Here is a 72,089-nt window from a genome sequence, read left to right on the forward strand (position 1 = left end):
CGTAGGTGCGTGCGTGTGCTAGGCACCACGGCGGCGCGTGTGAGAGCACGGCCACGTGCGTCCCCTACGGCGGTTCCCTGGACCTTAATGGAGAATGTGCTGAAATGACAGACAAGGCCGACGGTCAGGCAAGTAGGCAACTAGGGAAGGCAAGGGTCTGGGCTTTTGCAGTGTTTGCGCGTGGGTGCGCTGTGCCTGTGCGACCGAGGTGCGAGACGCCTCCATGGCGTCGAGCCGTGATGGCGCCGCTGCGGCCATGGCAGTGGTGGGCGGATGACCATGAAGTGTATGGCTAGTGCGATAGGTGGCAAGGCACTAGGTGCCGGTGGCTAGCTGTGTGTGTGTCTTGGTGAATAGCTGCAACCATCGGTGGCCAACGGCAGCAAAGATGTCGCACTATGCATGTGGCAAACAGAGCCAGTGTCGAAGGCCTGGAACAGGCTTAGGATGACTAACTCGGCTAAAGTAACGAGCTTGAGCACTCGAGGCTCACCGATGGGCTCGTGGGAGGCAGATCAGATTACTCAGTGCAGGTTGGGCTCTCGGTGTAGGTAGATCGTGCGGTGGTGGCTCGGATCAGGGCATCGCGGTCGAGGGCTCCATGGTGAGGTGGCTCTAGGAGGTCGTTCCTGCACCAAAGGTGCTAGGTTTAGCGACGCGAAGGCCTGTTAGTGACGATGGCAGCTAAAGGCAGGACCTTGGGTAAGAGGAGGCTCACCGTCCGCTTGTGAAGGCCATGATGGAGACGAGGTGGATGGCGGCTCGACGTGGGGTCGACATCGGGGCTTGACGCGGATCCATGGCTATGAGGTCTCCGTGCGACGTGGCTTGGCGAGGCCGTGGAGTTTTTGTGGTCACGTGGCTCGATGACGCATCCGGCGTTGCAGGCTTGATGGCGAGGTTGCTCGGTGATTGTGCTCATAGCGCGGTGGCAAAGAACGGTGGGGCTCGGTGCAGACCTAGAGCTCTATGGCGGTGCCGTGGCCCCAAGGCATCCTGGCCATGGCATCCTTGGATGGGGGAGAAGGCAGAGAGGAAGGAGGGGCTCTGTGGTGGTGGACAGGAGGGAGATGGTGAGGGAGAGGGCTTGGTCTGGCTCTTATAGGTGGTCCGTTAGGGTTCGCGAGAGCAGGGAGCTTCCAGGGGACGAGGGCGATCATCGGGGTCGCATGCTCATGGACACGCGGCCACCATCCGTGGGACGGGTAGGGTAGGTGAGGAGGTCAGGAAGCTGCTGGAGGGCCCTAGAGGGGTCGCGGCGCCGGTCTAGGTGCGGTCGAGGCACTCGTCCGCAATTTGCGGCGTGGGTTCCGATGACGTGGGCGCAAGGGGCGTCTGAGGCGCGGCCATTTGGCTGGCGAGCTGCTCCGCTTCGGACGAAAAGGAGGTAACGGGGCAGGTAAAAGAAAGACGAAAACGGCGAGGCTGATGGTCGAGCGACGAAAGGGAACAGCGTCCTCGGCTTCCTCTTTTCTCCACTTGAGGCTGACGCGCGGGTCCCGGAGACGAGAGCCGTACAGGAGCATGCACGTGAAGGGAAGAGCGGCGGCGGCTCCTTCGTGCCGTGCTGCGTACGCGAGACGCAGGGAAGGAAGCTGGGCTGTGCGCTGCTGCTTGCGCTAGGCCGGTTGTTCTTACCAGGCTAGGCCAAGATAGAGGATGGGAGTCGGGCTCGGCTGGCTGCTGGTCAAGATAGGCAGGAAGTCGACGAGCCAATGAAAGCCACCAACGGTGATGCATGCAGCTCTCCAACCCAAAAACCCTAAACCAAATAAGGAACTCCGGCAAGCTCCTACAAGCAATTCTATATGAGTGCAACAATTTATTTATAAATTGTCCTTAGTTTGACCTAGCAACTACATGCTTCACACATTGGCTCAAAATTTTTAAAAAGTTCGTATTTTTGGCTTCTCCAAAAACCCGATTTGTTACACACAAGCTTCTGAAGCTCCGCCTCGATAACCTCCAACTTGTTCTGCCAACCGACAGCACCCCATGACTAGCTTTCCCTCCTCTCCAGCCTTCTTTCGGTGAACAACGGGAATGGTGCCTCCACTGGGTTCCTGATATAGAACCACTAGCCATGCCACTCCTGATTGGAGTCATAGGGGGAGTACGCAGGGTAGGGGGCGATGGCTTCGGCTTCTTCTACAAAGTGAATCCCCCAACCGGTGTGGTCTGGGTGACTTCCCCTCGGACAGGGCTTGCCCGCTGAAGATCCACCGGAAGAGGTCCATGTGTGGCTCCATCCCATGGAAGGCCTCACAAACGGTGACAAAGATGGCGATGTGTAGCACCCCAATCAGGTTGAGGTGCTACAGCTCTAGGTCCCACTCGTTGAGGAGCCCGTGCAAGAACCAGTGCGTGGGGTACCCAAGCCCGTGCTCATGGAAAGCGAGGAAGGAGATGACCTCATCGGCCTAGGGTTGCGGAACAACTTCTCCTAGCCCAGGAGCCCTCCAATGTGCCACCTCCTTCGACAGGAGCAGCCCCTTCTCAGCGAAGGTGGCCAGCACCTCCTCATCCGCGTTGGATGGCCTCTAGTTTGACATCACTCCTCGGATTCACGAACGGATCTATAAGTTTTCCTCTCCCTCACTTTTCCCTCTCTCCTAGAAACTACCGCGGCACATGAACCGGCTTGGCGAAAAGGAAGAAGGAGAAGAGGCAGCAGTTGGAGAAAGGTGAAGGAATGGGAGGAAAACCCTCTCCCTTCCCGCTACTTAATATGGGGAGGCGTGCGGTGGGATGCGTCCTGGCTGATGGTACGCGCCCTGCCCAATGAAATGTCACCTAGTTAATGGGACATGGCTTGGGCAAGGCCCACCACTACTACAACCTAGGCATGGGAAACAAGGTGCAACTACACGCAAATGACCCTCTACCTTCCCTGGTAGGGTTTGGAAGGGCCCACCAATGGGATCTCCATCGAGGAGAGACCAACGGGTCACCCGAGTCGATTGGAGGCTCGGGCGGCTATCGAGAGATAGGTAAGGAGCAGTGGGATGCCCCATGTAGGCTATACTAACTCTGTCATGAATGATGGGCCTGGATTCTATTCGGACATATCCGATAAAGAGCTCTCTGAACCCATCACTCAAGCCATCAAGGTAACTTTACCAAAAACCCCTTTCCTATTTTCAGGTACATGATCATCCATTCATCTATTCTCATGCATGCATCCATACATTCATCCATACATTCATCCCATACATCCAAGCATTGCATATGCAATTGTTGCATCACAAGGCTTCGTGTTGTGTCACGAAGCGGTAGTCGCCTCATTCAATATGAGCGACAACCGATCGAGGTTTGAAGGCCGACCCATGAAGGGCTCGATGCCACCTCATGTCAAACAGAGCCAGGGGAGAAAATGTAGAAGAGCCCCAATGGCCCTTGCCTAATATGCTTAGGAGCAGACAGGGTCATCTCGACCTTCTCATTCAATCCTAACCTCAAGCCATGCCCATAGAATCTCCATCGAGGGGAGGCCAGCGGGCCACCTGAGTCGGTCTTTGGAATGGCTTGGGCATCTGCCAGGAGGCGGGTTAAGGAGCAGTGGAATGCCACATGAGGACCATGCCGACCCCATTACGAATGATGGACCCAAATTCCACTTGGACATACCCGTTAGCGAGCTCACCGAGCGCGTCACTAGAGCCGTCGAGGCAAGCAATGTTAGCTCAACCCCTCCAATTGCGGAAACCACAGATGGGGTAACACATGAAACTATACTGACACCTGGGACCATGCTCCGTTGTGCTCGACACCTCGGCCATGCCTGACATCTGGGTCCATGCTCCACCTTGCCCGACCCATCGGCTGGGCCCAACATCTGGGTCCGTGCTACGCCTCGCCCGACCCCACGACCGCATCCGACACCTGGGTCCATGCTCCATCGCGCCTGACCCCTCAGCCACGCATGACACCTGGGTCCACGCTCCATTGTGCCCGACCTCTCGGTCGCGCCTGACACCTAGGTCCACGCTCCGACTCGCCTGACACCTCGGCCGCGCCCGACACCTAGGTCCATGCTCTACCTCACCTAACCCCTCAGCCGTGCCTAACACCTAGGTCCATGCTCTGCCTCGCCTGACCCCTCGGCTGCGTCCGACACACTCTGCCTCGCCCGACCCCTTGGCCACGTCCAACACTTGGGTTGGCGACTCCACCTTGCCCAACCCCTCAGCAGCGCCCGACACTTGGGTTGGTGACTCTGCCTCGCCTGACCCCTCGACAGCGCCCGACACCTAGGTTGGCGCTCTGTCTTGTTTGACGGCGACCCATGATCTTATACCCACCAGGTGCTCTCATAAAACGAGTCTAAATAGCCCCTTCAAAAAATGGCTCAGGGGCTCCTGTTGGGTTCATAACCCAGGATCCCCAATGGGCCTGCTTCCCAGCAAAAACTCGGCCCAGCAGATGGCGTAGCGACAACGCGTGCCTCCCGGGCCGGCCTAGTTACCTAACGACTGGCCGGGAGATTGATCCGGTCTCCGACCGAAAGGCCTGGCCAAGGAGGGGACATAGTCCGACTCCGACCTCCTTTTTCGATCAGAGAAACATTGGACCTCTGCTCGTGATTCTTCCCCGACCGACATGGTTGGAGCCAACTGGGAACGACCGACCAGGGATGCTCGCTCGGTAAGGACCCAAAGGATTTGGCGGAGCAGATATGGCAAGGTGCTCAAGTCAACCGCAATACCAAGGACCATATCCTGCCATACCCTATACACCTGTAGGACAGTGCCACTAGGCCATGCCAGACGGGTACTATGCAACATTCCAGGCGTGTCAGAACCCAAACAGTGCTGTGGACGCCGACATTTGTCCTACAGTATTGTAGGCACCAACATTTACCATACCAAGCGAACACGGTAAAACCTATCAGACGCATCTGGGCATGAACAGTATTGTGGGCGCTGACAATCGTCTCGTACCCGATGGCGTGAGCAACAAGACTAGGTAGCACACGTACACTCTCTTACTCTCTAACTTGTAAGACCATCCCCTTCACCTATAAAAGGGGATGCGCTCTCTCCCACCAGGGACGGTCGTTCAGACTCTCTCTGGTTGGCTCTAGATAACCTGAGCATTCAAACAGCTCCATAGCTCTAGAACTCTAAAGCTACACAGAGCATACGCTCTAATACTTAGCGAACGTTAGAGCTTCCGTCACTCTCGGCCCTTCGGTTCAGAGTCCGACCAGGCCTTTAACACCCCCTTCTTATTCCTACTCGTTTGTAACCCCACAGCAAACTTTGAGCACCTGGGCTCAGGAATAAAGTCACCGACCAACTAAAACTGGACGTAGGGCATGTTGCCTGAACCAGTATAAATCCTTTGTCATTGAGTGCTAGGCCATATCCGATCATAATGCACGGCAAAACTACAAATATTTACTTGTTGGTCACTTTTCGCACCGACAATATATAAGAACAAAGCACATTGATGGATGCCACCAATTCATAAGAGATCATCAACAAAAAGGGGACATTTCAATTGAGAGTGTAGGCACCGAAGATCAACTTGCCGATATATTCACCAAGCAATTAGATGAGAAAAGGTTTTGCAAGCTAAGGAATGAGTTGAACATATTGGATTTCTCAAATATGTGTTGATGCACCCCCACTTATATGACATGCCTGTCCTTCGAGCAATCCATGGTATAAGTTGATTGGCATGCATACATTCTTTGATAAGGACTTGTTTAGTGTATCTAGTCATTCCTCATGTTTTATAGGCTCATTCATGAAAATCAAATGAATTTGATGCTTTTATGGTACCACTATTGCTTCTATGCTTGACTTGATCTAGTGGTAGCATATGACATGTTTGTAGGCTTATGAACCTAGTGTTTGATCTAGAAAATAAGCTATAAGTATTTAATTCAACATGGTCAAGAGAACCCTTGAACCAAGGTGTGAAGAAGCTTGTCCTTGGATCAAACCGAGTTAAATATCTTTCGCAAGTGTTCTAGATTGAACCAAATTTGGAAAAATGATCCTCACTCCATTGATTGACATTGATAATCTTAACCTATCTAAAATTGAACCTTTATGGTCATTGATGACAAAGGAGGAGAAGTAATTCACAAAGATAGGGGGAGAGAAATTGAACATAGGAAAAGAGAAATGATAAAGTAAGAGATTAATTAAATTTAAGCACACAAGTAGGGGGAGCAATCTCATAAACTTTATTGATGCATTTGAATGTGCATTTCATATGTTTGCTTGCATGGCTCAAAATTTTAAATTCAATATCCATGCTTGTGTGGTGTATGCTAGTTGTAGGTTTGATTGTTGAAATGAAAAACTAGCATGCATAGGATGATAGTTAGATATGCCTTGCATTTGTTTTCACCAGTGGTACTAGAGACTTGTTTCTAATTTGATCTCACGAGGTATCTAGTGTTTATATTTTGCAAGACCTATCTAACTAATCATGGTGCTAATGATGGTATATTTTGTGCACTCCGATTGGTATCACGCTTGAAAGGTCCATCTCTTATATCTTAGCATCATTTGGTAGACATTACTCTCCCACAACTCTAATCCATGCATATGTGCAAGCTTCTATCCAAACTCTTAGCACACATGTTGGGAGAGCTAATGCTACCAATTCAGTTTCATGAAACTTGTCCAAATCCTTTACACATGGTAATAATGATTGGGCAAGCAATATGGATTCAAATGAATTTTATTTCCTATCTTTGTGAAAGGGATGTCATCAATTACCAAAAAGAGGGAGATTGAAAGCTCTAGTTTGGTAGGCTAGCGCAATACTCGCTTCGCTTCATAATTGTCTAACCACTTGGCATAAGTGTTGTTGTAGAAATTTTTATAGGCTATTCACCCTCCTCTAGCCATTAGGACCTTTCAGGCACACTGCGCGTAGAGGGCAAGGTGGGGGCGGCACGATGGACGACACAGAGGGCGCGTGGGATGACCGATGGGTGCCCGGACGCCGTGGAGAACACTGAGGTGGCGCGGTCGTGATGGAGCCCAGTCACGGTGCGGTCACGAAGCTGGGTGGCAGCGCACCGACGGAAAGGTGGGAGTTGCGCGACGGCGATGATGACATAGAGGGCGGATGGGATGGCCGGTGGGCACCCAGACGGCGTGGAGGGCAGCCATGGCGCGGTGGTGCTGGAGCGCGGTCGCAGCGCTATGAACATGGTAGGCTGGACGAGCTGATTTGATTGGAAGCATGTGGACAAGGGAATACGGGTGTTCGGCCGTTTGGCATCGTGGACCACCAACAGGAGCATTCACGGGCCCAGGAAACCAGCGTCCAGACGAACGGACCAACTACCGGAAGCATTTCCGAGAAGGGAAACAACGGCCCCGTTCGCTAATTCGCTGAAAAAACAAGCCGAAACACTGTTCCGGCTGATTTGTTGTGAGAGAAAAACACTGTTCTGGCTGAAAAAACAAGCTCAAAAAGACGGATCATAAGAGAAGCGAACAGAGCCGACATGGGAGCGAGATGAGGCAATTTATTTCGTCTTGCAGCCTTGCAGGTGCTTCGGCATGAACGTCTGGACAGCCGACGGATATGTAGATGTGCTAGCGAGATGAGGCAAATTATTTCTCACTAGCATTGATAGGTCATGGATCGATCACATTGGTTCTAATGACTGCTACTGCTACATGACAGACATCCTTCTAGAAACCATTTTTGCATGAGTCTGTTCCCTCCTTTCTCTTTTCCAAGTGTATACTACAGTATAATCGACACATGAATGAAGAACTGTAAAGCTGAAGGAAGATATTTTTCCTACTGATGAAAAAGGAAAAAAAACAACTACATGAGAGCGAGACGAGGCAATTATTTCGTGGTGCAGGTGCTTCGGCACGCCTGGACAACCGTTGGATCCTTCTAGTCCCACTACAACTGTTAGTAGGTTAGGTTCATGTGTTGCACATGAAGACCCGTTACTAATCGTCAAGATAATGACAGGAACACTCGCTTAGAACGTTATGTTCATGTGGTGCATGTCCTGCTTAGCGGATAGGGCATGGATCACATTGTTGGACCTAGCCTTCTCTCGTTTTCCTTGCTCAAAACGATAGCCAATAAAGAGGCTGTATATGTAGTAGGCTAGTAGCAGAAAAGAAACAACACACTGCCTAGCTAGCACTTGTGACGGTGTCGGAGCTAGCGCGCACCAAATAAACATAGATCGACGGCTCAGCAATCAACGGTGAGGACCGATCGATCGAGCATATGGCTCCGCCGGCCGGCGAGCCGCCGCTGGTGTGCGTGACCGGAGCCGGAGGCTTCATTGGGTCGTCGCTCGTCAAAGAGCTGCTCCAGCGTGGCTACCGCGTGAGGGGCACCGCAAGGAACCCTGGTGAGTACGTAGTCTGAGACCACTCAGTTTATTTTATTTATCGGTGGGATTTTGTATATATGCTTCTCTCGCAGATAATGACTCAGTTTTCCCCCCTTTTGTATAGAGGACCGCAAGAATGCCCATCTGCATGCACTGGACGACGGAGCCAAAGAACGCCTCTCTGTGTGCCGTGCTGATGTGTTGGACTACAAGTCGCTCGTTGCGGCATTTAGGCTTTGTGAGGGCGTCTTCCATGTCGCCTGCCCGGTGTCAGAGAACGACCCTGTTAGTTCGATTCTACCGTCAGCCTAGTACTTTGTGAGGGCGTCTTCCATGTCGTAAGCCACAAAGTATATATGTATGTACCTGTATCATGTGAAACATGCAGGAACTCATGGCTGCTGCTATTGAGGGAACGAAGAATGGCATCAACGCTGCTGCAGATATGGGAGTGCAACGCGTGGTGTACACTTCATCCTACGGTGCTGTCCATATGAACCCAAACAGGAGTCCTGATCAGGTTGTGGATGAGAGTTGCTGGAGTGACCTTGAATTCTGCTTAAAAACAAAGGTCTAAGAGCGCTGACCTAACGATGAATAACTGATTCAGAAATTTTAATCGATCTTTCATCGTCCCTAAGTGTATATATATATCCTGTTAACGGAACATGCATGTTGAATTACAGAACTATTACTTCGTCGCGAAGACGGTTGCTGAGAAAACAGCCATGGAGGAGGCATCCAAGAGAGGGATACACCTGGTGGTGGTCGTGCCGGCGTTCACGCTAGGTGAAATGCTCACTACTCCAGATCTAGACATCACTGTCGGTTCAAAAACCCCCTTCACTGCCGGATTTTGAACCGACAGTGGCATACCGACAGTGATGTGGGGTTGACATCACTGTCGGTTCTTAAAAACCGACACTGATCTATAGACAATAGTGTAGGTTCGTGGCTCCACCCGACAGTGTCTAGTTGAATAACACTGCCGGTTTGTAGTCCCCACCGACAGTGACGTTTGCTTCAAGAGTGTCGGTTCTTGCCCAAACCGGCAGTGTAGATCAAGCCAACACTGTCGGATTATGGCTCAAGCCGGCAGTGTTGATCAAGATAACACTGTCGGTTCTTGACCCAAGCCGGCAGTGTTGAGCAAACCAACACTGTCGGTTGATGGCTAAAGTAGGCAGTGTTGATCAAGACAACACTGTCGGTTCATGGCTCAAACCGGCAGTGCGGAGCAAGAGAACACTGTCGGTTCATGGCTCAAGCCGGCAGTGTTGAGCAGTCCAACACTGTTGGTTCATGGCTCAAACCGGCAGTGTCGAGCAAGAGAACAATGTCGGTTCATGGCTCAAGCCGGCAGTGTTGAGCAGTCCAACACTGTTGGTTCATGGCTCTAACCGGCAGTGATGGTTACGACAACACTGCCGGTTTGTTGCTAACAGGTGGTGATGGCCCATTCACATTTTATTGTTTTATAATTTATTTTAATTTATATTTTTTCTTGGGATCGGGTTTCGCTTTATATACGCTACGTAGATGACAGGTCCATAAATATTAAACATTACAAATGTTACAGTTACAGTTCAAATGTTATATCTAGATCTCGATCCCTCAAAACAAAAAAGAAATATTCTCAGACTTCTTACAATAATCTGGCGAGCCGCTCTGGGCCATACTGGTCCTTGTACTTCACGGATTGTGCAATGGAAAATAGTCCATCTTTTTTTAATACCTCGGCTAAGATGAATTTTGACAGCTCCGATTGTAGTGCGACAATCTCCATCTCTAGCAGCCTATCGTGCTTAAATTTTTTGCACTATCGTTCAAAAAAGATGATATCCAAAGAGGAACAGTAAATCATTTTGTTGAATTATTAACAGACATAAATGAAATGGGGATTATACACACCAACTTATTGGCTTCTTCCGATTTCCCGTCGATGTAGCGAAGCATTGCCCACATTACATAAAACCCGCATTCATTGTTTCCCGCCGGCTGTGATAGGTACTTCCCTCCATTTCGACAACCTTGAATGGGACCGGCTTCCCACCGATATGGCTTCTTCGGACACTGAGCAACATTAAAAGGAGAAACATTAGAAAGCGGGTATGTGTGATTAGAAAATAATATGTTATTAGGATCACTTACTAATTCAGCACTGACACCAGTGCATCCAGATGATGAAATGGTTTTTTCTTTGAGTCCCACACCTCGAGCAGATTTTTGGCAAGATTAACACAAATGAAGACAAAATGGTTGCTGCAATCACAGAATCCTAATTATCGAATAATCTTAACGAAAAAAGCATAAAATTAAAAGTCGAGAACACATACTCGCAGTTGTAGGCTAGAAGTATGTGGGTTTTCTTCTTCATCGTGAATTCGTCAAAAACAGCAATCAATCTCGGTTTTAGGTCTTCCACATCACATCCATAGAGGTCTAGACATGTCCTCTTATTGACTCGCATGGGTTCAAGAAGCCTATGTAATCCCATTTACTTTTTAGAATGCAAAATTTTGCTATACACCTACATAAAATCATGAAAAGTGCTCAAAAGTTAATAATTTATGTATCGAGAGAGTAGTTAATTGTAATATCGTGCGTGTAGGGTACTTACATAGTCCACAACGTCAATAGCTGAACATCGAGATCGCGTTTCTGGTATAGCTGGAACAAACACTCCCACTCAACATCGAACTTCTCTTCTTTAGGATAATTGAAAACATGTGGCGAACGGATAATAACCTCAAAACCAAAGTTGTCCATCTCTGTTGCTTGAGCTATGTAATATTCATGTAAATGGCGCATATATGTTGTCAAATTTTTATACTCATGATCGTGAACCAAAAAATTGCCCCTTACATACTTCATTGCTGGTGTTGCTGTCCCTTGTACATCATAATAGATGGTCGTGGCCTCTTCCATGATTAATCCTGGGTTGTCTTCGACGTACTTCTGTATGTTCCTTAAATCTTTATTGTGTATTTCTTTGTCTCTTGTTGTAGCATATTTATTCTGTGTTTGCCTTTTGAATTCGGACTTCAACATAAACGAAGGCAGTGAGGCACAGAGATTGAAGAAACTAATATAATCTTCCTTCTTGATGTGTGCTATAAATTTTTCTTCCATCAAGGAGGTAACGCTGCCACTGAACGGCCTTTTTCTTTTCTGTTGGTCCACTTTGGGAGCATTAGCGACCGAATCCAAGGACCTTTTCTGCGACTACGAGGATGTCCTTGATCTTGTTTTGGGCTGAGGTGGAGGAGGAGGAGGATGACGACGAGAATTCTATTTTTCCGACGCTGATGAAGATGAAGTCAGACGAGGAGGAGGAGGAGGAGGAGGAGGAGTCTCTTTTCTTAGGGCTGATGAAGATGGAGTCAGACGAGGAGGAATAGAAGGAGACCTCTATCTTCTCGGGGGTGATGGCTCCGGATGAGGAGGGGAGTGATCTCTGTTGAGAGATGGTGAGTGATCATCGTAGGTGGGCGAAGACTCGTAGTCGTCCTCATCATCAGAGGACAATTGGTGGTCAAGCTTAATGAAGCACTTGCGCTAGGCCACTTGAGAGCCCTTGTTATGACCAAGTTTTGGCGTGTCTTCCGCTACGGGGTACTCAATAGGTATCTTGTTATACTTCTTATCAAGTATTCTGTCAATGGTGACGCGAGCATACCCCAGTGGAATTGGGCGGCCATTAATTGTCCTGTCTCCCACAGGCTAGGCCTGGCCGAGCGCCACCTTGTCCTTTGTCCATTCCTGACGAATGTACAACCTGACATTAATAGGTTTAGTGATGTCATCCACCGGATGAGGCACATTCACCTCTTCTTCGTCGAGCGGGGTCGATCCACAGCTGTTGCGACCCCTAAACTGTGGGCTAAAGGCAGTAGGAGTAGGGTTTTGTGGTACTGCTGACCCCTTGGACAGTAAAATTTGCTCGACTCGCGCTTCAACGGTCGCCTCAATCCGTGCTTCCATTCTGTCTTCCATCTCTTTTAGTCACCTCAAATACTCTGCCTCATGTTCCTCTCTACCCCTCGAGCAGCTCCGGTAAGTGTTAGATTCTTGGGGGAATGCTAGTTTCCAAGGAACAACACCAGTTCCTCTAGTGCGACCAGGGTGCTCCTTGGTTCCGAGTGCTTAGGTGAGCATGTCTTTCTCCCTATTAGAAGTGCGAGTCCCTTGCCTCACCTCCTCAGTTACCTGGGAGATCCTCTGGATGAGTTCACTCATGGGTACATTTGAGGAGCTAAAGCTCCCGTCCTCGGCGTGCCGTACATTCCTCTCCATACAGTATATTACCGATCTGGGCTCCCAATCGGCGGTCTCAACCTAAACGCCTTCCTCAGCAAGGCGATCCATCTTTTGAAGTTCTGCTTCAAATTCTGGCATCTTTTTGGCGTAGCCACGAGAGCCGAGATGATGAGGATTCGTCGCTTTCTATGAATTCTCCTTATTCTTCCTGCTCAGTTCTAAGTAGTCCTCGGATAACCTGTATTCCTTGAAAGCCTGCCAGAAGTCCTTCTGCTTGCTAAACTATCCACCATCAAAATCTGGCTCTTTATTTTGGAGGACAAAATTCTTGTACAATGTCCCCTTAAAATTCTTGAAGCATGTTCCCATGATTTCTTTTGCTTTTTTCTTGACTAACTCCCTATCATACTCGGCTGAGAAAGTGAAATACTCTAGGATCTTAACATCCCATATGTAATCCTTCTCGCTTTCAGGAACCCTCCACCAGTCATCATCTTTCCCAATCCACTTCCTATACTTAATCAGGATGAAGTCCCTAACAAGTAACCCGAGGATGGTCTTGTATTTGGTCAAAGCTATAGGCGGTGAGAGTGGATCCCCCGAATTCATCGAACTCAGTAATGTGCCAGTGTGTATTCCTACCAATAGGAACCTTTGACACGCCTCGCTTGGATCTGGCCTTCCTGCTACCCGAACCCTCTGGCTCCTCGGCCGGTGGAGGCTCCTGCTAGAGACACCATGTAAGCTATGACCCTCTCAATTGATTAGTGTGTGTGACTACATTGTGACATGATACCAAAGTTACCTGGCCATCTTGGTCATTTTTACCTAGATTGAGCAAGCCGGACGGGGTCCATGGCTGCTCGTTCTCACCGACTTGATTAACACCGTCACCGTTTGTCGGATCATGTAGCTCTCCCGTCCCAGCAATATCTACCGCTTCTTGTTGCCAATCAGTTCTTCGGCGATAGGGTAACAGGCGACGATTAGTCATGGTTGTGACACAATCGTGGTTAGTTTTGGCCATGGACAACTACTAATAGCATATGTTCATATATATATATATAATATGTTTAATGCAAAGTCTAATAATAAGTCCACATACAACAAAGTCAAATAATAGCATATGTTCACCTAGAACAAATTTATTGTTTGATTGACCACATACAACAAAGTCCACCTACTCTTCTACGAAACTAAGCCTACATCAACTTCCAAATAAGAAAAGCGATGACCATAGTCATAAATAAAAGCATGACATCTTTCCAAGACCAATGAGCAATTCTCCTAATCTTCACACCTCCGGCAGGTGGCTTCTCTTCAATATCCAGTGCCAGCGGATGGCCATAGTTTGCATTCATTGGACCATAGTAGGCCAGTTGCCCATGGTTTGCAAGGTAGGCCGGATGACTATAGTAGGCCCTCAAAGCTTCAGCTTCTGTGTTGTATTTTTTATGCAAATTACTAGGGTAGCGATTGACTTGAGCATAGCAATCTTCCTAGGTTCGATAAATCCTAGGCATGTGACCAACATGCACTACATACCATGCCATGGTTGCCTATACATTTAAGTAAATTAGGCATGCGGTAAGTGGTAATGGTAACTCACTGAACAAGAGTTATTATTCAAGTTATATGGCCAAACTAATTCTATTTAGTGTTCTTTATCCTTGACATGATAAAAATTTACCTCAATAATTGGATTGTTTATTATTCGGAGATTAATGTGGTTTAGTAATCATACTTGCTGCTGCTGCCGAGCCAATTTTAAAAGTTGTTTTTAACTTTTTTTCTAGAACAAACATCTATAGATGCATTTTTTAAGCATGCTATACATTCCCCCTAAGATTGAATCCCCAAACAATCAAATATTGCTATAGTGTAATTTGGTGGTCCAGGACCGTGACAACATGTCTCTGAAAATAGAATTATTTTTAAAATATACTAAAACTTATACAAGAAATAAATAATTTCTTGTAGTATATATAAGAAAATATTAGATGAAAGGTCAAAGCAAAACCTCTACAACAGAAAGAAAATAGGCAAGTCATTGTAATTAACCAACATGACCAGTCAAATAAAGTAGGACCCAATCAAAATATTAGAGTTGCATACATTCTTCATCTTTAAAACTATTTTAAAAAAATTAGTCCTATAGGTCTAAAATATATATACTCCATCCTCACATCCAAAAACATTGAGCATCGGTGGCACTACAGACTAGACATTCATGATTAAACTGTATGCTAGCATTGCAATAAAGTAGCAGTAGCATAAATTATGGCAAGTAAATTATCATATCAAACAATAAGTTGTAGTACTTGGTAAATGAAAAGCCTCTACTGATTCAAGTAAGCAGTTGTGGGACAAATCAGCTAGAAATTCTTATCTAACTCTTACACAAACAGAACACTTAGCGGGCATTTCATCTAACACTTAGCGGGCAGTGAGCCACACACTCACCGTGTGGGTGGTAAAGCAGCTGTCCGCGAGCGCTCCAAAAGGCCTAGGCAGTGCTCCGGCGTCAGGCGGTGGACGGCGTGGGGAGTGCTCCCACGTGGGGCAGTGCACGGGCATCAGCGTCGAAGAAGAGGAGCGCGGGGTTGGGAACGGCGGCGCGGGGAGCGGTGGACGGTTGCTCCGGCGTGGGGCGATGCACGGGCCTCAGCATCGAAGAAGAGGAGCGCGGGGCTGGGAACGGCGGCGCGTGGGGCGGTGGACGGGTGCTCTGGCGTGGGGCGGTGCACGAGCGTCGGCGTCAAAGAAGAGGAGTGTGGGGAACGGTTGGCGTGAGGTTGAAATTTGGATAATTTCAACCTACGGTGGCCTTTTATACCAGATCTCATCACTGCCGGTTCTAACTAGAACCGGCAGTGATGTACCCCCATCACTGCCGGTCCATTCTTTAAACCGGCAGTGATGCAGGAATATAAATTGAAAGAAAATGCAAAAAAATTATGTTTCATCCCTGATTCGAACCGAAGCCTACAAGTTCTAGAGCAGCGGACAAACCATTGAGCTATTACCTGATTTCGGAGAGTTTGAAGGTATTTATTCCTTTGAGTGATTATCTATCCCTGCTTTGCGCGTAGGCCCTTCAACTCCCCGGCCACACTGGTCGCGTGGTTCCCATGAAGATTGAAGAGCCGCTGTTTACCGAGGAGTCCCCACGAAGAGACGTTGTCCTTGGACTGGTCGTGGCCCTTCAGTTCCCCACGAAGAGACACCGCGTTTACTCCCCGGCCACGCTACTCGCGCCGGTTCCCAAACGCAGGCACGCGCGCTCTGTCTTCCCAACGCATGCGCAATGGCGGTTCAATGGAGTTCCCAACACAGGCGCGCTCCGTCTTCCGAGGGGTGGGAGTTATTGCACCATGATCAGTTCCACCCATAGACACACCTATATAAGCTAGGCCACCATGCACGCAGTCGGCCGCCATTGCACCACCGCGTGTCAAGAAAGCGAAGCACACCCTTCCCACGCACACCTCGCTTTGGCCCTCGACGACCACCCACTGCCACAATGCCTCACCGCTTGAAGACAACATGGGCGATGCTGAACCCGTTGTCCTCACGTCGCCCCCCAACGCCTCCACCGATGCCATCGTCCGAATCAGACCTCGAGGTGAACCTCGAGGACGATCCAGACTGTGAGACCGCATCGGAGGAGGAACCGGAACCTCTTTCGGTGGAGGAGGTCATCTTCAACTCATTGGAGATGGCTCAGAAGGAGGAGGAGGACCGGCACCTCCATGCCATCACACAGAAGGAGACCGACGACTGCATCCTGAAGCACGTCGTTGAGATCTCCAAGGAGGAGGAGCGCCGTCGCGAGGAGGAGGAGGAGCGCCGCCACCGCTAGGAGCAGGAGACCAAGCAGCGTCTCGCGATGGATGCGGAACGGCACCGGCGCAGGGCTGAGTGAAAGAAGCGCGAAGAGGAGCACTGGCAGCAGGGGGACGACGACGTATGCAGCACCGGCAATAATTAGTAGCACTAGTGATTAATCTATGTCTTAGGACAATGTAATAATTTACTGGTGCTCAAAAAACCATGTCGTCGAATCCTTTATTTGATCATCTTCACCTTGGTGCTGAGAAATACCGTGTTGCAGCATGTCTGTGTTCTGGCAGTGATGGAGGTACATCACTGCCGCGCCATTCTTTAAACCGACAGTGATTTTAGTGTAGCGGTTATAGCATAAGTAAATTATCTTTTCATCTCCATTCGAATACCTCCTACTGGCACAACGGTTAAGACCCCGCAACTTAGCCCCTGATACCCGTGTTCGAATCCCGGGCACTCTAATTTTTTTGGTATAATTTTATTATTTATTAAGTGGTGTAAAGGTAAAAAAGACAAAATAAATAAACCAAACACACATCCTATACTATCGCAGCGGTTAAGTGTCTGAACTCTGTAGTCCGAGACCTGAGCTCAAACACGAGGGCTGGCACAATTATTTTTTAATTTTTTATATATCACTGTCGGTTTTCAAAATCAACCGACAGTGATAACAAGCATCACTGTCGGTTTTTTCTCATCACTGTCGATTTATTGAAACCGACAGTGATGTTTATATATATTAAAAATTATTTTACATACTGAATAAATAGAAGCATATGTATTCATATGTCAAAATGGCTTGAATTTTTTTTGGCAAGCTTGTACACCTAAATTAAGACCCCACACAGGATCTTAGGTTTTTATGATCATTTTTTTATTTATTATATTTTTCTCTGTGCCCAATGAGACAAAAGAGGGTGAATTTCATCTTGGACCCAATAGATTTTTTCATCCACCTCCATAAAATTCTTATTCCTAGGGCACATTAGAGACTGTGTAAAAGTTTGGCACCATTCCGGATCTTTTCGTGGGTAGACTCAGTTCAACCTATAATTAAACGGTCTCGTCGCATGGAAATTCAATTAAACCTCAGAAAGTAGCAAACCATCTCTGAAAAATCCCAAACTTGGTGTTTACTTCACACGTGGCACGTGCAAGCCTGAGAAAAATTTTGAGACAAATATGACACCGGAATGTATATTTCTAGTTGCCCAACAAATATTACACGAATTACATGCATGACAATAATTAAACACACAAAGCCGTACATATTAAAATTAGAATCCAATTAAACTACGACCTTGAAAACCTACTAAATAAACATTAATTACCATCAAAATCACTACCGGGATCGATCGGGCCACGCACACTAACATACCTCTGTAGCCATATATGGTAATTGATGTCACAGATTATGTATCCGCTTGTATCGATGAAGTCCAATGCCCGTATGAGTGCACTCTCTCGTGCCTCATAATACCGAAAGAATGGTCGGCCATAGATGTAACCTACTGAATGACCACTGCCCCTGTTAGTAATCCTTATGCAGTACTAGCATCCTTCTGTAGTAAGCTGGTCGAGATTTCCATTGCAGAACTCCCAATCGTACCTGAGTTGCTCCGTAGCTTGGTCTAGAACGGCCCACAAGCCACATGCAGCATAGGTAAGATCCTGTAGCGCAATCTACATATGGAGAAAAAGAAAAAAATTAGAGAATGTTATTATAATATTAAACAACAAATAACCACGACTCAGGTATAAGTGACCATTTTACCACATCTGCATGTTTGTAGCTCGCAAACCATTCGCTTGCTTGTGGGACGGGGATATCACCAGCATTCAAAGCAAGTGCCTTGAAGTGCGGGAAATCAGGCACATCATAGCAAATACGTCGAAGTGCCTCTAAACAAATGCGCACGACAGTTAATTGGGCGCTTATCATATCTGAGCTCGGTATTTTGGTCTTGTGGATATGGTTCCGATGATTTGAACCCCTCACAGGGATGAAAAAACTGAGTTCACATGTCCATAGCCGACCACTTGTATTAAATGTCGTGTTCTCAACGATGTCCGAGATAAAGAACCAGCTAAGTGCTGTTCATAGCCAATCTATTGGGGATATAGTCTGCGACATATATATGCATGCAATAATGATATTAAACTAATTACAGTTATTTGTTAGCATAAAAAAACAAAAGATGTTGGAAAATATTTCATACAATAGCTGGAACAGGGAACCGTGGAATGGCCATGTTAGGAGCGAATGGCTCATCGCCAGGGTGGAAACATGGTTCTTGTGGTGGAGGAGGTCCGTTGTTCATACCACCTGATCGATAAAATGCAAAAAAATATGAACTTAAAATATATGCACAAAAAATTCTTCCAAGTAAAATATGGCAACATAATTAAATATAGGTCGAATGCAAGGAATAAGAATATATATAAATGTAGAATGCAAAGAAACATGAATATAAATATAGATCAAATGAATATAGATAGAATATTAGAGAAGACAACATATCAATACCATTGAAAAATGCAGGAGCCATGACCAAATCATGTAGAGAGAGAGAGTGGATGTCTTGAGAAGTGAGAGTGAAACGTGAGAAATGAGACTGAGAGAGTTCGTGGGTGGGTGGGATCGATGTATGTGGCTGGCAGTTTGTTTTATATAGGGGGCATGGACATCACTGCTGGTTTTTAAATAGAACCGACGGTGAAGGTGTATATCACTACCGGTTTTTAAATAGAACCGACAGTGAATGTGACTATCAGTGCCGGTTTCTAAATAGAACCGACAGTGAATGTGCATATAAGTAAAGGATATATTTATTTAGATACTACAGTGGGAAAGTTTTAACAACAACGATATATTTATTTAGATAGTAATGAAATACATAAAAAAATTACAAAAAAATTAGAAATAAGTTACATATACGATAACAAAGACCTATTTGCGTACAGGTCAATGTTACCATCAATGTGTATCAACACATTATAATTTAACCACCTCAGTAGCATTCTTCTAGCACCAACTAGGGTCAAACAATAGCACCGAGGTGGTCTACGAGCTATACCGGTTGGAGATAACAAGGTGGCATCGATGAATCCATGCCTCTGCTGTACATGGCCTTTTTCTCGGTACAGTCCAGAGCACATCAGATTCAGCTTGGCACCGCACCGATGAACCAATGCCGCTTCGGGATGGGAAATTGCCCAGAGCACACCAGGTCTCTCTGGACATACAGTCTAGAGCGCACCATAGCGGATGGCTCTATGAACCTCGTGGCATCTCCAATCTTCGGTGTTGCTCTATCTTCAGTAGCATTCTTCTAGTACCTCATATGTGCACCATTTTGGTGGACTACAATGCATAATGATATCTGTGGTTTGTTGTGAGAGGAAAACATTATATCATGGCTGATAAGGCCTGGCTAAAATCAACATGCATGGAGAGGCTAGCTCCTGGCCGAGAGCCATTTTATAGGGGCTAGCAGTCGTGGTACATTTTTATTTCTAAACTAAAGTTGTCGGAGTAGGTGGGAGCAATGTTCCAATGGTTGTGGTCATGGAAGCACTGTTGGCATGTGAGGAGCATCTACACATCACTGTCGGTTTTAGTTTAAAAACCGACACTGAATTGGGCCTTCTGTGTCGGTTTGAGCAACCAACTGTGATAGAAGATATCACTGCCGGTTTTGAACCCAAAACCGGCAGTGAAGGGCCCTGCAGCCAACTTTAGGTAAAAAAAATATAAAAAAACAGTGTCGGTTTGGAGCCTGCCATCGCAGCCTTTTGTAAAAAATATAAAAAAGTTTAGCCCGCCTGGGATTCGAGTGTGAGTCTCAGAGTACAGAGTGCGTGGCCTTAACCGCTGAGCTAGAATAGGGAGTTCACTTAGTTTACTTTTCTTTATTTATTTATTAATAGAAATAATGCAGTTAGTTTATATTCTAAAATAACATAAAAATTTATGTCTTGATTATTTAATTCTATGATAATGAATTAATGGTCTATAATTATCAAATAATAGTGTTTGTGAACATCATCTTAATATTTGATTACATAGTCAATAATTAAATTGTAGAGATGCGCACAAAATATAAATTAAATATTCAGTGCGAATTACTGATACAACATTTGCATAATGATTACATAGTTAACAATAATCTAACTATCTTTATGTGCATCAACAATGAGGGCCTTATTGTGATCAATTTGTACGTAAGCAGATTTGTCACCCTCTTGAAGGATAGGTAGGGGTACGTTCGCCCCGAATGTAGGCATTTCCTGATAGCCCCTGTAGTCTTCTTCGTCCGTCACTCCATCGACACCGACAATCTTTCTTTTCCCTTCTAGGACTACTTTTAGCCTTCCTTTTGTCTTGTTGTCCCTTGCATAGAAGACTTACATAACATCTCTTGCAAGGACGAATGGGTCGTCTCTGTTTGCGGTCTTAGTGAGATCAACGGTAGTAAACCCTTCACTGTCAGTGTTGATTTTCTCGAGCCGGACCCACTGGCAACAAAAAAGAGCTGCCTTCAACGGACCGTAGGCTAGCTCCCATATCTCCTCTATGAAACCATAGTATGTCGCCTGCACGTTGCCGTTTTTGTCGTGAGCATCAAAACGAACACCACAATTTTGGTATGTGCTCTTTCCATCTTGTTTTTGTGTGTAAAATGTGAATCCATTGATCTCATACCCTTGGTACTTAAGATATGTACTCAAAGGTCCCTTGGCTAAGGCATCCAGGTGATTACCCAACTTTATTCCAAGCAAGCGACGTCACAACCAGCTGACAAATTCCTCCTTATATTTTTTATCCAGCCAAGCCTGTGACTTACTCGGATACATAGTTTGCAGCGATTGCCTATGCTTGTCAATGTATGGCATCACACCCTCGGCTTGCTGGAGAATAGCGAACTATGCCTGTCTGAAAGAAACAAAGTCATCTACTGTAACAGATTTCTCCCCGACCATTCCTTTGCCATGTAGTCTTCCCTCATGACGAGATTTTGGAACTCTGACCCTTTTGATGTCCAGATAATATGTGCAGAACTCAATGGCCTCCTCTGTTGACCATCCTTCAACCATGCCCCCTTCTGGCCTAAATCTGTTCCTAACATACCTCCTGAAAACTTTCATCAATCTTTCAAAAGAGAGCATCTGATGCAGGTATATTGGGTCAAGGGCTCTAATTTGGTCAACAAGACGAATGAGCGGATGCAATGAGATATCAAAGTAAGTCGGCGGGAAATGCATCTCAAGCCTAACGAGAGTTTCGGCTATGTCCTGCTGCAGCTGCTCTAACGTGGACACATCAATGACCTTTTTTGAGATCGCGTTGAAGAACGAGCAAAGCTTTATGATTGGGGCGCGGACCTTTGGGGGGAGGATACCATGCAGGCCAATAGGGAGTAGCTGAGTCATAATGACATGACAGTCATGGGCCTTCATAGGGCCATAGTTGAACTTGAGTTCTCTCATGTTCACTAGCCTCTTCGGGTTCACACAGTAGCCCATTGGGACTTTGAGTTCATTGAAGAAAGAAATAAGCACACGCTTTTCTTCCTTCTTCAATGTCTATGACGCAACTGGAAGTTCAAACTGGCCATTCTCTAGCTCCATGGGATACAGCTCCTTCCTGATTCCCAAGTGTTGCATGTCCAGACGTGTGGCTAGTGAATCCTTTGATGTCCCCCTGATGTCCATCAAGGTATTAAGAGTGTTAGCGCACACGTTTTTAATGATGTGCATGGGATCAAGACAGTGGTATACACTCAGAAATGGCCAGTAAGGTAGTTCCAGAAAACTGATTTTTTCTTCCAAACGCTCCCATCAGGCACTGCTACTGCATTGTCCCCCTTCCCAAGGACAACCTCCAGTTTGTTGAGTTCTCGAAGTATCGTAGGCCTGTCTCGATATTTTGGAGCTAAGCGTTTCTCAATAGTATCATTGAAATCTTTTCTGTTCCTGCGGTAAGGGTGATCCTTAGGTAGGAACCTACGGTGTCCCATATAAACTATCTTTGAGTTATTTGGCAGATTTACCGCATCAATGTCGTCCAAGCACTCGACACATCCAGTATAGCCTTTTGTCTTCTCTCTAGACAACGAACCTCGACCTGTTAGGTCGGTGATTGTAGCGATAAGTACTCCCTTGATCGTGACATGTTCCATTTTTGTACTTGTCCCAAACATCCGGCACACCCTTTTCAAACATCTCCACTAGTTCATCGATCACTGGTTCTAGAAACACATCGATGTCATTCCTAGGCTGTCTTGGCCCTTGGATCAGTAGTGGTATCTGGATGTACGACCGCTTCATACAGACCCAAGGTGGAAGGTTGTATATATAGAGCGTCACTGGCCAGGTGCTATGATTGCTTCTAACCTAGTCGAAAGGATTCATCCCATCTGTGCTCAAAGCAAACCAAAGGTACCTTACCTCTCCACCGATGTCCTTATAGAACATAGCATTGACAGTCCTTCAGTCATGCCCATCGGCGGGGTGCCTCATCATTGTATCTTTCTTACGCTCTTCGCCATGCCAGCGCAACAGCTTGGCTAACTTTGCACATACAAATAGCCTATGCACCCAGGGAGCTATAGGGAAATACCAAACGACCTTTACGAGACCTCCTCTGGTCTTGGTACCCTCATCTGACGGCCCTTCCTTATACCATGGAGTTTCATACTTGGGGCACTTGTCCATGTCTTTGTATTTTTCTCCATGGTACAATATGCAATCATTGGAACACGCGTGGATTTTTTCAACCTCGAGGCCGATGGGGCAGATCATTTCTTGGCTAAGTATGTATTTTCTAGCAACTCATTTTTTTTCTAGGAGCATTTTCTGTATTATAGCTAACAACTGATCGAAGCCTTTATCGCTCAATCCATTTGTCGATTTGAACTCTAACAGCATGATGTCGGCTTCCAGTTTGCTTATTGGACAATTCCTATACAATGGTGTTTTACCATCTTGTCTCATTTTCTCTAGCTTTCTCAGATATCTTTCACTAAGACATCCGGTCTCTACATTACGTAGCAGCTGAGAAATGCCATCGTTATCCTCGGTGTCGTCAAGCTAGCGTGTTCCTAAACATATTATTAACTGTGGCCATAGGTTCCGTATTGACACCGGGTTCCTCGTCAGCATAGTGGATGGCTACGTCAGGTATGTCCACATCATCATCGTTTTCCCACAGAACATTCACACCAACCTCGCCATGCATAGTCCATATCGTATAGTTTGGCATGAACCCCCTGGTAATCAAGTGTGATCGTATAGACTCAATTTGACGAAAGTTCCTATGATTCTTGCAATCTTTGCATGGGTAGAAGACAGGGTTCCCATTCCCAGCATGGGCTTTGGCATCGGTGATAAACTGGCTGACGCCATGCATGTACCGCTTGTCCATTCAGGACAGATGCATCCACTCTCGATCCATCTCTGCACACAAAAATACTGAGACAGTAATTACAAAGAATTAATAAGAAATCGAGCTTCATGAACAACAATTGTAGCTCGAAAGTACCATTTTTGGAAAACATTATTGTACACTAATTATTGAAAAATTGAAATTGGTAGCTCCAGCCCTGTAAATTGAAAATCGTAGTAAAAACAATTATTGCACAATATTGAAGAACAACTATTATACTCTACTTCTAAGAACTAAATATAGCATCACATACTAACAATGATGATCTTGACCACCATGGAATAATTAGCTAGGAATTTAAATGTGTTCATAGACACCAACCTTTTGGATGATGGATTTACCATAATTTGAGCCTTGCACAAATGTCCAATTGGAAAAGTGCTCTCTAGAATGGAGAAAGAACTAGAATGAGAATCAAGCAATGTAGCCATCAAAACGAAGCTAATTAAGCAACAAAATCAAAGGAGTGGATGTTTGTTACTAACCTTAAAGCAAAAAGATCAAGCCATTCTTTAAAATCCAAGCACTAGCTTCATGGTGAAGAGCAGCCGCAACAATGGAGGGAAGGGCCCAAAAGCGCGCCTCTGTTCTCGGGATGGAAGAGGGGAGGAAGAAGAGGACGGCTGTAGCCTTTTTGTGTTGTAGGCTTATCACCATTGGCTCTTGGCTAGAACCGACAGTGATAGTGTCCAATCACTGTCGGCTCTTGGTTTAAACCGGCAGTGATGAGTGCCCGCCAAAACACTACCGGTTCAAGCCACAAACCGGCAGTGATGTGATCCTTCACTGCCGGTTTTAGCCCAGCCCCAATCATTTTTTCATTTTCAAGCTCATAACCGGCAGGGAAAGTACGTCACTGCCGGTTCTCACAAATCCGACAGTGATGAGGCCAGCAGTGATGTGCAAATCTAGCGTAGTGGCTGCAGCCGGTGCTGCACCTGGCGATGTACATGCTCATTGTCTCCTACATGAAGGGCACCAGGAAGGCGTGCCCGAATGCTGTCTCCGGGTTTGTCGATGTGCAGGATGTTGCGCGTGCCCATGTGTTGGTGTACAAAACCCCCACTGTGCATGGACGCTACCTCTGCATTGGCGAAGTGGTGCACCGGTTGGAGTTTATTCAAATGATGAGAGAGCTCTTCCCACAGTATCCGATCACCGCTAAGTAAATCTCTCTCTCTCTCTCTATAGTCTCCACACTACTTATTTCAAGTTCAAACATATTGAGATATCCTTGCAATGGCGACGAGTTTACTTTGTAGCACTATTTTTGTGGAAAATCCATATGATTCTTAAACAGAAATGCTATATAACACACGTGTGTTTTAGCACTAAAAACACATGGATTTTTAGTCCATTGTCAGCCTGTTCGGTTGGCTGGTTCGTATCGTTGCTGGTTCGTGAAGAAGTACTGCTGGCTGGTTTGTGTGAGACAAAAATATTGTTCCGGCTGGAAATTTACGATCGTTTACGACAAGCCACAGCCAAACGAACAGGCTGTGTATCGTTGCCTGCGTTCGTCTGCCAAGCCATGATCGTGTCAGGTCTGCGTCCTAGTCTTGTCGGAGATGACGGTGGTGTAGCTTCCTGGTCCCTAGCGCGAGGCAGGTGGTAATAACGGCGGGCAAGCCGGTGGTCGTGTCAGGTCTGCGTCCCAGTCTTGTCGGAGCAGATGACGGTGGTGCAGCTTCCTGGTCCCGAGCGCGGGGCAGGTGGTGATGACCTTGTCCTCTTGTCCTTGCATAAAAAAATTGTTTATTGTGATATGTGGATTTGTAGATCTGTGATCTTATGATTGTCTAGGAGGATGGAAGTTGTTGGATCTTAATTCTATGGTGTAAAAAAATTCATGTGTTAAAACTGCATAAAACACATGGTTGTTGGGTAGATAGACTCTTCTTAAAAACAAAACAAAAAAACATGGCACAAAAGCATCAGCCCTAGTACTTTACGTTAGTTATAAGAAATGATATAAGATGTTTGTACCAAATTAAAGTATTTTCAACATAATATTGTGTTGATAATTTGCTGGAATCATCTTGTAAGACAAATAATGATGCTTCAAGGTGTGTTTCAGAAGTTAAAACAACAATATAGGAATATTAAAAAATCGTCATCCATATGCAGCAAGTATAGTACTCCGGCCTAGACAAAATTAAAATGGCTTCTTGTATTGTTTAATTGACTATTCGTTCTTGACTTATAAACAATGTAAACAAACTCCCATAGTTTGTTAAAAGATCACTAAAGCAACTTAATTTAGCCTTTGATCTGTAAAAAAACATGTGTGTGTGATATTTTACTTACTCCTATTTTTGTCCACCATTTAGGTGTAAGGATGAAAATGCACCAAAGGTCAAACCGTACAAGTTTTGTACAAAAAGACCACAGGCTCTGGGCATGAAGTTCACTCTGAAAGAAAGTTTACACAAGACAGTGATATGCCTACAATAACAAGGTCATATCCCAAAGCTCCCCCACAAGTCGGCCTTGTGATGAGGATATATGTATATATCAAGTGTCGAGGAATCAGGGATTGTACGACGGTGGAATCAATATCTTAATATGTGTTCTTAAACGAACTTTCTATGAGACTATGCTAGAGCAAATAACTTCTTAGCTATAGTTAGACAGACAACCCGTCTGATCTAATAAATGGTCTATATGTGCACATCTGTAGTCGCCTAGAGTGCTTTCAAACATATAGTCCACCTGAAACTGTCCATGCAGAACTTAAGCTAGCAGCCACCCCTTGCTTGTGGCCCCACGAGTCAGCACGAGCTGGCAATCCATTCTTGCCTGGAAACCTCAAACTTAGTTCGTACACTCTCCAACTCCCTTTCTCTCTCTAGCTCTTGAGTTCATCAATGCACCAATGAGGAGGAAGGGAAGGGAGAATGATGAAGGGAAAGGACAAGTTCATCACCACCACCAGCTCCACTACCACCATGGCAAGGATGAACTAGGAGAGTTCATTCCCCTGGCCATTGGGTGGAGAAAAGAGGAGAAAGAAGATGGAGAACCAAGAAAGGAGTCCAATATAATCCTTTCTTTCCCCAAGCCTTGTTCTTTAGCACAAGTTGATTCAAGGTAAGCCACTCATGCCTACTAGATTTTTGGCCTAATGCCACGAGACACCCACTGGTAGAGAACCGAGCTTTACTCCCGGTGGGGAACCCCTCTAGTCCCTTGCATAGAAGACTTACATAACATCTCTTGCAAGGACGAATGGGTCGTCTCTGTTTGCGGTCTTAGTGAGATCAACGGTAGTAAACCCTTCACTGTCAGTGTTGATTTTCTCGAGCCGGACCCACTGGCAACAAAAAAGAGCTGCCTTCAACGGACCGTAGGCTAGCTCCCATATCTCCTCTATGAAACCATAGTATGTCGCCTGCACGTTGCCGTTTTTGTCGTGAGCATCAAAACGAACACCACAATTTTGGTATGTGCTCTTTCCATCTTGTTTTTGTGTGTAAAATGTGAATCCATTGATCTCATACCCTTGGTACTTAAGATATGTACTCAAAGGTCCCTTGGCTAAGGCATCCAGGTGATTACCCAACTTTATTCCAAGCAAGCGACGTCACAACCAGCTGACAAATTCCTCCTTATATTTTTTATCCAGCCAAGCCTGTGACTTACTCGGATACATAGTTTGCAGCGATTGCCTATGCTTGTCAATGTATGGCATCACACCCTCGGCTTGCTGGAGAATAGCGAACTATGCCTGTCTGAAAGAAACAAAGTCATCTACTGTAACAGATTTCTCCCCGACCATTCCTTTGCCATGTAGTCTTCCCTCATGACGAGATTTTGGAACTCTGACCCTTTTGATGTCCAGATAATATGTGCAGAACTCAATGGCCTCCTCTGTTGACCATCCTTCAACCATGCCCCCTTCTGGCCTAAATCTGTTCCTAACATACCTCCTGAAAACTTTCATCAATCTTTCAAAAGAGAGCATCTGATGCAGGTATATTGGGTCAAGGGCTCTAATTTGGTCAACAAGACGAATGAGCGGATGCAATGAGATATCAAAGTAAGTCGGCGGGAAATGCATCTCAAGCCTAACGAGAGTTTCGGCTATGTCCTGCTGCAGCTGCTCTAACGTGGACACATCAATGACCTTTTTTGAGATCGCGTTGAAGAACGAGCAAAGCTTTATGATTGGGGCGCGGACCTTTGGGGGGAGGATACCATGCAGGCCAATAGGGAGTAGCTGAGTCATAATGACATGACAGTCATGGGCCTTCATAGGGCCATAGTTGAACTTGAGTTCTCTCATGTTCACTAGCCTCTTCGGGTTCACACAGTAGCCCATTGGGACTTTGAGTTCATTGAAGAAAGAAATAAGCACACGCTTTTCTTCCTTCTTCAATGTCTATGACGCAACTGGAAGTTCAAACTGGCCATTCTCTAGCTCCATGGGATACAGCTCCTTCCTGATTCCCAAGTGTTGCATGTCCAGACGTGTGGCTAGTGAATCCTTTGATGTCCCCCTGATGTCCATCAAGGTATTAAGAGTGTTAGCGCACACGTTTTTAATGATGTGCATGGGATCAAGACAGTGGTATACACTCAGAAATGGCCAGTAAGGTAGTTCCCAGAAAACTGATTTTTTCTTCCAAACGCTCCCATCAGGCACTGCTACTGCATTGTCCCCCTTCCCAAGGACAACCTCCAGTTTGTTGAGTTCTCGAAGTATCGTAGGCCTGTCTCGATATTTTGGAGCTAAGCGTTTCTCAATAGTATCATTGAAATCTTTTCTGTTCCTGCGGTAAGGGTGATCCTTAGGTAGGAACCTACGGTGTCCCATATAAACTATCTTTGAGTTATTTGGCAGATTTACCGCATCAATGTCGTCCAAGCACTCGACACATCCAGTATAGCCTTTTGTCTTCTCTCTAGACAACGAACCTCGACCTGTTAGGTCGGTGATTGTAGCGATAAGTACTCCCTTGATCGTGACATGTTCCATTTTGTACTTGTCCCAAACATCCGGCACACCCTTTTCAAACATCTCCACTAGTTCATCGATCACTGGTTCTAGAAACACATCGATGTCATTCCTAGGCTGTCTTGGCCCTTGGATCAGTAGTGGTATCTGGATGTACGACCGCTTCATACAGACCCAAGGTGGAAGGTTGTATATATAGAGCGTCACTGGCCAGGTGCTATGATTGCTTCTAACCTAGTCGAAAGGATTCATCCCATCTGTGCTCAAAGCAAACCAAAGGTACCTTACCTCTCCACCGATGTCCTTATAGAACATAGCATTGACAGTCCTTCAGTCATGCCCATCGGCGGGGTGCCTCATCATTGTATCTTTCTTACGCTCTTCGCCATGCCAGCGCAACAGCTTGGCTAACTTTGCACATACAAATAGCCTATGCACCCAGGGAGCTATAGGGAAATACCAAACGACCTTTACGAGACCTCCTCTGGTCTTGGTACCCTCATCTGACGGCCCTTCCTTATACCATGGAGTTTCATACTTGGGGCACTTGTCCATGTCTTTGTATTTTTCTCCATGGTACAATATGCAATCATTGGAACACGCGTGGATTTTTTCAACCTCGAGGCCGATGGGGCAGATCATTTCTTGGCTAAGTATGTATTTTCTAGCAACTCATTTTTTTTCTAGGAGCATTTTCTGTATTATAGCTAACAACTGATCGAAGCCTTTATCGCTCAATCCATTTGTCGATTTGAACTCTAACAGCATGATGTCGGCTTCCAGTTTGCTTATTGGACAATTCCTATACAATGGTGTTTTACCATCTTGTCTCATTTTCTCTAGCTTTCTCAGATATCTTTCACTAAGACATCCGGTCTCTACATTACGTAGCAGCTGAGAAATGCCATCGTTATCCTCGGTGTCGTCAACTAGCGTGTTCCTAAACATATTATTAACTGTGGCCATAGGTTCCGTATTGACACCGGGTTCCTCGTCAGCATAGTGGATGGCTACGTCAGGTATGTCCACATCATCATCGTTTTCCCACAGAACATTCACACCAACCTCGCCATGCATAGTCCATATCGTATAGTTTGGCATGAACCCCCTGGTAATCAAGTGTGATCGTATAGACTCAATTTGACGAAAGTTTCTATGATTCTTGCAATCTTTGCATGGGTAGAAGACAGGGTTCCCATTCCCAGCATGGGCTTTGGCATCGGTGATAAACTGGCTGACGCCATGCATGTACCGCTTGTCCATTCAGGACAGATGCATCCACTCTCGATCCATCTCTGCACACAAAAATACTGAGACAGTAATTACAAAGAATTAATAAGAAATCGAGCTTCATGAACAACAATTGTAGCTCGAAAGTACCATTTTTGGAAAACATTATTGTACACTAATTATTGAAAAATTGAAATTGGTAGCTCCAGCCCTGTAAATTGAAAATCGTAGTAAAAACAATTATTGCACAATATTGAAGAACAACTATTATACTCTACTTCTAAGAACTAAATATAGCATCACATACTAACAATGATGATCTTGACCACCATGGAATAATTAGCTAGGAATTTAAATGTGTTCATAGACACCAACCTTTTGGATGATGGATTTACCATAATTTGAGCCTTGCACAAATGTCCAATTGGAAAAGTGCTCTCTAGAATGGAGAAAGAACTAGAATGAGAATCAAGCAATGTAGCCATCAAAACGAAGCTAATTAAGCAACAAAATCAAAGGAGTGGATGTTTGTTACTAACCTTAAAGCAAAAAGATCAAGCCATTCTTTAAAATCCAAGCACTAGCTTCATGGTGAAGAGCAGCCGCAACAATGGAGGGAAGGGCCCAAAAGCGCGCCTCTGTTCTCGGGATGGAAGAGGGGAGGAAGAAGAGGACGGCTGTAGCCTTTTTGTGTTGTAGGCTTATCACCATTGGCTCTTGGCTAGAACCGACAGTGATAGTGTCCAATCACTGTCGGCTCTTGGTTTAAACCGGCAGTGATGAGTGCCCGCCAAAACACTACCGGTTCAAGCCACAAACCGGCAGTGATGTGATCCTTCACTGCCGGTTTTAGCCCAGCCCCAATCATTTTTTCATTTTCAAGCTCATAACCGGCAGGGAAAGTACGTCACTGCCGGTTCTCACAAATCCGACAGTGATGAGGCCAGCAGTGATGTGCAAATCTAGCGTAGTGGCTGCAGCCGGTGCTGCACCTGGCGATGTACATGCTCATTGTCTCCTACATGAAGGGCACCAGGAAGGCGTGCCCGAATGCTGTCTCCGGGTTTGTCGATGTGCAGGATGTTGCGCGTGCCCATGTGTTGGTGTACAAAACCCCCACTGTGCATGGACGCTACCTCTGCATTGGCGAAGTGGTGCACCGGTTGGAGTTTATTCAAATGATGAGAGAGCTCTTCCCACAGTATCCGATCACCGCTAAGTAAATCTCTCTCTCTCTCTCTATAGTCTCCACACTACTTATTTCAAGTTCAAACATATTGAGATATCCTTGCAATGGCGACGAGTTTACTTTGTAGCACTATTTTTGTGGAAAATCCATATGATTCTTAAACAGAAATGCTATATAACACACGTGTGTTTTAGCACTAAAAACACATGGATTTTTAGTCCATTGTCAGCCTGTTCGGTTGGCTGGTTCGTATCGTTGCTGGTTCGTGAAGAAGTACTGCTGGCTGGTTTGTGTGAGACAAAAATATTGTTCCGGCTGGAAATTTACGATCGTTTACGACAAGCCACAGCCAAACGAACAGGCTGTGTATCGTTGCCTGCGTTCGTCTGCCAAGCCATGATCGTGTCAGGTCTGCGTCCTAGTCTTGTCGGAGATGACGGTGGTGTAGCTTCCTGGTCCCTAGCGCGAGGCAGGTGGTAATAACGGCGGGCAAGCCGGTGGTCGTGTCAGGTCTGCGTCCCAGTCTTGTCGGAGCAGATGACGGTGGTGCAGCTTCCTGGTCCCGAGCGCGGGGCAGGTGGTGATGACCTTGTCCTCTTGTCCTTGCATAAAAAAATTGTTTATTGTGATATGTGGATTTGTAGATCTGTGATCTTATGATTGTCTAGGAGGATGGAAGTTGTTGGATCTTAATTCTATGGTGTAAAAAAATTCATGTGTTAAAACTGCATAAAACACATGGTTGTTGGGTAGATAGACTCTTCTTAAAAACAAAACAAAAAAACATGGCACAAAAGCATCAGCCCTAGTACTTTACGTTAGTTATAAGAAATGATATAAGATGTTTGTACCAAATTAAAGTATTTTCAACATAATATTGTGTTGATAATTTGCTGGAATCATCTTGTAAGACAAATAATGATGCTTCAAGGTGTGTTTCAGAAGTTAAAACAACAATATAGGAATATTAAAAAATCGTCATCCATATGCAGCAAGTATAGTACTCCGGCCTAGACAAAATTAAAATGGCTTCTTGTATTGTTTAATTGACTATTCGTTCTTGACTTATAAACAATGTAAACAAACTCCCATAGTTTGTTAAAAGATCACTAAAGCAACTTAATTTAGCCTTTGATCTGTAAAAAAACATGTGTGTGTGATATTTTACTTACTCCTATTTTTGTCCACCATTTAGGTGTAAGGATGAAAATGCACCAAAGGTCAAACCGTACAAGTTTTGTACAAAAAGACCACAGGCTCTGGGCATGAAGTTCACTCTGAAAGAAAGTTTACACAAGACAGTGATATGCCTACAATAACAAGGTCATATCCCAAAGCTCCCCCACAAGTCGGCCTTGTGATGAGGATATATGTATATATCAAGTGTCGAGGAATCAGGGATTGTACGACGGTGGAATCAATATCTTAATATGTGTTCTTAAACGAACTTTCTATGAGACTATGCTAGAGCAAATAACTTCTTAGCTATAGTTAGACAGACAACCCGTCTGATCTAATAAATGGTCTATATGTGCACATCTGTAGTCGCCTAGAGTGCTTTCAAACATATAGTCCACCTGAAACTGTCCATGCAGAACTTAAGCTAGCAGCCACCCCTTGCTTGTGGCCCCACGAGTCAGCACGAGCTGGCAATCCATTCTTGCCTGGAAACCTCAAAACTTAGTTCGTACACTCTCCAACTCCCTTTCTCTCTCTAGCTCTTGAGTTCATCAATGCACCAATGAGGAGGAAGGGAAGGGAGAATGATGAAGGGAAAGGACAAGTTCATCACCACCACCAGCTCCACTACCACCATGGCAAGGATGAACTAGGAGAGTTCATTCCCCTGGCCATTGGGTGGAGAAAAGAGGAGAAAGAAGATGGAGAACCAAGAAAGGAGTCCAATATAATCCTTTCTTTCCCCAAGCCTTGTTCTTTAGCACAAGTTGATTCAAGGTAAGCCACTCATGCCTACTAGATTTTTGGCCTAATGCCACGAGACACCCACTGGTAGAGAACCGAGCTTTACTCCCGGTGGGGAACCCCCTCTAGTCTCGGTTCTCCACCCGGGAGCAAGCATCCGGGACTAAAGGAGGGTCCTTTAGTCCCGGGTCAGGAACCGGGACTAAAGGAGGACCTTTAGTCCCGGTGGGTAACACCAACCGGGACTAAAGGTGCCTCCTGACATGCCACGATGGCCGGCACCTTTAGTCCCGGTTGGTAATACGAACCGGGACTAAAGGTTTTTTTCTTTTTTCTTTTCTTTTCATTTTTTTGTTTTCTTTTCAAAATAGGTTTTCGAAGTCGTATTGTACGCTGCTAATTATACATTTATACGCGCATATAGTATGTTTCGGTTCAAGCACAATGAACGTATTAAATCACACAATTCAAGCATATATATATATATATATATATATATATATATATATATATATATATATATATATATATATATATATATTTACATGCATGCATGCATATGTGTATTTTACATTATATTATTTCATGTGCATATATTACAAAAGATTGCATTACAGTTGTTGTGACATAACAAGTTTCCTTTTATCCTCTAGCTTGGCTTCAATGGCAGTGTTGGGTCGAAGTAGAACTCGCCCTTGGAATCGATGACCTGCTCATTAAAAAATCCGGCTATAGACTCTTGAATTGCTTTGATTTGGTCTTACCGTATGACCTTTTCCTCCAACCATCGAGTCTACAGGTTTGAATTAAAGAAAAATAAATTAATATATGTACATATATATATAAAGACATAGTAACACAATCAATAATAATAATTAAATGAATATATAGTGTATTTTTAACGTACTTTGAGTCTCTCTGTAGGAGTTCTTTGGAAGAGCACCTTGATAAACTTGCAAACATAGTAACCACAGTAGTATTGCAAACGTACTTTGAGTCTCTCTGTACCATTGCAACACCACTAATTTGGGTGCAATAGGTAGGTCGTATTGCAACCTTTCTGTAACATGTAGCAATATGTGACTATATTGCTATGAATAAATTGTGTTGCAGTATGTGAGATTTTCGTTGCAACAGGAAGGTGCTACCGCGACCATTTTAGAATTATGTTGCAGTTGGTTGGGAGTTGCATTAGTGTTGATTTTTGTTGCAATTATTTGGTGTTATTACAACCATATTGGATTTGGTTGCTTTTGGTTGTAACTATTGCCACAGTCGAGTTGCAATAATCTTTAGTGGTGTTGCAATAGGTAGGTGGTTATTGCAATGAATATTATAAATCAATGCAATAACATGTTCCTATTTCCACGATTTTTTTGGTTATAATAATCTTCAATAGTGTTGCAATTGCTATATGCTTATTGCAACTAGAATCCTAAACGAATGTAGTAACATGTTACGATGTCGTTGGCGGCACTTGTATTTGGTGGGACTTTTGGTGGCTAGGGTCCATCCAAAATTGTTTCCTAAGCCCCATGGCATTTCCAAAACCCTCCAAAAATTCATTGCCAGGACCACATGTTAGGAAATGTAAAAAGTTAGGCAAAAATGAGGCAAAGGTGTGACTTGAACTTAAGACCCACCCATCATGAGGGGGTAGACTTACACTAAGTTATGTTCATGTTTGTGTTATTTCATGCACAATACTCTTTATGTTATAAGTTAACCATTAATACAACTAGTAAAATATAAAAAAGACAAAAAGATGCACAAGTAGGACTTGAACCGGAGACCCTCCTATCATAATCATAAGGGAGTTGACTTACCACTACAAATTTATGTTGGTGTTTTTGTTTAACCATGCATAGTAAAATCTTTGTATTATAAGTTAACTTTTAATACAACTAAAAAATGGTTAAAAAAACAAACCAAAAAACACACCATAGGAACTTGAGCCTAAGATTATCCACTTGAACACCAAGCACACCCACCACTACACTATGTAGGTGTTTGTGTTTGTTTTTGCATACTAACAATGTATAACAAGCTAACTATGGAATACAATAAAATTATCATAATAATATCTATGTTTGGTTAGAAAATTCTACAAACTTGCATGACAATACATTTTTGGTGTATAATCATTCCAAAAAATCAAAGGACTTTAACAAAGTAGTAAAGCAGTACTACACATTGTTCACAAACCGATACTCTCACATAGTTACATGTAACTAAACCAGAGATGTACCTATTTATGAAGAATATATAATCCCAATATACTAAAATGAACTAAAATTTTTATGGAAACCTTATGAGCCCAAAATATGTTGCCATGCCATTTTGTAGAGTTTTCTGACTATATTTGGATACTATTATAATTATTTTATGAAATTACCATAGAATAATAGTAATAATATCTAAATTTTGTTAGAAAATTCTGGATACTTGCATGATTTTTTTGGGTGTATAATCATACAAAAATTTTTATTTGTTTTTAACAGCACAACACTACCCATTGTTCATAGATGGGTATATCTCTCACATATGTATTTATTTATGAACAATGTATAATTCCACTTTATTAAAGCGAATTGAATTTTTTTGTTGAAAGCTATGGAACCAAAATATGTTGTCGTACCGGTTTATAGAATTTTTTTTGTCCATATTTAAAAATTATTATAATAATTATATTTTGAAATTACTATAGAATAATCGTAATAATATCTACATTTAGTTACAAAAATTGTCTTTCATCGTATAATGAAATTTAAAAACATCTCTATAATATTAACTGTAAAAGATATTCAAAACTTTATCAAATTATTTATGTGCATTTTCATTTTTTGCAATATGGCACTCAAAAAAGTGAAAAAACGGGGGGAGGGGGGATGTACGATAACCACCAAGTCATCTTTTTTTTCATGTCAAATTATGCACAATATATTTGATCAATGACTATCAATGGCCCAACACTGCAAAGAAAACAGCTTCTTACGCACCCCACCTTAGGTATCGAACCTGGCCACTTCGGGCATAGCTAGGGAAGCAAAGATGAACCATTTGAGCTACAAGGCACGTTGTGTTTTAGAATTTCCTGATGATATTTAAATATTATTACAATTATTTTGTAGAATTATCATAGGATAATTGTAATAATATCTAAATTTGGCTAGAAAATTATATAAACTTGCATGATGACATGTTTTTGTGTATAGTCATTTCATAAAAAAATCCAAATGATTTTAGAAAATTAATAATACTCGTTGTTCATAAATGGATACATCTCTCGCGTAGTTATATGAAACTATATGAGAGATATATTTATTTGTGAACAATGTAAAGTCTCACTTTATTGAAATGATTTGAAAATTTTATGGAAAGCTTATACACTCATAATATGCCCACATGCCAATTTTTAGAATTTGTAGACCAATTTATGATAGTATTATAATTATTTTGGTATAATTTTGAGATAGAAGATTGAATTATCCATAGTAAACAATTGGATTCTTTATCTATCTTTAGGACATGGGCTATAATAAAATATATGAGCCTAAATATAATTTAGTGTAATTTTTTAGTATTATTTGAGGTACACGCAGTTCTATTTGGAAATACTTTTTAATAAGCACATAATAATTTATTTAAACTTTAGAAAATAGTAATTCACTTCTAAATTTTTTTAAACTTCTACACAACAACATATATGTAGTATATCTCATATAAAAATATTATGAGTACATAAACTAATTTGATTATTACTCCCTCCGTTCAAAATTATAAGTCACTTTGACCTTTTTTCACATCCATTTCGCGATGCATTTAGATATAAAATATGTCTACATACATAACAAAATAGATATACTAACAAAGTCAAAGCGACATATAATTTAGAACGGATGGAGTACTTGATAAGTGTGTCTAAAAAATGTAAATGTTATTTTAGAAAATAATAAATCACTTCTAAAAATATTTAATTTTTTTAGGGAAACTTCTAAAAATATTTAATGGTGCAGACGGGAGTACTAAACATCTGGTCAGCCAGGCCTAAGGCCCAGCTAACCCTATAGCGGATCTCATCCATCCTTTTCGTCCGACGGCTCACAACAATATATACCTAGTGAAACCCTACACGTTTCCTTCTTCCATGAAATCCATATTCTGACGCCCGGACTCCTCCTGTGCGCGCATCTCTCTCACGCGACTCCCTCCGTCTTCTCGCGGACGGCGCGTCCCTGCTCCGGCTCCTCCCCGCGCCGTGCGCCTAGGCTGCTGGGCGGGCAGCCGCCCACCGCGCCGGGCTTGCCGCGTGCCGCGCCGCCGGCCTAGCCTTGGCTGCCGCCGCCGCCGCCCATAGCCGGGTGGGCTGGCTGGCCACGACGCCGCCGTCCCTGGCCTCGGCGGGCGGGCTAGTTGGCTGCCGCCCCAACCAATGTCATCCGAGACCGCTACAGCTTTCGGATCGGGCGCACCCCGCCGTGCTACCCCGTACCGGGCCTGGAGCTAGTGCGCCGGTGTCGATCTTGTCTGCGCTGCCTCGTCACGCTGTGCTCCTTCTCTCTGCTGTGGTGAGCTCCTATGACATCTCTTCCTGCTGACGAATGTGTTCGATTTGGTCTGTTTCGAGTTAGGAATCTAGGGTTAGGGTTGCAGTACGGTTCTCTGATACGCGTTGGTTCTCTTTCTTGCTGTATGCAGTCGCTCTAGTCTCTTGCTGCCCCTTGAAGGAGCAACGTCAATCACTGCATGTTGTACTGTGTGTATTGTACTATATGTCTATATCCATGTGGGGAATTGAACCAAGGTTTTAAATAGCCGGCTAAGCCTCTTAGCTGCTGTCCTCGCCAACAGCTAAGGGCAGCTATAGCGGGCTATAGCTGCGGCTAAGACATTTAGTTGTTTTTACAAAAAATTGAAAAAAAAAATACACAGAACCATGTCACAAATATTTAATTATTTGCTTGAACAAGCAATCAAGCATAGATCCTACAATGTACAACTGATCTTTAAATTATAATGTGAACAATCAGTAAAACTAATTTCAAATGAGCAGCTTAGTAAAGAATATATTTAATTATCTGAGTTGTTTTCACACAAAATTTATAGCCTGAGTGCCAATAGGGCTGCGATGGACGAATGGATTGGGTGAGGGAGGCTTTACTGGGCCGCGTGGTCGATTTGCTGGCCCAACAACAGTTTAGCTACAGCTAAATTATGGTTCATTTAGCGGCAATCTCTAGCTATCTCCGGCTATTAGCCTCTTGCTTTTCTTAACGCTAAAAGTGATATATCTTAGCTTTAGTCTTGCCCAATAGCTATAGCTGGATATAGCTCCAGCTATAGCCGGCTATTTAAAACTTTGAATTGAACATGTTTGAGTTTTGCCGATACGTAAGTGAATCCAGTACCAAATGGTGTGGTTTCAGACCTTTTTCATTTGGGGGGCAGACCTGTACTTAATTTGTATCCTTCTAACCAGATACAGAGTCTGTTCAATCCAAAGGAAATAAGCATAAGTTAGACAAAATGCTCTATGATGAACAACAGTTCGTTTAGGTTCAGTCATAGACAAATTATTATTATGAAACTCTTATTTTAGGTCCAGGCATAGATGCAATTAGAGATCCCAACTAACATTATAGCTGTAACCAAATGAGTTATCAGCTACTACCTGCTGTGTATGGTTTGTATGAAAACAAGAATAGTGTTGAATATTGTATAGGAAACCTAACATGCGAAAATAATATTTTCATTTTGTTAGTTCTGCATTTTTATGTTTCTATAGCAAAAATATAAATTGTGTTGCCTGAAAAAAAAATATGTTATTTTTTTAATCCAGGTTCAGCTAGCTGCTATACATGCCTACTATCGCAGAATGAGTACTTCAATATTGCCACAACACCAACCTTGTGTGAAAGAAATGAAATGACTCCATAGATTGAACAAACATCACTGCAGGTAATTTCAAAATGCAACTTGTTTATATCCATCATAGATTATTGCAATATATGAGCCATAACATTTTTCTCTATTTTAGTAGGCTAGCTCACCAAGCAACCTGAAAATACAACTTGCGTCTAGGATAGAGTGTGAATAATCACACCACTAGAACTCTAGAAGTAAAGTACTCTTAACCGGACTCTTCCTCAAATCAAAGAAGGAAATATGTCTGAACTATATTTCTTCAAAACAACTGAGGGCTACTATCACATGTCTGATTTGGACCCTCCACGTCTGGCCAAGTGGGCCTAGCGAGGCCCAATGCAGGGCCCGAGCCGGGCTCAGCTGCCTCCTGCGCGCGACCAAGGTGGTGCGACCCCTGCCGTCCCTCAATTCCCTCCCCAAGAAGGAAATTCGGAATAGATGGGAAGTTTTGAATAAAAATTAGGAAAACAACTTAGAGTTTTGTTTAGGAAAAGATATAGGATTTGTTTAGAAAATAATATAGGTTTGCTTAGAAAGGAGAAGTCCAAATCTATAAGGACTCTAACTTTACTTGGGAAATAAGTCCAATAGGGATTGGACTATAGATATAGAGGAGATGTAATCATTTTAATCTTAAGCAAGAGTTGAGCAATTGCTCTTCCCTCTCTCTCTCATTCTCCTTGCACCTCTCCCTGCCCTAGCCACCGCCACCATACCTCTTGCAGCTCCTGCAGCAGCCACCACGCCGCCCCTGCCTCCCCACGCCCACAACACTGCCTATAATTGGCCCTCGGGGATTAGACCTTGACACCTGGTATCTTGGAGACCAGATCGAATCCATGGGTGACAATAACACCACCATGGAGATGAAGGCCATGTTCGAGAGCCTCTTCGTCGATCACCCAGCGCTTCGACAAAGTGACAAACAATTTCGCCAAACTCGATGCCAGGCTGACCAACATCGAGCAACGAGGCTCGAAGGAGATCGCCATTGCTGCCATAGCAAAGGCAAAGATGGAACGTGAAGCCATCAACAAGGAGCTCGAGGCAGCAACCAAGCAAGCCATGGAGGCCGCCGATGTGCCTTCCTAAAAGAAAAGGAGGCGTCCGCAACGTCAGGCACCCCCACATCATGGACGGATTGATGAACAAGTTGTTCATTGTTGATGGTGACAAGGACGCGCCACACTAGCCACCACTACCACCGCCATACCCGAATCCATCAATGACACCTGACTTCTTCCTAGTCCTCCAACCACGTATCCACAAGCTATTGTTCCCGACATTCGATGGCAAGGAGGATCCACATGCTAGATGTCAATGCATGGCATCCAGATCGTAGTTTGAGGTTCAATGTCATTTACTTGGTAAAGAGTTTACTGAAAGTTTCATTAGGGAAGGGGAAAGTTCGTAGCTGATGGTGTCAATCCTCATCCTGGAGACAATGAAGGCGCCACACCTATTGATGAAGGATTACACAATGACGACGCACCCCCTGATGTTTGAGTAGACAATCACCTAAAGTTGGAGTAGACAATAAAGAAGTCGCAACACCAGATGTTGGAGTAGACAGTGAAGAAGGTGGTGCCACTAATATGATTAGATCCCTAATCAAAGGTGCTATACAGGTAGAGATCATAGATACGGACAATGAAGAGCCGAGTCAACATGCCAAGATCTTCAAATTATTAAATGAAACAGAAAAGGAATTGTATCCAGGTTGCACACAGAGGCTACTTAATAAGGTTTCTTTTATTGTGTAACTTTTTCAGATTAAGTGTATGTATGGTATTTCTAACACTGCAATGGAGAGCGTACTTAATCTATTCTCAAGGATGCTCCCTAATTAAAGGCCATTGTATCCTGGACACAATGGATAAAGTGCAACTGGTGGTTCAAGGTCTAGGCTTGGACTATACTCCCTTCATACCGGTAAAGAAAGTCGTTTAGGATAGCATTTAGCATACCAAGGAGTGATTAATTAGGGTAGAGTTTTCCCTATCTACCCCTATTAAATATGGTTGCGGGTCCTTCATAGACAACAACCTCACGCGGCTTGATTGGTTAGCGCAGCAACTCCCGAGACTTGAGGTTCCAGGTTCGATTCTTCGCGTGCGTGATTTTTGTCGTGCGCGATTTTAGCATTTACCTCTGTCTGTTGCGCGTGTGCGTTTGTATGGCACCTGTGTGGTTGCATGGCACGCACTGGCCAAGCATTTTTTGCGTTTGCCTTCGTCTGTTGCACGCGCGTGGGTGTGTGTTCGTTGCATCGCGTGCGCTGGCATTCCGTCGCTTGTTTTTCCTTCTTTCGCGCGTATGTTTTCGTTGCATGGTGCGTTGGCGCTGGCGCTCTCTCGCGTTTCGCTATTTAAATGCCCCATGCAACTCGCTTGGACAGAAACGAGCGAGTTCATTTGCTAGGTTAGAGTCACACATGGCCAGTTCATTTGGTACCTTTGATCTAAATGTGTCGGTACCAGGAAGACGAAGACGACAATGGTGGGTTCGACTTCAACGAGTTTTCGTTGGAAACTGGCAATGGTAACGTCTCATAGTATCATGGTCACTTTAGATCTTTAGTTTCATGTGTCACATGGCCAGCTCATTTCTTACTAGTTCAATGCTTCCTTTTTGATAGGATTTGATTTGAACTTGCCACTAGACGAATATGGTGCAGTTGATTTTGATTTTGTACAAAACCTCGTTGGTAAGATAAACCTCCCTTGCTTTTTTAAAGTAAACTTTGCTCGTAATCAAAATCAATGGATTTAGTGTGTTTATTTTTTTACAACTAGAACATGCTGTTGAGGCTTCCGTTCAAGTCAACCAGTGAAGGAAAGACATGACAGAAGAAGCCACAAAACAAGTTTATCAAGCTTTGTTGGCTAGAAGCAAGAATAGCAAACTAGGCAAGAAAGATATGAGAATTGTTGCTGATCATTTTGGACTACACATTCAGTCCATTCAGCGCTTGTGGAAGCGTCATAAAATACCACTTGCTCATAGCATTCCGGTTGTGGTTGCTAGTCGAAAGAAGGGTAGATGTGGCCGTAAGGCAATCCCTATTGATTTGGAACAATTGTGCAACATTCATCTCAAAGAAAGAATGACCATAGAAGATGTGTAGCAAACTTAATATGAGCAAATGGAAGATACAAAGGTATTTGGAAAAAGGTTTTCTTAGGCGCCACTCTAGTAGCATCAACTCATACCTCACATATGCTAACAAGAAGTCTCGGTTAAAGTGGTGTGTTGAATGATTGAGAAGGGTTTGCTTGGTGATCCAAGATTTAAGGGGTTTTTTGACTTTGTGTTCATTGATGAAAAATGGTTTTATCTCTCTAAAAAATCTGAGAAATATTGCTTGCTACCCGAGGAAGATGAGCCCCATCGTACTTGTAAGAACAAGAATTACATCCCTAGGCTCATGTTTTTTGTGTGTTTGTGCTTGGCCGAGGTTTAGGGATGGGGAGTGTATTTTTGATAGGAAAATTGGTTGCTTTCCATTGATCACTTATGGAAATGCTATAATAAGAAGTCAGAATCATCTTCGTGGAGCCCAAGTTATCAAGCCCATAACTTCAATCACAAGAGATGTGATTAGAGATTTCATGGTAAACAAAGTATTGCCTACCATCTGAGCCAAATGGCCAAAAGAAGATGTGAACAAACCAATTTTCATACAACAAGATAATGCAACTTCCCATTTACCTATGAATGATCTAGGTTTTTTGTGAGGCTGCTAAGCAACAAGGATTTGACATTAGTCTAATTTGTCAACCACCCAATTCTTTGAATTTCAACATTCTAGACTTGAGCTTTTTTGAGCTATTCAATCTATTCAATACAAGAAGAATGCAAAAATAGTAGAAGATCTAATTCTAGCAGTGCAACAGGTAAATGGATCAATTGTTCACTTGTTTCATTGTTTTTTGAACAACTAATTTACCCATTGATTGATTTCTTCAACACATGTTTTGTAGGCATTCATAGAGTATTGTCCACACAAAGCAAACATAATTTTTCTAACACTTCAGAGTGTTTTGAAGGAAGCCATGATAGTTAAAGGATGCAATAACTTCAAGATTCCTCACATGCAAAAAGAAAAACTAGAGAATGAAGATCGGCTGCCATTGCAAATCTCTTTTGAAGCGTCCTTGCTAGCTGAAAGCCATTGCTAGTCTTCCTGCATGAAACCATTATCTTTGCAAATTAGTAGAAACAAATGCATATTAGCTTGAATGAATGGGACATGTAACCTTACTATTTTTTCTTTGCATCATGCTTCATCTTCCTATGCTCCTCCAACTTCTTCAAAATGTTCTCAGGCACAAGTATGGTGTAGCCATCCATTTGAAGCTTCTTGACATCAAGAATATAGATCTTGCAATCAATTTTTTCCATGTCATTCATTATCCTTGCTACGAGAACATGCTGCTTCCTCACCTATGCCGTGCTCACCGCTTCGTCGCTCCATGGATGTAGCGGCGGACTCTGTGATGTCGGAGGAGTTAGCGCCGGTGGACTCCATGGAGATAACGAGGGAGGATGACCTCGAGCAGGAACCCATGATCATTGCTGGCACCATGGAGATGACTTCGGAGTCCTCCGTGCCATACTCCTTGCTGTCGGAGTCCAAGCCTTCTCTCTGTGTTTGCTACGGCATGACCCATGATGACAACGAAGATGAAGGCTACCGCCTAGCTCACTGCCTCACTAGCAGGTGTGCCCATTGCGGTCTTGTTCACCATGACTACGATCTCGTAGCAAGGATAATGGATGACATGGAAAAATTTGATTGCGAGATCTATATTCCTGATGTCAAGAAGCTTCAAATGGATGGCTACACCATACTTGTGCCTGAGAATGTTTTGAAGAAGTTGGAGGAGCATAGGAAGATGAAGCATGATTCAAAGAAAAAGCAGTAAGGTTACATGTCCCATTCATTCAAGCTAATATGCATCTGTTTCTACTAATTTGCAAAGATAATTGTTTCATGCAGGAAGACTAGCAATGACTTTAGCTAGCAAGGACGATTCACAAGAGATTTGCAATGGCAACCAATCTTCTTTCTCAAGTTTTTCTTTTTGCATGTGAGGAATCTTGAACTTGTTGCATCCCTTAACCATCATGGCTTCCTTGAAAACACTCTAAAGTGTTAGAAAATTTCTATTTGCTTTGTGTGGACAATACTCTATGAATGCCTACAAAACATGTGTTGATGAAATCAATTAATGGGTAAATTAGTTGTTCAAAAAACAATGAAACAAGTGAACAATTGATCCATTTACCTGTTGCACTGCTAAAACTAGATCTTCTACTATTTTTGCATTCTTCTTGTATTGAATAGATTGAATAGCTCGAAAAAAGCCCAAGTCTAGAATGTTGAAATCCGAAGAATTGGGTGGTTGACAAATTAGACGAATGTCAAATCCTTGTTGCTTAGCAGCCTCACAAAAAACCGGATCATTCACAGGTAAATGGGAAGGTGCATTATCTTGTTGTATGAAAATTAGTTTGTTCACATCTTCTCTTGGCCATTTGGCTCAGATGGTAGGCAATACTTTGTTTACCATGAAATCTCTAATCACATCTCTTGTGATTGAAGTTATGGCTTGGTAACTTGGGCTCCACAAAGATGATTCTTACTTCTTACAACATTTCCATAAGTGATCAAGGGAAAGCAACTAATTTCCCATCAAAAATACACTCCCCATCCCTAAACCTCGGCCAAGCACAAACACACAAAAACATGAGCCTAGGGATGTAATTCTTGTTCTTACAAGTGCGATGGGCCTCATCTTCCTCAGGTAACAAGTAATATTTCTCAGATTTTTGAGAGAGATAAAACCATTTTTCATCAATGAACACAAAGTTAAAAACCCCTTAAATCTTGGATCACCAAGCAAACCCTTCTCAATCATGTCAATACACCACTTTAACCGAGACTTCTTGTTAGCATCTGTGAGGTATGGGTTGATGCTACTAGAGTGACGCCTAAGAAAACCTTTTTTCAAATACCTTAGTATCTTCCATTTGCTCATGTTAAGTTTGCTACACACATCTTCTATGGTCATTCTTTCTTTGAGAGGAATGTTGCTCAATTGTTCCAAATCAACACAGATTGCCTTACGGCCACATCTACCCTTTTTGCGACTAGCAACCACAACCGGAATGCTATGAGCAAGTGGTATTTTACCTCGCTTCCACAAGCGCTGAACTAACCGAATGTGTAGTCCAAAATTATTAGCAATAATTCTTGTATCTTTCTTGCCTAGTTTGTCATTCTTGCTTCTAGCCAACAAAGCTTGATAAACTTGTTTTGTGACTTCTTCTGTCATGTCTTTCCTTCGCTGGTTGACTTGAACAGAAGCCTCAATAGCATGTTCTAGATGTAAAAAAAAATAAACACACTAAATCCAACGATTTTGATTATGACCAAAGTATAGTTTAAAAAGCAAGGGAGGTTTATCTTACCAGCGAGGTTTTGTACAAAATCAAAATCAACTGCACCATATTCAGTCCAGTGGTAAGTTCAAATCAAATCCTATCAAAAAGGAAGCATTGAACTAGTAAGAAATGAACTGGCCATGTGACACATGAAACTAATAAGATCTAAACTGGTCATGATACTATGAGACATTACTGTTGCTAGTTTCCAATGGAAACTCGTTGAGCTCGAACCCACCATTGCCATCTTCAGTCTTCCAGTACCGCCGCGTTCAGATCAAAGGTACCAAATGAACTGGCTATGTGTGACTCTAAGCTAGCAAATGAACTTGCTCGTTCCTATCCAAGCGAGTTGCACAGGGCATTTAAATTGCGAAACGCGAGCGAGCGCCAGCGCCAACGCGCTATGCAATAAAAACAGACGCGCGAAAGAAGGAAAAACAAGCGACGGAACGCCAGCGCGCGCGATGCAACGAAAACACACCCACAGGCACGCAACAGATGAAGGCAAACGCAAAAAACGCTCGGCCAGCGCGCGCCTATGCAACCATATAGTGCCATGCAAATGCTAAAATCGCGCACGGCAAAAATCGAAGCGCACGACAAAAAATTGTGCCCATGAAGAATCGAACCTGGAACCACAAGTCTTGGGAGTTGCTGCGCTAACCAATCAAGCTGCGTGAGGTTGTTGTCTACCAAGGACCCGCAACCGTATTTAATAGGGATAGGTAGGAAAAACTCTACCCTAACTAATCACTCCTTGGTATGCTAAATGTTGTCATAAACAACTTTCTTTACCAGTATGGAGGGAGTACTAGGTAGCGGGCCCATGTATTACTACGGGGTAGCTAAACTTTTATACTAAAAACACACGGATCGCACGATAAAATAATAATATTATAAAATTAAATACTTGATGTTAAAGTGATATTTAATCCAAGAAGCAAATTTCGTGAAATTAACACAGTTACGGAGAGCGTGGCATCGCAGGCTCATAAACTCTACTGTATAGACCTTTCCATGATACGGCTAAGATAATGTTTTATATCAGCAGAAAGAAATCTCCAATAGCTATTTCTTTCGTGCGCCAATAAATCAATAAATAAGTTTCGTCACATCTCCATACCATTCTGTACATTGGTTCGAGTATATATGTAAATATTAGTGCCTGTCACGTGGGTAATATTGCGTGTCTTAAAAAATCTCACAAAACCTTAATACAAAGTATGTTATACTCACCGTATAAATATGTGTGGCTTTATGACTATTCTACGCGTACATATACTATAGAATAAGGTATCCACTTGAGTGTCTGTGGCAAAATTCACCATCAGCAATATATAGAAATAGTTAAATCATACATATTATTATTGCAAGTGATGGTGACTCTGAGTTAGTTACCGTATCTCTGTCATCTACAATGTTTTATTCATGGATGAATTTTCATTTGAAGAAATTGTCGTTCCATCCATGACTATGTACATTCACTATGGCCATGTATCGCAAATTAAATACTAGAGTTTGACTGACATATATCATCACTAGTGTGTCTTTACACCATTTTTCAATAGGTTTAGAGTCAATCATGATAACGCCTTCTTTTGCTGGTGGAAAACATAAAGCATATATTTTTGAATCTATAGCCACGACAAAAGAAACTACAAACATGATTAGAATAACATATAGGAAACAAGTAATAAAAGCAGGAGCAAGCGACTTACATATCTGCACTGTGGTAAGTTGTATTCTGTATTTTTAGATACACCAATCATAGTAGCCATTTCTTTTGCATTGTATCTTTTACGGTATTCTAGACTTTGTGTTAAAGCACACATTTTCTGGAGGAGAAGGATATCGAGAGTTAGAATTAGTATAACTTGGCCTATTTTATATAATTAGAAGAACAACAAATAAGACAATATGATATAGTACGATAATAATTTTAAAACTGTGCTTACATAGAAGCTTAGGCCCATGTGATGCTTCATAATACTATTGTATTGTGTTAGTGTTCTGTACTCTCGAGCTGCCTGAAAGCGGACACCTAAGTTGAAACAATTCTCAGAGATGTCTCGATCATCCATTAACAACTTTTGTAGATTCATGATAGTTAGCGCAATCATGGAGGGATAAAAATCTTTAACCTATGGCCTCCTACAAAGCATTAGACACAGACGATGGTTATATAATTATAAGAGAGGACCATATTTTTTTAAAGTAATTAAAATAAGCATGTAGCTTACTTCAACATCGCTTCACCCTGAATTGCCATGACATAAACACACAGTAACTTAGTCATCTCTTCCTGGTTCATTGGCATGTTTTTCATGACCTCAAATGCCCAAAACTCATCAGGCTCTAGATTGGCATGGACTTATGAGGATTTGTTCTGAGTTTGTATGTGTCAAGGTGTGCCCTTTTGAACCACTAAGCATTTAGCCTTCTTAGAATGTTTCCTCTTTTTCGTGGACACTTCAGCAATGTTTGGATTCTCTATTATGGCACACTCAGTTGAGCTTCAAATATTTTCATCACTATCAAGATCTAGAGACCCCTTTGTTTATTTAACTCTGATGACGATAGCAAGATCACCGCAAGTTTTAGTCTCCATCATTTCATATCATCCCACATGATAGTATGAACATCATTAATTATTAATTAAAGACCCACAGCTACTGCCTATCCTAAATCTAATGATCCAAGCGTGCTACTAAATTCCTTATTACATTGATTTTTTAACGTCTATTCGAATCTTGTTTGGCCCAGGATGGTGCTGTATGGGGGGTCCTCATGACGAAGCGGGGAGGAGGTAGGCCATACGGTCCTTGGGACCTGATCTTGTTCATTCAAGATAACTTGGAGATTATCGAGTGCATCCCAATCCTACCCTTGATACAGACGCACCCACCTCAGCTCCAGTAGGGAAGCATTGAGCTCTGAGTTCAGGATGGCTAGGAGTTCCACTGTTGTTTCCATCCTTACATTGTCTGCACCCATGACTGGTTCAATCTAGGCCATAATCTCCCCCCAGCGCCTATGTGGGTAGTGGCGGTCCTCGTCCTCCCTGATGGAGTCGAACAAGTAGTCTCAATAGGCGATGAGCATCTGGCGAGCAGCATCGCTGAGGGCTACCATTTGGGTGGAGCGAGGAGATGGAGCTTCATGTGTGGACATGACCCAGAGAGCCCGGAGGTATGGGCTCGGCCTGCCAATGTGGATGCAGGCCTTCTAGTATGCCTCGTGCCAGGGGTGGTAGTAGTGGGTGCTCTCGTATTGGATGCTAAACATCCCAAACCGGTACTAGCGGTGCAGGAGGTCATAGAGCCTCCAGTGGAAGAACTTGTCTCTAGTGTCCCTGAAGCAGTGGGTGGCAATCCAACCCCTAGGGGCATTGGGATGGTTTCCACCACCCTCGAGGTCATTGCCACCATCGTCGGGATCATCACCCCCATCATCACTGGGATCCCAGCCTACAACAGGCTGGGGTGCCCCCTGTGCGGCTGGTTCTCCCTCTTGGGGCTATTCTAGGGGTTGTTCCTAGGGAGGCACCTCCTCTATTGGTTCCCGACAGGAAGGCTAGCCCCATCATCCACACACTGGTTGCGGCAGGAATTGAACGTGAGAGGTCTCGCCCGTGAGGGGGAACTCTATCGAGCGATTATGGTGGTAGCAGATGGAGCTTCGATGGCAAGTCAATAGCTGGCGGGCCATCTATTGATAAGAAAACATGGCAAAGGTCAAGGGATGCTCAAGATAGATGAATATATTTAAGACTGACATAAGGTAAAGATAAAGGTTATGTGGTAAAAAGGGTAAGCTCCACCTAAGAGATAAAGATGATTAGAACCTGGTAAGAAGCAAAAGCAATTAGGTAAGACCATTTGTAATAAGGCTACGTATCCTATGGTCAACATGACTTTGATACCACTTCTGTCACACCCGATTTCATAGAGCCAAAATCGGGTGCACATCACATATGTGCCAGGATGAATTTCCACACATATGACTTGACTTCATCAGTGATAATAAAAAATAGTGTACAAAAAAGAGTATACTATTATTACAAAATCATCAGAGTTTGAATTATAGGCGTAGCATCTTATTAAAATAAAGGTGAAGCATCAACGCCCTCCACAGGAAGGTCGACAATAGAACATGCGCCTAACACCCGGGTATGTCCTCCGGATGCCCATCCCAAGCTTCAACTTCTCAGCAGCCTTTAATTTTATTTGAGGAATAGCAAGGGTGAGTACTTGTTGTACTCAGCATGTCTAGGTGGGAAAATTTGACATGCAAGGCTTAAAATAAGGATAAAGCTGACTTTATCTAGATTCTCCAGACAGTGGTCCAAAGTTTTCCCATAGTTGCAAGACTTTATCTAGATTCTCCATACATTAGTCAAAAGTTTTCCCATACACCGAAAAGTCATCCATGAAAACCTCCATGGTTTCTTCTATGATGTCCAAGAAAATAGACATACACCGTTGGAACGAAGCGGGTGCATTACACAATCAAAATGGCATTCGTCTATACACGTACGTTCAATACGGGCACATGAAAGTAGTCTTGCTTTGATCATTGGGATGGATGGGAATCTGATGGTACCCCGAATACCAATCGAGGTAACAAAAGAAAGAATGCTTCGCCAGCCACTCTAACATTTTGTCAATGAAAGGCAATGGGAAGTGGTCTTTCTTTGTAGTCGCATTGAGTTTTTGGTAATCAATGTACATTCTCCACCCTGTGATGGTACATTGTGGAATCAACTCATTTTTATTATTTTCTACGTCCGTCATTCCTCCTTTCTTGGGTACCACATGGATAGGACTAACCCATTTGTTGTGTGGTATAGGATAAATTATCCCAGCGTGAAGAAGTTTGAGGACTTCCTTCTTCACGACTTCTCACATCGCATTATTCAGTCTACGCTAGGGTTCTCTAGATAGTGCACTAGAGGGGTCAATTGGAATGCGATGGGTACAAAGGGTATGACTTATCCCCTTAAGATTTTGCAAAGAATACCCAAAAACTATCCTATGTTTCTCTAAGATGGTGATGAGTTTGGTTGTTTCCTCCTCCGAAAGCTTATCACTAATGATTACAGGAGTTTCTTTGTCGCTATTAAGAAAAGTGTAACATAGGCTAGCGGGTAGGGGCTTAAGTTCAATTGGAGGTCATGCCGGTGCTTCCTCCTTAGGAAGTTCTATGGTTTCACCTAAATCATCCTCCTTTTCTATAAAGAGGTTGGCATCTTTTTCTAACGATGACTTAGGAGATTCAAATGGTGAGATTGACATAACTTCCTTGGGCGGTTTTGGATAGGAGAGAGTGTCTACCACCGCATTTTTTGTTCGAGTTATAGGAATGTAAAAAGTGTCTCTCCCCAACTTTACATCCAATTCCCTTGATTTAGGTGGTGCTACAAAACATTTCTCTAGGGGATGCCCAACCATGACATCAAACTCTTGAATGTCAAAAACATGGAAATCTAGAGCTAATTCAACTTTGTCATGATCTACCATTATATTGCATAGGAGTCCATGCCCTTTCAAACTAGATTGTGAAGCAATCATGTGGGATTTGTTTGTTGGAGCAAAGGGTTCATTGCCAAAATAGGTGGATGCGAAAGATGTAGACATTATGTTTGCTCCAACAGTCGGATTATAACGCACATCCACTATGTCGTCATGAATGTCGCATTGAATGATTAAAGAAGGGGTGCGAATCTGAATTGCTTTAGAAGAAAACTGCGCTTCTTCTATCCATTCTCTGCTCATAATGGCAGTCAACTCTTTGATGTATTCCATAAGGAATTCTTTGTCTAAAGGGTCCAAAGGAGTTAAAAGCATAGGCGATCGGCTATTTAGCTAATGCAGGCATAGCAAACAATTAAGGTCATGCCTGATCGAGAACAAATCTACCAGCTAGCATCCTCCAATCTAAAGTGCTATCAATGGGGATCGGCCAGATCATTGCAGCCATAACAATGAACTATAGACCAGATTTAACCAGCCAGCAAACCACCTCAAGATCGGACATGCCTTAACCGCGTACTATGCACAATCAAGATCAAAATAGAATAGCCAATGAAACATAACCCGTCGCTCAAAGTAAGAAACATCGTATTGTAACAAAGCAAATGATGGACTAAAAGGATGTAAGGACGATCTAGATCGATCTCGACCGGGCAGGTTGATGTTGCTGAAAATTAATGACAATAACAACATCAGCAAGATCGGTAACTTAATGAATCTACCCGAAGGACGCCACCCTTAGATAGAGCCGATAACTTAACCTTAATCTAATTTGAGCAGTGGAGGTCGAACTTAACCGATACAGCCAATACTTGAACTAGATAAGAGTCGATAACTAACTTATACTATAGTTCATAGTGGAGGTCGAACTTAACCGATGCAGCCATACAAACAGAAGTATAAGTCATGATGGTACTTACAGACAAGCTAGAGATCGACCGAACCCTTGCTCTAAGTGTATATGGGATAGGTTAGTGCTAATCCAAGTTGTGGAGCAAGTGAATGATGATCATGAAGATGGTGGAAGCCATGGTGATGATCAAGTGCTCGAAGCTTGGAAAAGAAGAAAGAGAAAAAGAAAAAGAAATCAAAGGTATAATTGATAGAAGCTTTTTGTTTTGGTGATCAAGACACGTAGGGAGTATGATCACATTTATGATAGATAACCATACTACTAGGAGGGGTGAAACTCAACATGTAATGTGGTTATCAAAGTGCCACTAGATGTTTTAACTCATTGCATATGCATTTAGATTCTAGTGAGTGCTAACACCCTTGGGAATTAGCTTAGAATGTTGTTAACTCATGTACACTAGTGTTGAAATACTTGGAGTTGGAACACATGCGCAAGGGTGAAGTGATTGCGCTTGAAAAGAAGTGAAATAGGGGTGTCAGACCCGGGTTCAAGGGCCGTCGGACCCTGCTCGGCAGAGTCCGACGACTAACCCTAGCTGAAAGGCGCACACGTAGGAGCGTTGGACCCTAGGGGTCTGCGCATCGGATCGACTTGTCGCACTGTTCCTCCACATGGGAAATGGCGTAGCACACATGGTCAAGACACTTGGTAGCATCGGACTCTCCCCTGAGTTCGACAGGGAGCATCAGACCTGAGTTCGACAATTTTTCTTGGTTCTAGATCTCTCGGTGTAGATTTGGAGGGCGTTGGACGGTCTGACGCTGAGTCCGACGGTGGTAATCAGTGCATGGTAGGCGACCGTTGGTAGCGATGAAAACGGACGAAAATAGATGGAAAACCCCCATTTCTACTTCCATTTCAATATTTTTTGGCAGAAATGGGATCGGGTTTGGAAAATGTCGGTTCGAAAACGGAATCGGAATATGTGGGTGTATGGAAACAAACCAATATGGTCGGAAATTCAACAAAAATGGTCATAAACTGAAAACTTGTGCCTGAATACCACACATCTTTATAGTTTATACTCAAAAATCACAATCACATGCAAAAACACAAGAGCTTAGAACTGACAAACTGAAGTTCATGGTTCACAAAGGTCTACAACGCTCTTTTCTCTTTTTTTCTTTTTCTTTTTCCTCTTTTTTCTTTTCTTTCTTATTTTATTTTCTTATTCTCTCTCCCTTATCGTATTCTCCCCATTGGCTAGTCGATAGGAACGGGGCGACTGGAAGGTAGTGGGAGACGACCGGGTGGTGGCGCAAGTAGCCTACAGTGTGGGTTTCATGGCTGACAAGGCAGCGGCGGTGGTGGCAGGTAGCCTGGTGAGCAGCGGGCCATGGCATCTGTGTGTCCGCGCCGGTCATTGGCTACTGCGCATCCCTACCCTGCCTACATTCCAGGTGAAATCCAGAACAAATCCGGTAAAATTCTGGTCAAATATGAAATTCTAACAATACGGATGAAAAACACCTCTCCCGTTTCTGTTCCGAATCCGACAACCTCCATCCCGCCTTCCATACCGCTTCTGGATTTTTTTTTCAAAAAACAAAAAAGGGGCAGATCAAATGTCGAAAAATGGGCGATTCGGAACGGGAAAAATTCCGACCGTTTTCAATGCTAACCGTTGGCGCATAACTGTCGAATCCTTTCAAACAGGACGCGTCGCACCGCATGAGTGGCTACGGCAAGGCATCGGATTATCCAACGGCCTATGCCAGCGAGTCTAACGGTCACTTAAGTGACCCAATGGCTATGAGTTCTTGGGGATGTCTATTTAAGTGAAAGGACTTGGGCGCCCTCTCTTGGCACTTTGACATACTTTTCATCCCTTAGAGATAAGCTACTCCTTTGCATCCACTCCTACATGATTGATTCATCATTTGGTGAGATTGAAGAGCATCCAAGTGCATTGCTTTGATCTAGAGGCACTTGGTGATTGTGTTTCGCTATGGATTTCTCTTGTTACTCTTGGTGGTTGCCACCACCTAAACATCTTGGTGCAGTGAGGATCATTGAGCGAAGGAAGGTGATTGTCTCCAGCTCTAATCGTGGTGATTGTGAGGGGTTCTTGATCTTTCCTCGGTGGAGAGCTAAAAGGTACTCTAGTGGATTGTTCGTAGCTTGTGGATCCCCATCTTGTGTTGGTTGTGCGGTATTCGATTGTGGGTTAGGCGTGTGATGCCTATTTGCGCGTGAACCTCCAAGTGGGTGAATCGCTATAACGGGGACTAGCTTGCCAGCAAGCAAGTGAACCTCAGTGAAAAATGATTGTGTCATCTTGGGTCCAAGGAATTCATTTGATATTCATTATGATTGATTGATCTCCTCTTACCACGGCGGTATAATCTCACTATCTGTAACACCTCGGGTGTTAGCTTTGCATAACTTGACTTGCATAACCTGAGCATGAGCATCAAGCATTCATAAATCATCAATTACAATTGAAACAGTTGATCGAAACATATGAAACATTACTTGTTATCTCATGTTTGTTAGAACATATGCATATGATCATGTACAAATGAATGCAAGTGGGTAGTGCTAGTCCCTACAACACCTTAGCTACACTTAGGTTAACAAAAGGAACCTTGTTCATGAAGGCCACATTTCTTGATCAAGCATTTAAGTGTTATTTCATGTGTTGACCTGAATAGCCATATGAGTGACTACTGCATGAAATGCTTAAATGACCTTGCAAATTGTTTTAACATGCTTAGAGTATCATCATGAACAACTTTGGTATTTAGTGCTAAGGCTAGTTTGGTCATTTAGCCATGGTTTGTGTATGTATCATGATTTCAAAGTGACATGTTTGACTAAAGTTGAACTAGGTGTTAGGGACCTTGCATGGAGGAGTTTACTAAAGCAAAGTCGAAGTGTTTAACATAAGGAACAACTTTGATTTTTGGGCCTTTGACTGATTCAGCTCCTAACATGTTGGAAATTGGATCACAAGAATCATCAAAATCCTGATTTCAACACTTAACAAATTTTCTAAGTGTTTGCTCGACTGTCAGCCTGACAAGCCGACTTTGAGCATGATTTTACTCGGTTTAGAGAGCGAATTAGAGTATGCTGCCTTAACAGGAGTTGGAGATGGTACATGGTTCTACAACTTCTATTCAGTACGTTTGCCCGAAGGAGCCACCGTTTAGCCGGTACATCAACGAGAAAACGCGCTGTCAGGCTCGGCCATCACGTTCTGACGAAACTGAATCGACTGAATCGATCGGCACAGTGGCCGACCAGCTTCAGAGCAGAGCCGCCGCGTGGAGGTTCCATCGGCCGCGCGTCGCCGTTGCCCTGACCGCGCAGGCCACGCCGCGCCCGAGCGCGCCTTCTTCACGCCAGCGCTCGCCCGCAACGCCCAGCGCCTGCATTTTCATTTTCCCGGCTCCTCCTTCGCCGTTCGCAGCGCCCGCAAGCACAGCAGCAGCGCCGCCGTCGCCGTTGACGGCACAAGCCTCGCCTAGCCGCTTCTCCATCACTGCAACCGCATAGCCGTCTTCCCCGCGACTCCCTGCGCCAGCCAGTGCCCGCCGTTTCAAGCTCAGTGAGCTCTAGCCCCGCACACCGCCTCGCCGGAGTTCCGCCGCAAGCCCCGTCGTCGTGGCCACGCCGCCACAGTCCCCTTCTCCAAGCGTTAGCTAGTGCGCTAGGTCCGCCGTAGTACCTCGGTGCTCATCCGAGCCTTAGGTCGGGCCACCGAGGACGTCGCCGGCGTTTTGCCGTGGTCCAGCCTCGCCGTTCCGCCATGGCCGCCGCCGCTAGCTCTAGGGTCAGCAATAGGGCCGGCCAAGTGGCTCAATAGGTTCGCCAGGTCATGTAGGTCCTACCCTAATGACCTCACCGCCGGCGAAGCTCGCCGTCGTCGAGCCGCAGCCGCGCAGTGCCCAGCAGCGCCGCTGCTCTGCTCCGTGTCACTGACGCGTGGGGTCCCCTGACCAGCGGGTCCCACCTGTCAGCGACAGCAGTAGTGTAGGCTAAACCATTTTGAATCCAGTTTTTGATTGGTTTTGTTATTTTTGTATCTGCAGATTGGTAGCTCCAAAAATGTTGAAATAAATATGGTTGTGTTCCTTAGGAAGTGTAGTATTTAGGAAAATTATGTTCTTGGCTTCAACAGTAGAAATTTCTGGAGATTTAAATAGGGATTTCAAATGTGCTTTTGAATGCATTTAAAATTGTTTATTCTATGTCTAGAGTTCCTGTGCTCCAAAAATTATGAAATTTTTGTGGTAGGCTATTCTTGTTATACATGAACTTGGATAAAAATTTGAGGACCAGTGCATGTGTAGATCTATAGTTATAGATTTTTCTTTTATAAATAGTTAATCCTTGCATGAATTTTTATAAATTAATTATAAGTCCAAAATTCATGAAATTAATTGGAGGTGATATTAGTACCATATGGATGTTAAGAAAAATAAGAAATCTGTTGCTTGACACATTTCAATAGGATTTTCCATTTATGCTATTTCAAGCCGTGCTTCCTTATCATTTTTGTATAGGATGTTCTACTTAGCAAAATGACATGAAATTTTTATAGTAGTCCTTTGATAGCATTATTAAGGCTCTGTAAATTTCTGAGAATTTATTAAGCACATCTGATATATATTTATTATTTAACCTAGATATCTAAATAAAATAATAAGGGCAATTTAATAAATAGTTTGGGCTTTGCCATTATATTATCTTAACTATGTTTGGTATGCTTAAACTGTTGGTAGGTTCTAGGTTGTCAATTTGTGAATAATTACATGAAGTAGAGGTGTTATTACTTTATATTGCATGTTAAGTCATTTCCGGACTGATTCTAGGATATGATGAGTTGCATGTTGAAACTGATGTGGACTGTAAAAATGGTTAATAACAAAGTTGTAGAAAATTTGATAAGCTTTCCAGAAAGTCCAGGATCACTAGATTTGGAATTGTAGAACTCCAGTTATGAGTGAAACAAGTAGATACTGTTTATGGCATAGTCGATGCATTGTAGGAGTAGTTAAGTAGTGAGAAGAGATACGCACCTACTCAAACAACGCGATGCACTTGTTAACATTATGCATTCGTAATACTCATACCATACTCATGCATATAGGATCGGAGGAAGAGATCACGTTGCTGGAATTCGAAGAAGCCGAGGAAGGGAACCCGCAGGAGAATCCGCAAGTCCCCGCTCCCGAAGGCGTGGAGCAGAACCCTGAAGAGCTTCCGGAGTGCCCTGACCATCGTCCTACTTCCTTTCTGCGAGGCAAGCCCCGGAGCATTATAAGTCTCCCAGTAATTTACAAATGTTTACTTACGTATTTATGATTGATGCATTAGGTTATAAGAGTTGAATGAAACCACTTGATGCATGTACATTCCTTGTCCAGATATTAACCCTTTAACCGGTATAGGTCCAGGATCGAATATATGCTTAGCCATGCTTAGACCGGTAGAAGTCGGGTGATGTCCTGTCACCTGCGAGATACAGGTGGGTACCGGAGCACGGTTGGCTATATCTGCTATCGTGGAACAGAACCATGTGGTAAAAGTAAATTGAGACCGGACGGGAGGTCGATAGGGAAGCAACAAGGCATGGAGGTCTTGGGTGTGGACTTATCCCCGTCTGTGTCGATCAAGGACCGTACCGTTGTTGGAACTTCTGACAAGATTGAACGCATGCCTCTCACTTAGCTGGCCGGATAACTCGTTCCGACCGCGAAGCCAAGTAATTCAACTCAGGCCGGGAATCGTTCTGTTGTGCGCTCCTTCCGAGGAACGATCAGACTGAGCCCAAGGGCAGGCTTGGCCTGAGCATCCTGGCATCTGGTGTTCCAGATTGTGCGGCGCAGTACGAACCCGCGAAATGTGTACCGGAGTTGTACCAAAGGTGACCTAAGGTGACCGTTGATCTGGTCTGCCTGGGTTTGTGTTAGGAATAAATTCCCAGCTGGTTGAAATCGATTCGAATCGCCGTCTCTCCCGGATAGTGAGAAACTTGGCTAGCTCCAACATCGTAGTAACTGTGTTATGAAACATGATGGTTCAGATGAATATGGAATTACAATACTTGCTATGGTTACTATTGTATGATTCTAAATAAAATACCACATGTTTGGCATAGGATAGTTGCTAACCTAGAAATGGATAGTTATAATTAACTTGATAAAAGAATCACAAGTGTACAAAGATTAATTGCCTTTTTCGCAAAAATGTTGTCAAGTTACGTCCACTTATACAGCCGTGCATAATCCTTGGAGTCATTTTATTTCTGGTTCATGACGGGTAAGTCTAGCTGAGTACCTTCTCGTACTCAGGGTTTATTTTCCCATTGTTGCAGATGGCACTGTGTATCATGGTTATTGCAAGAGTTGCTTCTATCCCGCTGTGGATGAGGAGTAAGCCGTGGGCAGGCTTCCTTAGTAATTTCTATCTTTGCTTTTGTGGACCGTGATCTGGTTTGGCACTGTATTAAACTATGTTGGAAAAACTTTATCTCGAACTTGTTTGCTTCCGCTTTGTTTATCAAACTTGTTTTGTAATAACTTTTATTCGTACTCTGATGACGAAAAGTATCTGTGAACTTTATGTAATATGTGGCATGCATGTTGAATCCTGTACGATCTTGGTTGTTGTAAATCATTTATCGAGACCCGTCGTGGTACTCGACGGACTACCGGGTTTATATGGGTTCAAGTATGACAGTGCGACCGCTTGCGGATTGCCATTATACTTGTATTCTTATAAATTGGTCGGTTCTGCGACAGCTGGTATCAGAGCAGGATTCAACGTTAATTGTCACAAGTGTATTTAAAAACAAAAGTTTTTGTTTCCGAAAACCCTTCTCTAGCAACTAATAGTTATATAATGGGTATTTGAAATCTAAAGTGTGCCAATGATCACTTTCCTTATGCCCAAATTAAGGACTATTAGGTGGCTATTTAAGTACTAACATGGGGGTTTTTACTTCGTCATCCATACGGCGTGCTATAGTATGGATGCCATTCACTTGAGTGGTAATGTATGGATCAAATGCCTCTACGCCAAGGTAAGATGAGTATATGACCGCAAGATGTGAGCGTGCGGTCGGGAAGAGTTAGTTCTGGTACGGCTATGTATGCATGCTTGCATGTGTATATGGTACGTATTTAATTGTGGGTTTAAATTATTGTTGGGTAGATTGATACGGAAGTATATGTATGGGGATACATATATGGAAGTATTTACAATTACATTCTGCATATTCTTTATGGGTTTAGGGCTGAAATGAAATTTTATGCAGGTACACTAACAATGAAACGTGTAGCTCGACTAGTTACGCTATTTATGAGAGAACGTATGTATGCCACCGTGTCTACCGTTAGAAACAAATTTTTCCTAAGTTTGTGAGGACGTACGGCACGAGCATGCATCATGTTAAAATACCATTCACATAATTACAATTGTTCCTCCCCTTATAAAGATTCTTACTCGGTTATGTAACTCTTATCCATTATGGCATTGTCTCACCAAAGGGTACATGTTGATGGTGCAGATGGCACGCACCAAGCAGACTGCTCGCAAGTCCACCGGAGGTAGAGCTCCTAGCCGTCAGCTTGCTCCACGTACCCGTCAACGTCACACGTTCCTTGGAGAGTTTGGGATGCCTACCCTCTTGTGGAGAGTGCTCAGCTATGTAGGCTATCCTGATGGAATGGAACCCCGCTACTTCTGGGCGAATGAGCGGTTGGGAGAAGGTCTCTTAGTTACTGTGGAGGCCGTTGTCCGCCCCCGAGGTGACGATTCTGAGTGGACAGGCTGGTGTTATGAGTCGACTGGTAGGACTGCTGAAGAAGCAGCTGGCAGGGCAGCTTTTGGGATCCTGAGGGATATCATGGATCGTTTTCCTCAGGAGCTGGCAGCCGCTTTGGTTGGAGTCTTTCCAAGAGGTAACCCCTCCACTGACTCATGGCAGCAGGCAAGAGGAAGACCCTTGGAAATTGGTGCCGCAGAAAGGCAGAACAGCGATAACCCTGCAATGAGCGCCATGTTTGCAATGATGAGAGTGTTGGATGGAGTTGAAGGTAGCCTCAGACGTGTGTCTGGTGCTCTTGGTCATGCCTGCGAGGACCGACGTCAGCTTCAGAGGGAGCACAACGCCGAGATTGAAAGGCTCACCGAGGAGATGACTAGGTTAACTCATCAGCGGAATGCAGCTTGGTCCAGGGAAGATGTCCTGAGAGCTCGACAGTTTGAGCTGGAACAACAGCTGGCCAATGCGGAGGGATACAATGATAATCTGCATGAAGAAGTTCACCTACTGCACAATCAGCTCCACCCTTATGTACCACCTGGAGCCGCAGAAATGGATCTAGAAGGGTACGAGGAAGAAGAAGAAGTGGCACCTGAAGAAGAAGTAGAACCTGGGGAAGGAAATGATTCTGCGTCCGACCTCGATAGTGATCATGATGAGGATTAGATCACTTAGCGTGTAGTGGGAAGACTAATGTATCACCTTTATTTATGTAATGGACCTGTAGTTCCAAGTTGGCATTAGTAACCAGACTATCATGTAATGCTAATCGCACGTTTGGGTAAACGTTAATGCAATTTTAGTTCCTTGTCGGTCATCACGCTTTAACTTGCATGCGTTATGAGCACGATAAGTGGTCAAATTGGCGATGTCATGTTGCGAGAATGAATTATTATGCCTCTGTTTTTATTGTGCTTTCGAGAATTTTTCTCCAGTAATTTCAGTTTGGCATGAGTACCTAATTCGTCTGCAATCTCTTGGCATCGACCCATAATCGCTTATTGTTGCAACTTCGCAGATGACGCGCACCCGTGCAGGAGCTAGCAGCAGCCAGGATGGCAACCATGATGACTTGCCACCCCCACCGCCACCATCTGCTCAGGAATTCTTTACCCAGTTCCTGGGTAGCCAGAGGACAATGGAAGAAGCCTTGCGCCTCATCGCGCAAAACACTGCTCGTGGCCACCCACAGCAACCAGGGGCCGAGCCAAATCAGCACAGTACATTCAAGGAGTTTCTAGACACGAAGCCTCCGATCTTCAAAGTGGCTGAGGAACCACTGCAGGCCGATGAGTGGCTGAATACCATCGAGCAGAAATTTCGTCTGCTAAGGGTCACCGAGCACCTCAAAGCTGAATATGCTTCTCATCAGCTGCAAGGACCAGCAGGAATCTGGTGGACGCACTTTCTGTCGTCTCTGCCTGCTAATGCGAGAGTGACCTGGGATCAATTCAAGCTGGCTTTTAGGGGACACCATATTCCCCCGGGCCTGATGCGCATGAAAGCAGCAAAATTTATGAGGCTCACTCAGGGAACCAAGTCACTCACAGAATATATGCACGCATTCAACAACTTGTCAAGATATGCTCCCGGTTTCGTGGATACAGAAGAGAAAAAGATTGAGAGTTTCAAGCGAGGGTTGGGTACCAAACTAATGAAGACTATGGCAAATTCTCGATGTGCCACGTACAATGAGTTTATTAGTGATGCCTTGACCCAAGAAAACCACAACAACCTGCATGCAGTTGCTAAGGGTCGCAAGAGGGCATATGAGGCCAGTGCATCCGGATCTTTTCAGTCAAAAGCGCCTATCGCAGCTAGGCCACCATTTCGTCCACCTGCATCCAAGTTCAGGCCTCCGCCACCGAAAGCTCAGAATAACAGGCCACAGAAACCGTTTCGTAAGGCGTTCACTATTGCCTTACCAAAAGGGAATGGTAATCAGGACAGCTCCACCGGATTCAAAAGTAATCAACCTTGTTTCAACTGCAACCAACTAGGTCATTGGTCCAAGGAGTGCCCCCACCCCAAGAGGAATGGCAACCCAAACCAGAACAATCAGAGGCAGGTGAATGCCAGGGCACGTCAGGGACAAGTGCATTATACCGCTGTGGAGGAAGTGCCCGCCGGAGAAGTTGTCACGGCTGGTATGTTTCTTGTCAACAAACACCCCGCTGTTGTTTTATTTGATTCAGGGGCCTCTCATTCATTTATGAGTCAAGCATTTGCATCTAGACATGATCAAGAAATAATTGAAGTAAGTAAAGGGGGTTTTAACATAAGTTCAGCAGGGGGAACTGTTATTACCAAAAAGATAGTCAAAAATGTACTCATCTTGATACAAGGGCGGGAGTACACCACAGATTTGATAATATTGCCGGGGTTGTCGATAAGTGTAATCTTAGGCATGAATTGGATGAAGTATCATGGTGCTCTCATTGACACTAGCACCCGTACTATCATGTTGAGAGAACCCACGGGAGGGAAAGCTTTTCTAGTTCCACTCTCCCGCGATTTCGAACCCCAACATTTAGCCTGTGCCATCCAAGCCACCACCATATGTGATATCCCAGTGGTTTGTGAGTTTCCGGATGTATTTCCAGAGGAATTACCAGGTCTACCACCGGATAGGGATGTGGAATTTAAGATCGAATTAGTGCCAGGTACCGCACCCATATCCAGAAGGCCCTATAGAATGCCACCCAATGAGTTAGCAGAACTTAAAGTTCAATTGCAAGATCTATTGGACAAAGGTCTTATCCAGCCTAGCTCATCTCCGTGGGGATGTCCAGCATTGTTTGTGAAAAAGAAGGATAAGTCACTGAGAATGTGTGTAGATTACAGACCACTCAATGCTGTGACCATCAAGAACAAATATCCGTTACCCCGCATCGACATCTTGTTCGATCAGCTAGCGAAGGCAAAAGTATTCTCCAAAATTGACTTAAGATCAGGTTACCATCAGATAAAGATCAGACCGGAAGATATACCGAAGACTGCTTTCTCTACTAGGTACGGCTTATACGAGTATTTGGTTATGTCTTTCGGACTAACAAATGCTCCAGCCTACTTTATGTACCTAATGAACTCGGTATTCATGCCCGAACTTGATAAGTTCGTGGTCGTGTTTATCGATGACATATTGATTTATTCAGAAACTGAGTCAGATCATGAAGAGCATCTGAGGATTGTCCTATCCAGACTAAGGGAACATAAGCTATATGCCAAGTTTAGCAAATGTGAATTTTGGATGAGCAAAGTACCTTTCTTAGGTCACATTTTATCCAGAGATGGAATCTCAGTAGACCCATCAAAGGTGCAAGAGGTCATGGATTGGAAAGCCCCAACTTCGGTGCATGAAGTTCGGAGTTTCCTAGGGTTAGCAGGATACTATCGTTGGTTTATTCCAGACTTCTCAAAGATAGCTAAGCCTATGACCAGATTACTTCAGAAGGATGAGAAATACAAGTGGACACCAGAATGTGAAACAGCTTTTCACACCCTCAGAACTTTGTTGACTACCGCACCAGTGCTAGCACAACCAGACATTGAAAAGCCTTTTGATGTATTTTGTGATGCATCAGGAACAGGTTTGGGATGTGTACTTATGCAAGAAGGGAGAGTAATTGCATATGCCTCTCAGCAACTGAGAAAACATGAAGCCAACTACCCTACACATGATTTGGAACTTGCAGCCGTTGTCCATGCACTAAAGATATGGAGACATTACTTGTTGGGCAATGTATGTCATATCTATACTGACCACAAAAGCCTCAAGTATATCTTTACCCAGCCAGAACTGAACATGAGACAACATAGATGGTTGGAATTGATTAAGGACTATAATTTGGAAGTGCATTACCATCCGGGTAAAGCAAATGTAGTAGCTGATGCACTTAGTCGGAAGTCCCATTGCAACACTATGGAAGCACTATTGGAAGATGGATTCAACTTGTTACATCCTGCCGTACTCCACAATATCATAATCAGTTGTTCGCTTGAGAGCCGAATCATAGAGCTACAGCAGACAGATGTAGGAATAAGTCACATCAAGAGAAAAATGCAAGAGCAAGAAACAAAACACTTTAGATTGGACGAAAGAGGTGTATTATGGTTTGAGGACCAGCTAGTGGTGCCAAAAGACCGTGAGCTAAGGAATCAGATTTTAGAAGAAGCTCACTCGTCCAAATTGTCTATCCACCCGGGTAGTAGTAAAATGTATCAAGATCTAAGAAATCGTTTTTGGTGGACTAAGATGAAGAAAGAGATCGCAGCCTATGTTGCTAGATGTGATAACTGCAGCAGAGTGAAAGCCGTCCATATGAAAACCGCTGGATTACTTCAGCCATTGCCTATTCCAGGATGGAAATGGGAGGAGATCAGTATGGACTTTATCACAGGCCTTCCAACAACGCCCCAAGGTCACGATTCAATCTGGGTCATTGTTGATCGTCTCACAAAGTCAGCCCATTTTGTACCAGTTCACACCACATATCACGCGGGTAAATATTCTGAGTTATATGTTTCCCAGATCGTGAAGTTGCATGGAGTACCCCGGACCATAATATCGGATAGAGGACCGCAGTTCATAGCTCGTTTCTGGGAACACTTACACCAAGCTTTGGGAACCAAGCTAATCAGAAGTTCAGCTTATCATCCGCAGACTTCAGGACAGACAGAGAGAGTAAACCAAATTCTAGAAGATTTACTTAGAGCTTGTGTTATATCTTCAAAAGGGTCATGGGAGAAATGGCTACCTTTGGCTGAATTCTCCTATAACAACAGTTATCAAGCAAGTATCAAGATGGCCCCATTTGAAGCCTTGTATGGCAGAAAGTGCAGAACTCCATTGAATTGGATTGAGCCCGGTGAAAGGAGATATTTTGGTATTGATTTTGTCAATGAAGCCGAAGAACAAGTACGTATCATCCAACAACACATGAAGGCAGCTCAATCAAGACAGAAGAGTTATGCCAATAGAAGAAGAAGACCACTAACTTTTGAAGTAGGTGACTATGTGTACTTAAGAGTATCACCCATGAAAGGTGTGAAGAGATTTGGGATGAAAAAGAAGCTTTCACCAAGATATGTAGGGCCATACAAAATTTTGGAACGAAAGGGAAATGTTGCGTACAAGCTACAACTACCACCAGAGATGAGTGCAATCTTTGATGTGTTCCATGTGTCTCAGCTAAAGAAATGTCTTCGAGTACCGAAAGAAGCTATTGCACCCACCAACGTGCAGCTCCAATCGGACCTGACCTATGAAGAAAAGCCAATTCGAGTATTAGAAATGATGGAGAGAGTAACAAGGAGTAAGATCATTAAGTTCTATAAGGTGGTGTGGAACAATCATAGTGAACAAGATGCTACATGGGAAAGAGAAGATTATCTGCAAGAAGTTTATCCCGCCTTTTTCCAAGAATGGTAGGTCTTGCAAATCTCGGGACGAGATTTTTATAAGGGGGAGGGGCTGTAACACCTCGGGTGTTAGCTTTGCATAACTTGACTTGCATAACCTGAGCATGAGCATCAAGCATTCATAAATCATCAATTACAATTGAAACAGTTGATCGAAACATATGAAACATTACTTGTTATCTCATGTTTCTTAGAACATATGCATATGATCATGTACAAATGAATGCAAGTGGGTAGTGCTAGTCCCTACAACACCTTAGCTACACTTAGGTTAACAAAAGGAACCTTGTTCATGAAGGCCACATTTCTTGATCAAGCATTTAAGTGTTATTTCATGTGTTGACCTGAATAGCCATATGAGTGACTACTGCATGAAATGCTTAAATGACCTTGCAAATTGTTTTAACATGCTTAGAGTATCATCATGAACAACTTTGGTATTTAGTGCTAAGGCTAGTTTGGTCATTTAGCCATGGTTTGTGTATGTATCATGATTTCAAAGTGACATGTTTGACTAAAGTTGAACTAGGTGTTAGGGACCTTGCATGGAGGAGTTCACTAAAGCAAAGTCGAAGTGTTTAACATAAGGAACAACTTTGATTTTTGGGCCTTTGACTGATTCAGCTCCTAACATGTTGGAAATTGGATCACAAGAATCATCAAAATCCTGATTTCAACACTTAACAAATTTTCTAAGTGTTTGCTCGACTGTCAGCCTGACAAGCCGACTTTGAGCATGATTTTACTCGGTTTAGAGAGCGAATTAGAGTATGCTGCCTTAACAGGAGTTGGAGATGGTACATGGTTCTACAACTTCTATTCAGTACGTTTGCACGAAGGAGCCACCGTTTAGCCGGTACATCAACGAGAAAACGCGCTGTCAGGCTCGGCCATCACGTTCTGACGAAACTGAATCGACTGAATCGATCGGCACAGTGGCCGACCAGCTTCAGAGCAGAGTCGCCGCATGGAGGTTCCGTCGGCCGCGCGTCGCCGTTGCCCTGACCGCGCAGGCCACGCCGCGCCCGAGCGCGCCTTCTTCACGCCAGCGCTCGCCCGCAACGCCCAGCGCCTACATTTTCGTTTTCCCGGCTCCTCCTTCGCCATTCGCAGCGCCCGCAAGCACAGCAGCAGCGCCGCCGTCGCCGTTGACGGCACAAGCCTCGCCTAGCCGCTTCTCCATCACCGCAACCGCATAGCCGTCTTCCCCGCGACTCCCTGCGCCAGCCAGTGCCCGCCGTTTCAAGCTCGGTGAGCTCTAGCCCCGCACACCGCCTCACCGGAGTTCCGCCGCAAGCCCCGTCGTCGTGGCCACGCCGCCACAGTCCCCTTCTCCAAGCGTTAGCTAGTGCGCTAGGTCCGCCGTAGTACCCCGGTGCTCATCCGAGCCTTAGGTCGGGCCACCGAGGACGTCGCCAGCGTTTTGCCGTGGTCCAGCCTCGCCGTTCCGCCATGGCCACCGCCGCTAGCTCTAGGGTCAGTAATAGGGCCGGCCAAGTGGCTCAATAGGTTCGCCAGGTCATGTAGGTCCTACCCTGATGACCTCACCGCCGGCGAAGCTCGCCGTCGTCGAGCCGCAGCCGCGCAGTGCCCAGCAGCGCCGCTGCTCTGCTCCGTGTCACTGACGCGTGGGGTCCCCTGACCAGCGGGTCCCACCTGTCAGCGACAGCAGTAGTGTAGGCTAAACCATTTTGAATCCAGTTTTTGATTGGTTTTGTTATTTTTGTATCTGCAGATTGGTAGCTCCAAAAATGTTGAAATAAATATGGTTGTGTTCCTTAGGAAGTGTAGTATTTAGGAAAATTATGTTCTTGGCTTCAACAGTAGAAATTTCTGGAGATTTAAATAGGGATTTCAAATGTGCTTTTGAATGCATTTAAAATTGTTTATTCTATGTCTAGAGTTCCTGTGCTCCAAAAATTATGAAATTTTTGTGGTAGGCTATTCTTGTTATACATGAACTTGGATAAAAATTTGAGGACCAGTGCATATGTAGATCTATAGTTATAGATTTTTCTTTTATAAATAGTTAATCCTTGCATGAATTTTTATAAATTAATTATAAGTCCAAAATTCATGAAATTAATTGGAGGTGATATTAGTACCATATGGATGTTAAGAAAAATAAGAAATCTGTTGCTTGACACCTTTTAATAGGATTTTCCATTTATGCTATTTCAAGCCGTGCTTCCTTATCATTTTTGTATAGGATGTTCTACTTAGCAAAATGACATGAAATTTTTATAGTAGTCCTTTGATAGCATTATTAAGGCTCTGTAAATTTCTGAGAATTTATTAAGCACATTTGATATATATTTATTATTTAACCTAGATATCTAAATAAAATAATAAGGGCAATTTAATAAATAGTTTGGGCTTTGCCATTATATTATCTTAACTATGTTTGGTATGCTTAAACTGTTGGTAGGTTCTAGGTTGTCAATTTGTGAATAATTACATGAAGTAGAGGTGTTATTACTTTATATTGCATGTTAAGTCATTTCCGGACTGATTCTAGGATATGATGAGTTGCATGTTGAAACTGATGTGGACTATAAAAATGGTTAATAACAAAGTTGTAGAAAATTTGATAAGCTTTCCAGAAAGTCCAGGATCACTAGATTTGGAATTGTAGAACTCCAGTTATGAGTGAAACAAGTAGATACTGTTTATGGCATAGTCGATGCATTGTAGGAGTAGTTAAGTAGTAAGTGAGAAGAGATACGCACCTACTCAAACAACGCGATGCACTTGTTAACATTATGCATTCGTAATACTCATACCATACTCATGCATCTAGGATCGGAGGAAGAGATCACGTTGCTGGAATTCGAAGAAGCCGAGGAAGGGAACCCGCAGGAGAATCCGCAAGTCCCCGCTCCCGAAGGCGTGGAGCAGAACCCTGAAGAGCTTCCAGAGTGCCCTGACCATCGTCCTACTTCCTTTCTGCGAGGCAAGCCCCGGAGCATTATAAGTCTCCCAGTAATTTACAAATGTTTACTTACGTATTTATGATTGATGCATTAGGTTATAAGAGTTGAATGAAACCACTTGATGCATGTACATTCCTTGTCCAGATATTAACCCTTTAACCGGTATAGGTCCAGGATCGAATATATGCTTAGCCATGCTTAGACCGGTAGAAGTCGGGTGATGTCCTGTCACCTGCGAGATACAGGTGGGTACCGGAGCACGGTTGGCTATATCTGCTATCGTGGAACAGAACCATGTGGTAAAAGTAAATTGAGACCGGACGGGAGGTCGATAGGGAAGCAACAAGGCATGGAGGTCTTGGGTGTGGACTTATCCCCGTCTGTGTCGATCAAGGACCGTACCATTGTTGGAACTTCTGACAAGATTGAACGCATGCCTCTCACTTAGCTGGCCGGATAACTCGTTCCGACCGCGAAGCCGAGTAATTCAACTTAGGCCGGGAATCGTTCTGTTGTGCGCTCCTTCCGGGGAACGATCAGACTGAGCCCAAGGGCAGGCTTGGCCTGAGCATCCTGGCATCTGGTGTTCCAGATTGTGCGGCGCAGTACGAACCCGCGAAATGTGTACCGGAGTTGTACCAAAGGTGACCTAAGGTGACCGTTGATCTGGTCTGCCTAGGTTTGTGTTAGGAATAAATTCCCAGCTGGTTGAAATCGATTCGAATCGCCGTCTCTCCCGGATAGTGAGAAACTTGGCTAGCTCCAACATCGTAGTAACTGTGTTATGAAACATGATGGTTCAGATGAATATGGAATTACAATACTTGCTATGGTTACTATTGTATGATTCTAAATAAAATACCACATGTTTGGCATAGGATAGTTGCTAACCTAGAAATGGATAGTTATAATTAACTTGATAAAAGAATCACAAGTGTACAAAGATTAATTGCCTTTTTCGCAAAAATGTTGTCAAGTTACGTCCACTTATACAGCCGTGCATAATCCTTGGAGTCATTTTATTTCTGGTTCATGACGGGTAAGTCTAGCTGAGTACCTTCTCGTACTCAGGGTTTATTTTCCCATTGTTGCAGATGGCACTGTGTATCATGGTTATTGCAAGAGTTGCTTCTATCCCGCTGTGGATGAGGAGTAAGCCGTGGGCAGGCTTCCTTAGTAATTTCTATCTTTGCTTTTGTGGACCGTGATCTGGTTTGGCACTGTATTAAACTATGTTGGAAAAACTTTATCTCGAACTTGTTTGCTTCCGCTTTGTTTATCAAACTTGTTTTGTAATAACTTTTATTCGTACTCTGATGACGAAAAGTATCTGTGAACTTTATGTAATATGTGGCATGCATATTGAATCCTGTACGATCTTGGTTGTTGTAAATCGTTTATCGAGACCCGTCGTGGTACTCGACGGACTACCGGGTTTATATGGGTTCAAGTATGACAGTGCGACCGCTTGCGGATTGCCATTATACTTGTATTCTTATAAATTGGTCGGTTCTGCGACACTATCTCTCTTGTACTTACTTTCTTAGTGTAGCCAAGCTCTTTAGTGTAACTATTTTTGAGAGCTAGCTTGTGTCTTGTTTGTTTGGTTAGTGAGGCTCTTTAGTTGGTCTTTGAGAGCTCACTAACTTAGAGAGTAGTGACTTAGCCATTATGTGAATAAGAGATCATAATCACTAGAATTATAGATAGGTGGCTTGTATTTTTAGTAGGCTAGCGCAACACTCGCTTCGCTTCATAATTATCTAACCACTAGGCATAAGTGTTGTTGTAGAAATTTTTATAGGCTATTCACCCCCTCTAGCCATTAGGACATTTCAAGTGGCATCAGAGCCGTGATTATCGTGATTTGAGGCTTAACAACCTTCGGTGTCAGAATGGCTCAAATCAACAACACTAAGAAGCCCCCCAATTTTATGGCTGAAATTATCCTTATCGGAAGGCGAAGATGACCACCTATATTAAGTCAATCAATAGAAAGGTGTGAAAGGTGGTGGAGACCAAGATTGAGGTAGTAAATCTAGAAGCTCCCTACACGGGCGAAGAGTGTTGCTCCAAAACAATGACATTGCTCTTAGTGCTATTCGTGATGCCGTGGATGAGAGAACATTTGAGCAAATCAAGAATATTAAGATGGCTCATGAGGCATGGAAGAAATTGGAGAAATCATTTGAGGGCACTTAAGCGGTGAAGGGTGCCAAGGCATATATCCTCAAGGAGAAGTTTACAAGCTTTAAGATAAAGGAAGATGAAAGTGTGCTAGAGATGTTCTATAGGCTACAAGTGATTGTCAATGATCTCAAAGCACTTGGTGAAGAGGTGAAGGACAAGGACTTCTCCCACAAGTTCTTGAGATGCTTACCATCAAGATTTGGCATATTGGTCACTATTCTAGTGAGGAGTGGTTTGGACACCATGACACCAAACCAAGTATTGGGAGATGTGATGACCGATGACACCTATAGAGATGATGATGAGAAAGAGGAGAAGAACAAGGAGAAGAAAGATGACAAGAAGGATGAGAAGAAGAAGAGTGTGGCATTCAAAGCCACATCATCATCCAAGGGCAAGGCAAAGCAAGAAACATCATGTGAAGATGAAGACTAAAGCTTTGATGAGATTGATGTTGAGAAGATGGCTCTCTTTATGAAGAGATTTGGGAAATTCATGATGAAGAAGGGCTATTGTGCTAGTAGGAAGAAGTCATAATCAAGGAACAAGGATAAATCAAGGTGCTTCAAGTGTGGTAGCAAGGATCATCTTGTTGCTCAATGCCCCTACAATAGTGAAAATGAAGATGATGACAAGACGAGCAAGAAGAAGGATAAGAAGTAGAAGAAGGACAAGATGACCTTCAAGAAGAAGAAGGGTGGTTCATATGTGGTCACTTGGGATAGTAATGCTTCCTCAAGTGATGATGACAAGACCACCAAGAAGAAGGCTCTTGCAAGCATTGCTATAAATGAGAAGCCTTCTCTCTTCGACACTCTATCTACTTGTTTCATGGCTAAGGCCACTAAGGTACGATCTCATGATGATGGATGTGAAAGTGAAAGTGATAGTGATGATGATGATGAACCAACTAAAGATGAACTAATTGACATGCTAGAAGATGCTAAAACTCACTTTGACATCAAGAGAAGGGAAAGCAAAGACTTGCATAAGGAACTAAAAGCCCTTAAGCAAGCCTTTAATGAGTTCAATGCATCTCACGAGAGGCTAGAGGATGCCTATGAGAAACTTTGCAAGGCTCACACTAAGCTTGAGAAAGCTCATTCCACTCTTGTTGAGCTAAATGAAAAAGTAATTGAAACATGTGACATAGTCTTAACATGTGATATTATTGATGAATCTTTCTATAAGCCTATTAGTGTTGCTCCTGCTAACCCTTCTTGTAGCACTTCTACTTCCACCTCATCTAGTAGTGATGGTTTCACTTGTGATGCCTCATTAATGGTTGAGAATGAAACCCTCAAGAAGGAGGTAAATGAGCTCACTTGCACCTTAGGCAATGCCTATGGTGGTGAGGCCCGCTTGCTAAAGTGCTTGGGTAGCCAAAGATTTTCTCTCAACAAAGATGGATTGGGCTATACCCCCAAGAAAGGCAAGGCAACCTTTGTCACTTAGAAGACTAGTTTTGTGAAGGGCAATGGTCGGTTTTGCAATAGATGCAAGCAAGTTGGACTTGTAGAGCAATATTACAAGAACAAGAACGAGAACACTAATGTATCCTCAATTAAGTTTGATTCTTGTTATTTGCTTACCAAGGGTGTGAATGGAGTGAAGACTAAGTTTGTTGGTACTCCAATTGTGGGCTCAAAGAAAAAAGCCATTTGGGTGCCAAAAAGCTTGGTCACTAACCTTCAAGGACCCAAACAAGTTTGGGTACCTAAAAAGAATTGATCTTCTTTTGTAGGTCAATTAC

At 43.7% G+C, this 72,089-nt stretch overlaps 1 long non-coding RNA gene and 1 pseudogene across 1 annotated transcript; both read left to right on the forward strand.

Annotated features, from left to right (window-relative positions):
* Window positions 1-8,121: 8,121 nt before the first annotated feature.
* On the forward strand, window positions 8,122-26,387 carry LOC136451976 (cinnamoyl-CoA reductase 1-like; annotated as a pseudogene).
* Window positions 26,388-37,372: 10,985 nt separating this feature from the next.
* On the forward strand, window positions 37,373-39,197 carry LOC136451977 (uncharacterized). Its single transcript, XR_010758702.1, has 2 exons — window positions 37,373-37,758; window positions 39,030-39,197. It is a non-coding gene; the product is annotated as an uncharacterized lncRNA (long non-coding RNA).
* The last annotated feature ends 32,892 nt before the right edge of the window (window positions 39,198-72,089 follow it).

The sequence above is a fragment of the Miscanthus floridulus genome, chromosome 5 (assembly GCF_019320115.1).
Source record: "Miscanthus floridulus cultivar M001 chromosome 5, ASM1932011v1, whole genome shotgun sequence".
Taxonomy (NCBI): Eukaryota; Viridiplantae; Streptophyta; class Magnoliopsida; order Poales; family Poaceae; genus Miscanthus; species Miscanthus floridulus.